This window comes from Argiope bruennichi, chromosome X2, assembly GCF_947563725.1.
Source record: "Argiope bruennichi chromosome X2, qqArgBrue1.1, whole genome shotgun sequence".
NCBI classification, from domain to species: domain Eukaryota; kingdom Metazoa; phylum Arthropoda; class Arachnida; order Araneae; family Araneidae; genus Argiope; species Argiope bruennichi.
This window is the reverse complement of record NC_079163.1, coordinates 67,978,765-68,050,853: the sequence shown is the minus strand read 5'-3', so window position 1 is coordinate 68,050,853 and position 72,089 is coordinate 67,978,765. Positions and strand designations below refer to the sequence as shown.

Sequence of the window (72,089 nt, the reverse complement as noted above, 5' to 3'; positions counted from 1 at the left end):
AGTAAAGTCACCGCTCCGGAAAATTTCATTGATATCGTATCGATTGTTCCTTTCTATCGTGATCCAAAACCTGTAATCGAAATATCATCAGTAAGATCGCATCAAGGATTTGAATCACACCCCTCTTTGAAAAGTATTGATCACTTGTATTTGTGACTTTTTGATATTGGTTACGTAATAACCGCTCTGAAAATATTCGTCATCCCTAAACCTCTTTAGATGTCAGTTAATCATTCAGTAAGCAAAGCTTTTATTAACAAAGAGCAAATAATTTAAGTAAAATATTTTTTAATATCCGTTAGGAATGAGTATAGCTTCATCTATCGGCAAATACATCATGAACTAATTGTAATGACGGAAGTCGCTGATTGGAATAATTAGATATCAACTCGACGTTGGCTTCTGCCCATAATCTTCCTGTGTTTCAACATATTCGGATCATATCATATTTTGGACTATCACTGTAACCTGAATTATTTCGAGAGACATTTACTATGAATTATTAAAGTGATGCATTTCTACTAAATTTCCTTCCAGCATTATCTTAAGATGGCGACTCAGAGGGGTTTCCAATTCAGGGATAAGTTCTAGATCAGAATTTATTTCTTCCGATATTGAAACACATAATGGTGACATTAAGAAATATCAGTCATCTGAAATTCCAACAATTTAATAAATTTCGGAAAAAAATATAAAAGTAACCATTTAGATCATGCTAAGAATGAATTCACTTTCTATAAAATGAAGACTAGCTTATGAATTTAAAACAGATTAGCGTTTCGCAGAGTAAATATTTTAGAAATTGGGTCAATATATTGAAAAATAAAAATCCTATTCAGTCCTGGCGCAGAGAAATCAAACGATAGTATTTCTTATTATTTTAGTAACATTTGATTGATGCTTTGCTAGTTCTCCTTTCAAAACTGAATCGAACATCGAGCATACCCCAACTGCGATAAAGTGACCATAATTATGATAATCGTAAATAGCGAGGTCACTGTACTACAGTATTAAGTGAGCACCAACATCCTTAAACAAAGAAAACAACAAGCAACAAGTGCAATAAAGCAACCTCTTTGATGCATTGTTTAGAATGACAGTCTTTTAAAGAACTTATTTCATAAACATCAAGACCGTCACATTACTGACATCCGAAAAACGTTTCTGAATTCTGCAAAGCAAATTAAAATTTCAAACTTTATTGTGTACGGAAGCGTCAGAGCTACCCACTGAGAAGGATGTTTTGCAAAATTCATCAAAACAGCCATTGCACGTCCAGGAGGTAAATTTCAACTCAACCACATTTGAAAACTTTGCATTGATCTTTCTATTTAAAAAAAAACAAAACATCACTATTATATCCATTTATAGACATCCTCACGTACTGACTGACTCCTTCGAGCTCAATAAAGCTGTTCGAGCTGTTCCATTGGAAAAATGTATTTACAAGAAATTTTCTTATAAATCCAATATTTTTCCTATTGGCAACTTTTAGTACTAATGTTTTTCTTCTTCTGCGGAATTCCTCTTCCCATGCCTTCTACATTTTTATATCGAATGTGGTTTCATTTCGTTCATTTGTTGTAGCTGTAGAAGTCACCAAACAGGGAAATTTATTTTATGACCACCCTGTTTATTTCCCTCAACAAAAATTTCTTTATTTTCATTGAAAACCTCGAGAAATTATAAAAAGGATAATGATGAAATGCTCAGAAATATTTACTAAAAGTCAACTTAATGTTAGTAGGTTGGTCGTGTATTTATAGTATTTCATTTTATTCTGGAATTGTTTCTGCCAAATTAATTTCGAAAAACGGAAGACCAATCTACGCCAAGATGGCAAGTAAACATAAAAAAAAACAAGACCGTCAGCCTGCAATCCCACCTAGAACATCAAACGCGGCCCCAACTTTGACTAGCGTTGATGACTTCCCCTCGATCACTGAAATACTGAATGATCTTAGAGAAGTACTAAAAGAATTCCCCAAATTAATTGAAGCGGCCAAGCTAGCAAAGAAAACAGAAAATAAAGAAGAAAAGAAGCCAATGCCAATGATGTGGGGTTGTTCTCGGAAGTGCCTAGGCTCTTCGGCCTTTTATCTTCCGCTTCGGCTGAAATGATGGGTTAGTAACATACACATTAAGTTGAGCATGATTATTAAATTTTTGCTTGCATCTTATTATGCTATTACTTTAAAAATTTAGTGAGAAAAAAAGGAAATAAAGAAAAAAGGGGGTTTAGTTTTTACCTAATATTTACATTGGCGGATTAGCACTGTCGGGATTGGGAGGTATTAGGGTCTAGCCACTAATCAGTTTAGCAGGGTTCGGGGGCGTCTTCTGTTCCTATTTCTTTTTTGGTCGTATGTCAGAATTTCTTTGATTGCAGTGTTTTTTTCATTATCGAGCTTCTCGTAATATTTTTTCTTTCTTTCTTTTTGCCATTTTTTGGAAATTTTCCTCTATTGTGGGTATGTTGAGATCTTTTAATATATTTTGGTTTCTAATGTACCAGGGCATATTTGAGATTTGTCTGGCGGTCATATTTTGGAGTGCATTGAGTTTTCTAATATGTGTTTTAGCTGCTGCCCCCCAAACGGGAGCTGCATAACTGATTAGTGGGCACAGTAGGGACTTATACAGTAGTAGTTTATTTCCCATTGAGAGTTTGGAGTTCCGACCCATGAGCGGGTATAGTGCTGCTTTTGCCCTTTTATATTTTTCCTGGATTTTTCAATATGGCTTTTGAATGTGAGTCCTTTGTCCAGGAGGACTCCTAGGTATTTTGTTTGCTTCTCCCAGTGTATTGGGCGTTCAGAATAGTTTCGGGGGGGGGGGTGTCTCTTTTTCTGGTGAAAAAAACTGCTTGTGATTTTTCTACATTTATTTTGATTTTCCATTTAATTAGCCAGCTTCCTATTTCTGTGAGATGCTTTTTAAGGGCTTCTATTACTTTTTTTCTGTCCGGGTTTGTGCTGAGGATTGCTGCATCATCAGCAAAGAGGCAGAGATGGGTTTCAGGTGATTGGCATATGCCGTTAATATATAGGTTGAAGAACAGGGGTCCTAGTTTGGAGCCTTGGATAACTCCCGCTTCTACTGTTCTTGGTATCGAGATTTCTTTCCCAACTCTTACCTTAAACTTCCTATCTCTGAGGTAGGAGGAAATTAAAAGTGCCAGTCTGTCTGGAATTTTCAGCTTCATCATTTTATAGACTAGCCCATCAATCGACACTCGGTCGAAAGTCTTTGCTATGTCTATAAAGACTGCTGCTGTCTCAGCCGAGTTGTTCATGCCTTCTCTAATTAATTATGTTACTCTTGTTAGCTGCTGTATTGTTGAGAATCCCTTTCTGAACCCAAACTGGAATCTGATGAGTTTTCCTTCGGTAGGTGTTTCTAGCCTGTTTAGTATCACTCCCTCAACTATTTTGCTAAGTGAGGAAAATAAGCTTATTGGGCGGTATTTTTCAGGTTTTTGCGGATCCTTGCCTGGCTTGTGGATTGGGACTATTATTACTTTTTTCCAGATTATAGGGAAGTAGTTTAGAGTAAACATGCTATTGACTATTTCGGTGATTTTAAATATACTTTTTACTGGGAGGTTTTTGATCATAATATTATTGATTTCATCATATCTGGGACTTTTCCTTTTCTTTAGTTTTTCTATTGCTTCGGCTATTTCGGCTGGGGAGCATGGGGGTATTTCCTCACGATTTTCTTTTTGTTTAAATTTTTCCAATTTTCTTCTCACTCTGTCCTCAGTGGGTGGGTGTTAGAGGTCATTATTTTTAAATTGCTGGGCTAGACTGTCTGCTAGGGCCTCTGATTTTTCTAGTCTTTGTAGCTATTGTGTTTTCAGTTCGTAGTGGGGAGATACGAAGTTTTTTGTTTTTATATTTTTTAACTAATTTTCAAAGGGATCCTTCGACCGGGTCCAAACTGGTTATGTAATTTTCCCATTTTTCTTGCTCCCGTTTATTTTGCATATCGTTTAGTAGATTTTGGGCTCTGTTTAAGTTGTTTTTATCGGCCTGGTGCCTGGTTCTCTGCCACAATTTCCTTAGCCGGTTCCTGGGTTTGATTTGCTTTCTAATTATTTCGCTAGTTTCTCTTTTAGGGTTTATTTTCCATCGTCCCGTTTCTTTGAAGGCAGTGATTATTTCTTTCGTAAACCTCTTCACTTCTTCATCTATGTTCTGTTTAATTTTTGGGGGAAATTCTTTACCAGGGTTGACCGTTAATTTTTCTTTAAATTTTTTCCAGTTTGGTACAAAGGCTCTCGCTATTTCTGCAGGGACTCCTGTGTCTATTCAGTATTCCACCGGGAGGTTCTGTTTGGTGACGTATTTTTCTACACGAATCATAATGTACATTAATGTTTCTAAGTTATAAATTTCTTGAATGTTATCAGTTTTGAATAAATGTATTTGATAAATTGGTAGGGGCTCTTTGGTTTAAAATTTTGTTAATTGATTAATTTTGTCTACTCGGAATCCTTTCACTGTAAGTTCGGTTTTTATTTCCTTTGTATCTATGTTAATCGGTAATCCTTTTAATACCACTTTTATTGGTTTTTCGGCCCTGTCAACTATTACAAAGTATTCCTTGCTTTGCTCGTCGAGGTATTTGGTTAGTTTTCGGATGGAAGAAAAGAAACTGATAATCCTCAACTCTCTCACGGGCTAAGTCAACTCCAAATCAAGATCAATCCTACTGCAAATTCCCGCAATTCTAATTGGCTCCCACCGAACAATAGTTTATCCAGCACCCTCACCCGAAAACTGCCGAAAATCTAACTGTCTCACCCTCTCTTACTCCCCTGGACACCTGCTTTCTCATTGGCTGAGACAACTCACCCCCTCTCCTTCACCTGCCTCACGCTACTCTACCATAACACACAGTCAATTTTCTCTCCATCCATCGTACCATCATGATTTACCTCAGCTCATGGCATTGTATTAAAGGTCAAGTTATTTCTCCAGTTTTTCATCATTAAGGGGATAGTCATCTTCCGAGGATGGGTGTCCCAATAAGTCTCTCAGCCGTTCATTTTGAAAAATAGTCTTTTTACGAAGATTGAAGAAGTGTTCGGCAACCTTGAAAACAATTATTTAGCTTTTCTCAAGTTTAAGCCAACGATCGCAGTGCCTCTACAATAGGCAATTGAATCTAACCTGATAAGAGTGTAATTTCAAACGTATATTATACCATGGTGGAGCTGTAGCGCGTAAATTTTGCACTTAAATAAAATGCATTCCAGACGGCTTTTATTGTAATTAATAGATTTCATTACTACATTTTTCGTTCTCCATGTATTCTAATTCATTTTATGTTATTTTGATGCGGCTAATTCTTAACGAAAACTGCCATCGAGGATAAAACGTTCATAGAGTACCAGAGCTCTCAGTTCATAATCTCCAACACTGAAACAATTTTTTAAAAGCTGTCGAATAGATAATTGGTAGCTTTTTATTTTCCTCATTTTAACGTTTATAATAAAATACTGAAATGTGCATATTTTGCAAATTAACTTTTATACAAGTGATAAAAAAAAAGTTATCATTGGGGATACTTCCTTTACTGTAGACAGTCAGGATGTCACCAATTTGTTTACCTTTCGTATCACTACATCTAATTGTTGCTAATCTTCGCACGGCTCTTCCTGAAAAACCCAATGTGAAATGGTATGCGCAGTAATATATTCTTTATGGCGTATTGATACATACATTTATTATGGAATGCATCACTACGCAGTATGGACAAGCAGATGATTTTCACCTTAAGGCCTTATCAGATGGGCAAATACCGTCTACAAATTCGTGGATAGTTTTCTGCTTATACCTGCAGACAACCGGTCAAGCAAGATTTTTGTCACCATGGACTGTTTTCAACCGGCTTGAAAATGTAGACGATAGTGGAGGAATTAGTTGCAAACAAAATTCAACCAATCGTGCATGGCTTTGGCAATGACGTAGTTGCCAAGAATGGCGCGATTGAAACCAATATGAAATTAATTTGTAAACATATTTCCGAATCACTCCTTCTCTATAAAAAGACGGCAAAAAATGTTGTATGGTCGTATGATAAAAAATGGGTTTTGATCGACTTTATTCATGAGAAGCCGGCTATTTGTAATCCACTGAATATTCATTATTAAAGAAAAAGTTTACACGAAGAAATTCGTACAATAATTATCAGAAGATGAAGAGGTATTGACACCCGTAGATAGTCATCAAAACCAAGAAAATTTATTTTCAGAATTAAAAAAATTATTAATGTTTATGTGAACTGTCTTCTTTTTGTGAACTGTATTTGATCAGATTAAATCTTTAATTTTTTTTTAAATATTGGTAGAATTTTCGAATTTCTAAAATATGTAATTAACATCTTCCATACAGTTAAAAAATTATTTAATTCCTATGTTGTTGTGAAAGTTAATAAGAATCAATTTATTTTCTTACAGCTGAAATATTTTTCAGCACATCCCTGAGGGAATTGCAGAAAATGAATGATTCTGTTATTGTTTAATGTTTTAATTAATAAATAATAGTGAAGTTTTTATTTTTAAAATTAATTGCACATCCAACCACAAAATCGCTTTTTTAGCATATTTCAGTGTTAAATTTGATTTTCACAATTTAATCTATAAAATACCAATACAGATACATTATGCAATGATTAGATTCTTTTTGTACGTAAACTTGCCATTATTATTGAAAAATTAACAAAATTGATGGGACAGCAATATATCCCAGGATATAATGTACGGAATTTATGAACAGGAATCTCACTAACGAAATGAGTAAACTACAGATATTCACAAAACAGAAAAAGCGAATAAAGAGCGATAAATTAGCCATAAAGTACACCTTGTTTTTAGGTTTACCGTACAGCAAATCCTCACGTGACGTCACTACACATGTTTTTCCATGCGCGTTTGTCCACGAAAGTGTAGACGGAATTTGGCTGTCTGATAAGGCCTTAAAGGCATTTTTAGCTTCTGTTTCTAAAATCAACTCTAAAACGGCATTTTAAAAATTTCGAAACGGTGTAAAATTCATTTTTAACCGATTATATTTTTCAAAATTATTGCTGGAAAACTCCAAAATTTAGCTTACTTTTTAATTATTTAAAATTTTAATTAAAATTTCAAAAAAAAATACTCAAATGTGCATATTTTTGTCTTCCAAAGTTTATATGTACCAAATTTGGTAATTGTATTTCTAGTAATTGTATATTGTATTCTTGTCTGGCCTGTAGAGCACTAAAACACACACATTCACCTTCACTATTAGTACAGAATACATAAGAAATATTTATAATGTAATTTTATACTGAGACACTGATAATATACCATGTTAAAGTTACAGATATCTGAATGTGCAATTCATTTTTCTTTTATGCAGAATGGAAAAAGTCACATTTATATTAATAAATTAAATTTCTTATAAATTGATATACATTTGGCACTTCTCGAATCTTTTCTAAGTTAAATATGAAATCAAATATTGATTAGTAATTTTTGAAAACAGTATCTTTGATTGAAATTAATAACTATTTTAATGAATGTATTCGGAATTTTTTTCCTGATCATTTTATTATTGTTATTGATGCATCAAAAACCCTCCAGCACACCTCAATTACTGTTTTTTTTCCATCCAAAAATTCATATTTCAAATCTATTCTGTCCATTCCATTTTTACTGCAGTAAGTTTAGCCATTGCTGAAGCATTAGATGCTCTCGTTATCCATGTAAAAGATTGCTTGATTCTTACAGATAGCTACTCTGCGCTTACATCCTTGAAAAATATCTCCATCCAGTCGACAAAAATTATTCCACGTATAACCTCCAAACCTGAAACTTTAACCAAACTAAACCAAAAATATCCTTCCTGTGGTTACCTGGTCAATCGAATATAATCTGGTACGAGCTTGCAGACTGTTTGTCAAAGAAGTTACAAAAAATACACCTTTGATTGAACATCTACACCTCTCCTGAAGATAGTATTTCAAGCCTCAAAAATGCGACGCACCAGATCTCAACCAATAATTATAGAAACAGCAAATATTTCACCTCCTCAGGAGACATTTCTAGCATTGAAGAACTCTCTTTCTGCTCCAAAAATCGGATGGAAGATGTTATTTTGGCAAGACTAATCAGCAAAACAATTATGACACCAGCACTGTTGAATCGTTTGAACCTCCAAAATGATCCCCTTTGTCATGAGTGTAATAGCATTAATGATATTGAACATATAATTCTCTCGTGCAAAAGGTGTACTTACTATAGGGGCAATCTGTGGACTTTTCTACAGTTAGATAAACAAGATATTTCCTTCAAAAATGTTTTGGGTAAAATAACTGCAAACAAAATCAATCTGCATGCTTCTCTACAAGCAGTGAAGCATTTCAATATCTATTAACTTCATTCATCATGTTCTGTTTGGCCTCTATACGTTTCTTTTTTCTAATCATCATACGGTGTTGCGGGAATTCTTCCTTTTATCGTATCTCTTCATTTGAACTTAAGAAACTTGAATATGGACTGAATCGCATCAGCAAAACTTCTCTGCAGCTACTGACTGACTGAAACTTCAATTTTGTGTGTGTGTGTGCACGCTCTTGTGTTTTGTTAATGAAATTTCTTACTCTCTACATCTCGAAACAGGGGATAACCGCCATTGTTGCAATAAATCCGTACCTCTTGCTTCTTTTAAGCTCTAGGTTGACATCGTCTTGTCGATCTCTAGAAAGTGTCAATTTCAAAAGACTCACCTTCTCCCCCAGATTAACAATGTTTGTAAGAAATTCATCAGAGCTTTTCGGATGCAATACTCACTAATCTGTTGTAATTCTAAATTAACCATTAACAATAAAGTGCTCATTTATCTATCATATCTGCGTCCAGTTCTTATGCTTATCCTATCTGAGGTCATTCTACTATTCATAATTTTTTAAAAATAGAAGTTATTGAAAATAAAACTATAAGAATGATTACTAATGCTAGATGGTTCATGCGAAACGATGAAATTAGATACATCCTCAAAATCCCTGAAATTAAAGATTTCATTTTGAAACTCTCTCAGAATTTCTTTGATAAACTTGAAAATATTAAAAACTTTACAATTAGAAAAATACCATATTATGATGGTTCACTAAGAGCAAACAAAAAACTCCCCAGAGTGGTTATCTTTAAATAAAAAAATGCTCCTCTTCTGGATCTCTTGTAGTCACGCCCGATTCATACATTTTGTTTTGTTTTTTTAACTATTTTTCTCAGCTACTTCCATATCATTCATGAAGTGGTCGGTTTATCTCTGGCCTTCCGAATTTTTTTTCCCAGGTTCGATCCTTGTTACAGTTCTGCTTTCTCCGGACTCAAAAAACTCCTCTTCTCTCATTTTAAAATTTTCTTTATTCAATGTTTCACTCTTAGTTTCACATTGTAAAATAAATTTTATTCTACTTTTATTTATTATTATTATTATTTTTATAATTTTCTGTTATTATTATTATTCCTATTAGTATTATCATTCGTTTTATTTCAATTTAACTTCTACATTCCACATTGCACATGTTTTTCTTCACTTCACGGAATTTCATTCACCTAAAACAAAAAACTCATCCTTGAATGCAGCTGAAGGCCCCCACCTGTGGCCAATGAATTGCATTAAACTTCCAAAACGACGAAACTTATAAGAATAAAACAAAAGGAAATTGCTATTTCCTTTATAAAAATAATAGATAAAATGCAAATAACCACCTAATATAATTTTCCCTATAGTTTTATATATACAGTATGCCCACTAAAGTCTCTTGCCACCCTCTTAACTTCTGAACGGCTGCTGCTATATTCATAAAAGTGGTGTCTAGATGCAGTAGACAAGCCCCATTGAATGAACTGCCTGATGCGCCATCTTGTGAAAAGCTGCGGAGATAGCATTCCTATCTCGAAAACGGAAAGACATAAGGGGGAAAAAGTGATTTACAAAAAAAGTTATTTATAAAGATGTAAAAGCATCATCGATTTATTACAAAAAGACACCTTGTGGACATTAGTGCAAAGAATAGAACAGTTAAAGAGAGCATTTGTTTTTTCGCGATTTCCTACGCTGTGAAGAAGGAAAGTAAGTAGCAAGGAAAACGATCTGAGAAAGAAAGAAAAAATCTAGTTATAACAATATACCTTTATTTGAGATGTTCAAACTTCTCCAAGTCAGATGTAATGCACATTTGGATCCTCGTTTGAATTTCACATTGTACACGGTGGAGCATAGAGGGTGACATAGCGACGCAAGCGTCAGTGACGCATCGTTTGAGATCCTGTAATGCTTCTGGAGGAGTCGCATACACCTGATGCTTCAGGTATCCCCACAGGAAAAAGCCCAGTGGAGTCAAATCAGGCGAGGGCGGATACCAATATTTGAAACCGCCATACCCAATTATTTCAGTCCCGAATTCCTTGACGAGGTACTGCTTCACTAGAGAAGTCTTGTGAGCAGGCGCGCTGTCATGTTGAAAACGCAGATTCCTAATTTTCAAAAGAGTCAGGTTCTCCACAAAATCGGGTACCACGTTCTGTAGTAGTTATAAACATCGTGCAGTCGTTAACATACCACCGTAAAATATTAGGCCGGTCAGCTTGTTATTTTAAATTGTTAATAGCGAGCCCCATTTGATGTCGAACGTTGGTAAAGCATCTAGGATTTTCTAACTCTCAGAAATTGGTGTTTTGCCTGTTGTACTTGCTATTCCGAAAAATGCAGACTTCCTTCGTCCACACTATATCTGCCAAGAATGTTGGCTGTACCTATATATGATTTGTGACGAAATTGTACCATGGATATTTCGCTCGGCATCCCTGTACATCAGAACTTTGTTGAGGCATTGGTCAGTATGGATGAGCACCTATTTCGCTTAGGATTTTCCAAACCTGATTTTTTGAGAGGCCACATATCTCTCTTGTGCTGCATTTCGGATATGCGAAAGCGTGGCTAATATCTCATCTGGTTGAACATGCCGTCTTACCTTAGCTGGTTTGTCAGATCCATTTCGACTAGTCACGCAACCTGTCTCCCTTAAGCGTTTTACAGCGATTAGGATGGTTTGATGAGAAGGATGCGGACCTTCTGGAAACGTTGTCGGTACAACCTTGCTACTGATATGCCTTAAGTCCATATTTACAGTACAGTAAAACCATCTCACAATATTCAGTTTTATAAAAGCGTTCCATGACCATGAGCATCAACATAAGACAACCCCAAGAGAATGTCTCTTTTATAGCGGTATCAAGTGAAAAGCGTGACGTTTCTTATGCATTTGCATACTTAGAAAATTTCGAACACCAAGCGCAAGTTGCATTGAGTTCATGCGACACTATTTTGCTCGATCTACGTATTGTTTACTCTGTTTATAAAGACAATCAGTACAAGGATGCAACTTCTCTGGGTTCCAACTACAGTATTTTTGATTGGGGATCATAAGCTATATCATTGCGTCGTGTTTTGCCCGAAAGATATCATTTTTCCTTCCATTCAAGTTTCGTGACGTAAAAGAGTGGGAAATCGTGATAAAACAAATACGCGTTTAACCGTTCTATTCTTCGCATTAATGCTTACAAGGTGTCTTTTCGTACTAAATCAATGATTTTCTGCATCTTTATAAATCACTTTTCTTTCCTATGTCGTTCTGTTTTCGAGATATGAATGTTATCTTCGCAGTTCTTCAGTAGGTAGCGTTACAGGCGATTTCATCCGGTATGTACTTGCCTACTTTAATATACCTAGACACCACTTTTATGAAGACAGCAGCAACCGTTCCGAATATAAGAGGGTGGCAACATCCCATGTGTGGGGCGCAGCCGCCAAAACTCACATCAATAAACTGGAAAACCTACAAAATATAGTTTCAAGATAAATAACACATTCCCCATGGCTTATTAGACCTATTTACCATCAAAAATTAAAAAATAATTATATTAAAAAATATTACTGAATCTAACTGCATCTAGGAAACTGCTACAATGCCTCAATATATCTAGTAACGCTGTCCTTTGTGGACGTGCGAGCAATGAAGTATAAGACCTCGTTAACATTATTTCTATTTTTGTGATGCTAATTTCAATCTGTCTTTGAAAATTAAAAAAAAAAAAAAAAAAAAAAAAAAAAAAAAAAAAAAAACATCCGAGTGATTCTACTATAAACATGTCCAACATTACAATTTCAAATTATGTTAAAATAAAAAAAAAAATGCTATAATTTAAGTTCCAACATGAATGTCTGTTAATATTTTATCACAGAATTGCAAAACCACAGGTAATGCAGAATAAAGCAATGGATTTAGAGGCAGTCTTGTCGTCTCCGATCATTTCCTTCTCGTTGGACAGGCGCTGCAGCTCTTCTAGCCCTAGAATTTTAATTCTAAATAATATCCTGAAAAAATTTAGTGATTAATGCATTATCTCCAGAAAATATCCTATCAAAATAAACAAACAATACTAAAGCTTCACAATATACATGGTTTCGAATTCTTGATTAAATTCAGTCAGAAAATGGACTGATCATATGCATTCGCATCGTATTAGACGCAGTTTAAGGTCAATAAATTTGAGGTATCATTTAAGAGAAAGAAAAAGCAATTTAATATTTAACATTTTTTTAATAAATAAATGTTCCTGGTATAACCATACAAATCAATTATAGTATTCATTCTTTTGGTTAATAAAAGAAGGGAAGTATCCAAACCATTAATTTCACTATTTTAAAATATTTAAACTAGAAATTCTTCTGTAAAGCAAGATATTTTATTAATAACTTGTATCTGCAAACCAATATACCACTACAGGAATAAAAATCTTAAGTATGATATTTTCTTCATCCATCCGTTTTTTGTTTTAAGAATTTCAGAAAGTACTCAAAATAAACGCGGTATCGCCCCTGTGGTTGTTTACAGACGCTGGGATAAAAAATGAATCGTAATAGATGCTTGCAGTTTATAGAGTATTACATTTTATTACTAGTGTCTCATTCGCAATATTTATCACTATGGGATGGCCGAATCCATCGCAAACCTTTTTCTAACAGGTAGAATTTTTTTTTTTTAGTATATAGTTGAAAACTTTCTATTTATCATTTATTGATATTAATAAAATCGGATATTTGGAGGATAGGAATCTCTTAGATGGTGTCGCGTACGCGAACGAAATTGTATACAACTCAACTCCGGAGTTTCTTGTCCTAAAACAGAACAATTTCAACTACTACTTCTTCTTGTAAATAATGTTAATAAAGAGTGTTCGTTATACAAATGCGACTTTTTCATTTGAAGGAGTAAAAGTATCTTTGAAGTTATTAAGATATTATTTACCCTTACTTTAAAAGTGTTCACTTGTGATAAAAAATTTCATCTTATTTTACGAGTCAAAAGAATCTGATGATCCAGCGTTTTTTAGTAATTTGAAGTTAGTTTCGGTTTGTGTATAACTGAATGCTGGTACAACAGATGGTATACCTTTTCTGTCATTAAATTAAATTATTAGCTGATTTAAATTTTAGTTCGAATAGCTTTCAATTTTGTATTTAACTCATCAGATGTATTAAAGTTTTCATAATACTCTGCAAAAATTGAGAATTATTTAACTTGCATATTAAATTTGTGTAAACTAATTTTTTGTGCTACGTGAGTTACACAAGAGTATCTTATAGACTCAGCTTGATTTTTACACTCTTAATGAATAAACAAGCCATAGATAGTATCATTTTTTTAATGCCACAAAATGTGTTTTTCTTATAAATTGAATATTTGAACCGTCAAGCAATTAAAGACAGATTTTTTAGAAAATTATGTAAATACAATGTGATTCAAACGGGCCTCTATTGAATAATCTTTTTAAAGGGTGAAATACACAAAGGAGGAGAAGATCTTTTACAAATTTCGATCTTTAAAATCTTTATGATCTGGTTGAACAATGTATTTTGAAAATCTAGGGTTTTTTTAAATATGAAATTATTAATTATATATAATTATTATTTATATTATATAAAACAATATTAACTTTAGTGTTAAGTTCTTTTAACTTCTAAAGCTATATAGTTTTGAGAGTCACAAACACGGCATTTTGCTGTCCTTACTTATACACGATACCAATTTATAAAAAAAAGAATTTTTTTTTTTTTTTAAATGTAGCATTTATTTTAACATTTAAAACTGCTTATTTGAAGATATTTTTATTTTGCTAATAAATATTTTGTAATTAATGAAATTTTATGATTTTTTTAATATACTCTGTTTGTTTCTCTTATTAAAACTTTCTCTGAAAAAATAAAATAACGTGTAGACATTATACACACTGGAATATAGTTGACTTGAGTCAAAAGGCGGGTTACAACCCTTTTTCATCGATTCTATAATTTTCTGAAATTCTGTTTTTTATCGATTTTTTTAGATACTAAGACTTTGCCAGTATTATCAGCATTTTCTAAAAAAACTTTATAGCAAATTTATGTGCTATTATATTTTCGAGTCTACGAAACCACTGATTTCATTTTTCTTTTATGTAGCTCTCAAATAGTTTTTAGCAACAACAACAATAAAAAAAACCGTAATAAACTTTATGTTAAAGTTGCAATTTATTTATTTGTATTACAATTAAAAATATTTTTTTTAATTAATTTATTGAAAAAAGAACAAGAATAAGTTAAAATGATTTTAATGCTAGCATTGTAATTTTTTCCGCCAAGGAAAAATCTATGTTACACTGAAAATGAATATTATATTAGAAATTTTAATAAACGAAACTGCCAACTACACTGCCATCCTGCTTACCACTTTGCCAACCATATTGCTGGTGATATATAAAAGCCATTGATATATACCTTGTGCCAACATTTACTTTTTCTGTTACCCATTTAAAAAAGTATCCACATTTGGATGAATTTCTATGCATCATCCAAGATGTATTTAAATATCTATGATGGGAAATTTTTCAGTGGCAATTTATTTAAAATATCACTTTTATTTTTAAAATGACTTAAAAATAAATCATACATCTGTTTAAAAAAACTGGGCATTCATTGGCGACAGCGGAATTCTCATATTAACCGGGCACAGACAATTTAATTATGTGAATATCAAATCATTTGTTATGGAAAAATATTAAATATATGACAGTAATTATGACTTTATATCCGTTCAAGTGATATCACGTATGGAATTTATTTACAGCATTGAATATCTGCAGAAACCTTTTTAATAAATAAATATTTTACTATGGAAGTCCGACTTGAAAGAAATCTGATTTATGCATAATAAGCAGCTCATTTCTTCAAGCAATACTCATTTTCAAGAATGGTTAAGGAGAGTTTCCGTTCCTTTACTTATATAGTCGGAAATCTGCCATCTGACCTATTGTAGGACCATTCTCGCCTGGGGTCGTCTTTCGAGAGCTTTCCACAGATTGTCGGTGAAACGATCAGACATCAAAGAAGTGAGGGGATAGAGGGCTCGAGACTGAAGGCGCGCACGGGCGTGGCCTTCGAGATTGCTTTCTCTTCTATGGATCTGGAACAGCAGAAAAGGGGAAAGACTAAGCGATGGTTGCTTTTCGCTTAAGCGTATTGCTTACATCCTTTTTCGTTCAGTTTTTCCCATTCTTCTTTAAATAAATTGTGCAAAATAGCTTTAAATTTAAGAGTAATTAACAGCATCGTTACACTTTTTTTAGTTGTTGATAATTTTATATAGAGCTATAAAGGTTAATTACACATGAACAGAATAAACACATAAAATGTTTGAAATATATATTAATTGATTTTAATCTCGGGTATTTGGCATAAAAAAATTTCAGAGAATAATTATTAAACTGTTTAAGAGAATATTTTTTCTTTCTTTAAAATATCTTAAAGGGTAATTTTTTAACACTATTTGAAAGTAAAAAATTTATAAAAATCATTGAACTTTAATGTGAAATTGCCAGAGCCACGTCAGCCATACGACTTATTAAAAATCAGAGTTCCCTAAGAAGCACCACGAGGAGGTGTGGTTGGACTTTGCCTCTCAAAAATGTTTTTTTCCTCAATTTAAATTTTATTATTAATATTAATACTTTGTTTCCATGAATACAACTAAGATGCACTGTGATATCCGGTTTTCTTTTTTTGCTTTTACTTAACTTTGCATTACTATTTTTGAGTTTGGAATAATTATTTAACAATATATTAGTAAAAACAGATATAAATTTTTGACTGTACTCTTCTTTTGGATAATTCGATTTGCAACTTGGTACACAGCAGACTGACGGCATTGTTATTTTTAACGAATAATAATAAAAAATATCAAATTATGTATCTCATTGAGCAAAAATAATCTAAAGTTAATTTAAACATTGTTCACATTTCCAAAGGGATAGGTTCCAAATAGTTGTGATATTTTTATAAAATAATGTTCTAATTTTCTAATAATTAATGATAGTTTTACTTATCTGAAATAATAATGTTATTTTTTCTGAAGCTATCGACTTGTTTACAATTATTTTAAAAGGTAAAGTATTTCCTGCGAAAAAAGTTTTAAAAAAACTAAATGCAAAAAATTAGGGAAACAAACAAAAAAATTGGTTTTCTGTAATGTCAAAAAATATTTTATAAGCAAACAAAATAATTCTGTTATTAGTATTACATAAATTGAATTATATGAATCGTTGAACCACTCGTCTAGTGCAAGTCTAATGCTAAGAGACTAGAAAGGATTTTAGGCTTAATGTATACTTGACATTAAAACTTATAACTCGGAAAAAAAACTGCTATTAAAGAAAAATAAATAGTATTAATTACTCACATGATAATCAAGTGTGTACGGTACTTCGTTTTAGCAATCCAGAGGCTATGTCCTAGAATTTTAATGCAAAAAAAAAAAAAAAAAAATCTCAAAAATCTTCACAATTAGAAACGAACGGTCGCTGGGTACAAAGGACCACAGCTGAAGACAATCCATCCCTTAGTTAAAACCGGTAAGGGTGGAAACGGTCACTTTTTCCAGACCCATAAAACTTTTAATGCTCTTTCTCCTGGAATTTGCTTCAGTGTATAAAAGACTTTCCCTATGTATGTCTTAATTCTTGTTCCTTAGTTTTAATTAGTCAGATCGTATTGATTCCTACTTTCTGTCGTGATCCAGGTAGAGATGCATAATCCACGATTTTTTTAATAACAAATAATTTTGCTGTTGTTATTTTTAAATATTTGTTCCAAATATCTATTATTTCAATCATATTATTAATTAAAAATTATTAGTATTAAATATAAAACTTATTAAATGTAATTCATTCTTAATTTACTAATTTAAGTAACGTGCGATTGAATTAATTTATCTATTTCAGCTTATTTCTTAATTTTGATTTTTTTTCAAAACTATTTGTTTAATTTCTTTATTGGAGTAACGCATTTTCTGAAAAATTTGAATTAAATATATATGTCATTTCTTTAAAATGTTTACTTTAGTTCTATATTTTACCAATAGATGGCACCAGCAGTAAACAGAATATATGCAATCAAAGTCATGTCACAAACAATTAAAAATGATCTTTATGGAATAGTGCATCGTCAAATGCGAATATCGGAAAGTCAAGGTCACTCCCATGAAGTGGAGCGACAACTTAAAACTTTCCAGTGAAGTCACCGCTCGGATAAATTTCAGTGATATGTAATTCAATGATACGATAATTCCAAGAATAACTGGTTCGTTCACTTTTAAACCCATTCACAGATATCTCCTTTTCTGTTTTGTTCGAGAGCTTCCATTGAACAGATCGTATCGATTGTTACTTTCTATCGTGATCCAAGACCTGTAATCGAAATATCACCAGCAAGATCGTATCAAGGATTTGCATCACACCCCTCTTTGGAAAGTATTGTTCACTGGTATTTGTGACTTTTTGGTATTGGTTACGTAATAACAGCTCATACAATATTCGTCATCCCTGGATCCAGGATCTGTGATCAAAATATCAGTAATGAAATCATATCATAGATTTGAATCACACCTCTCTTTGAAAAGTATTAATCACTGGTATTTGCGATTTTTTAATATTGCTTACATAAAGACTTTCGTAAAATATTCACCATCCCTACTCGTAAATAAGAATCAACTCGGAAATGTGGTTTGCGTGACTTGCAGGTTAAATCTAGGGATAACGAATATTTTAAGAGCGGTTATTACGTAACCAATATCAAAAAGTCACAAATACAAGTGATCAATACTTTTCAAACAGTGGTGTGATTCAAATCCTTGATACGATCTTACTGATGATATTTCGATTACAGGTTTTGGATCACGATAGAAAGTAACAATCGATACAATATCACTGAAATTTGCCAGAGCGGTGACTTCACTGGAAAGTAACAATCGATACGATCTGTCCAATGGAAGCTCTCGAAAGAAATCTGTGATTGGATTGAAAAGTGAACGGACCAGTTATTGGAATTATCGTATCATTGAATTGCATATCACTGAAATTTATCGGAGCGGTGACTTTACCGGAAAGGGTGAGGCTTCACTGGAAAGTGCGAATCACCGCTCCACTTTATGGGAGTGACCTTGACTTTCCGATATTCGCATTTGACGATGCACTATTCCATACAGATCATTTTTAATTGCTTGTGACATGATTGACTTTGATTGCATATTTCTGTTTACTACTGGCGCCATCTATTGGTAGAATATAGGACTAAAGTAAACATTTTAAAGAAATTACATATATTTTTAACTCACCTTTTCCAGAAAATGGTTCACTCTAATAAATAAATTAAATAAATAGTTTTGAGAAAAAAAATAAAATTTAAGAAGTAAGTCGAAACAGATAAATTAATTCAATCACACGTTACTTAAATTAGTAAATTAAGTATTAATTACAATTAATAAATTTTATATTTAATATTAAGTAATAATTTTTAATTAATAATATGATGGAAATAACAGATATTTGGAACGCATATTTAAAAATAACAATAGCAATATTATTTGTTATTCAAAAAATCGTGGATTATGCATCTCTAGTTAAATCCAGTTTGGCGAATACGGTAGATTAACGTAAAATAAGACTAAAGCAAAAATGTTGAGGAAATTATATTCTTTTATTTCAAATTTTTAAAGAAATACTTCACTTAAATCAATAAGCTAAAGAAAGAATTTTAAATGAAAAGAAAAATTAAATTGAAATAAATACATAAGTTGAAGTTTAGCTACTTCATTACTACTCAACTCAGGCTCTCCTGAATCTGTTAAGAAAGTTTGGAAATTAATGTAAAGTAAACATTATCGAATTGAATTTTGTGATGATTATAAATGGTACCAAAACTGCTCGTATGACCATCGAGATGCATAGAATTATTCTTATGATCTGTGTTTTATACTTTTCTAATGTATTATGTTTTCCCGATCCTGGACAGTGGTCAGCAAGTTCTGTTAAAGTATTGTTTTTTGCATTTACATTCGTTTCTCTTACTTGAATTGATTTGCGAGTTATATTTTTCTCTCAAATTATCTTATTAATTTATTGAAATGAGCAATTTATTTCTTTTTATAATAATGTTGTTATATCACTGAGTCTTATTTCTAAAAGTGCTGATATTCTTATATGTAATCAAAATATCAGAAATATTTACTCCTATAATTGTTGAACTTAATTTTATGTCGAAATGTTTAACTGCCGTAATATCTCATAATTTTTTTTTTTTTTTTTTTTTTTTGTACGTAAGCATCATAACAATATGTGACAGCAAATATTATGTTACTAAACAACATACTCATTTGAAGACGTGCTGAAAAAATCATGATTGAATAGAAAATAAATGTATATTTTCTGAGTTATTATTAGATTCATTAGTTGTTTCGTCATGCATAGGAATTCTGTTTATTTTGAATAAAGCTTAAATTTATTAATTAATGGTAGTGTCCTGATTTTAAGTTATATGCTTAAGTATTTTCTCAGGAATAATTAGTATGATCTTATAGTGCAATTCAATTCAATATCATTCTCAGATCTTGCAGTAGCCCATGATTTCTTTATTGTAAAACTCACAAAACCACTCCAGTTGCACTGTAGCTTTACTGGCACAAATATTTTAGAAATAAGATTATGTGTTTATTTAAAACTAATTTCTGGGTTATTTTCTACGGATTAAAATTAATTGCATATATGTATTGAGATTAGCATAGCAAGAATTCAAACATAGTAACTCATAAATTCCAGATGTACAATAACATGTATATAATATTACATCTGTGTATGCTTTTGGAATCAAATATTTTAATATGAGGTGTCATGTCCCAAAGATTTTAACATAAAATTTGTATTAAGAGCTTAGCCTCATTGTGATCTATTCTAGCACCACAAGAAATAAACTTGTAATCTTCTTTATGAAAAAGAGAGAGAGAGAGAAGTATGCATAAAGTTTAAAGCTCTATCCATTTTACTCTAAAAAAAGAAGGGGGGATGCTCTGCAACAACGCTTTATACAACTAAGGATTTCAAATTTTTGGATCTTGGTGATATCAGATCTTTATCTCATGGCATCACTCCAAGTAATATTCTACCCTTGACATCAATGATATGTAACATTTGGTAGGAGCTATATTATTCTAGCTCTTGAAACTTTATTGTCTGCAAGAACAGTTGGCTTGCATTTCATTGAATTGTAGAAATGCCTCCTGATATCATAGAATTCGTATAAAAGAATGATTCCATTATGAATTGAATTTGATTTTAATTTTGGTTATGTATGATATTAATAATTATATTTTATTATATTCTATCCTTTTTTAAACATTTCACAAGACCACTTTTATTCATGACATCGCAGAACAGACCATGTTACATATAGTCAGTCCATAATGCCTAATATTAAAATAAAAGAAATAATCTTGTTCTTGAATAATTTCATCTCGCTACCTTGTATATTAATAACAAAATTGAAACAAAATCCCTATTCAATCTCTTCTGTAGAAGTAATACCTTTAATCTAATTAAGTAGTAAATTACTTTAAGGTTTCTTGAAAGGCCACCTAAATTGGCACAGTTATAAACCGAAGTCAATTAGAAAAACTTATCATTTCTGGTGCAGGGTCGTGTGGAAATTATTGCATTGCAAGAGCACCTCATCACTCCAATAAAAAGTCCATCCTTGTGGAATTAATTTAGCTAGCATGTAATACCATTTAGCAGAGAATTCAGACATAGAGAGTAATTAAGAACTTTGGTTATATGTAATAGTGGACTAGAAGTTCAATCTGATCATCTGACATAGATGTAGTTTGTCTTGCAAATGGGCTTGGAAATCAAAGTGTTATCATTCTGGTAGTGTCTTTATTTATAATTGTGCAATGATGAGTTGTTGAAAACTATTCTTTTGATGAGTATTTCAAAGACGAAATAGAAAAGGCTGAATAATCATTTCTCACAGCTTCTGCAAACTCATGCAGTACCTCATCATTGCAGGACCTGTTTTTTTTAATGCTAACCAAAGGAGGATTCATTACCATTCTGAAGAAATATCTCCCTCATCTAAGCCATCCCTTCCCCTCCTCCTTCCACACATGAATGGCAGGGCTTAAATAGTTAGAGAAGATGATGCTACTGATCCTTGCAGTGATTGGTTAGTCATTAAAAAGAAGAAAAGAAATTTTTGTGTTTTGAATGCCATATTAGGATCTTCCATTGTAAATTGCAAAGGCAATCGAGCATTTCTTATCTTAGCTTTAGAAATTTCAAAACTTTCTATACATATGTCTTTATCCACAAATTATTGCAAAACATAATTACTGCAAATAGTAAAACATTTCATTTAAAAAAACCTAGCCACTGGCTTTAAATACAATTCCTGAATAATATTCTATTCATGAGAACAAACCAGAGTAAGAAAAAAAAGATATTGAAGGCTATTCAAGTCCTTCAATGTCTAATCTTATTTTTCTTCGATACCATTTTCGATTCATACCAATGTGCAATGTTCAACATCAACATTCAATTATAGCTTTTTTAGCACTGATTCTATATACATGCTGCATTATTTTTGCTTCTTATAATTAGTGTTTTTTGTAAATGCTGTTTAATTTTAGGTTACTTTTTAGAGATAAGTGTGAAAGTTAGCTCCATAGCTTAATAATGTTCAACTATGACCAGGATCTTTTTATCTCATACTTCATATTATATTTTTAAAAAAGTGAGATAACTACATTAAAATTTTGTCTTGCTGCACCCCCCTAAGGATGGTATTTGAGGCAGATTTTCCACTCTCTATAACTATGCAATCTATGTATTAAATTTGGTTGCAGATGTTTCATTCTGGATATTTGTAATCTAAAGTAATTACTTCAAAGTAGTTGAAAATGCTCCAAGAAAACAGAACAAAATTAAAATCCATCTCTAAATAAAAAGGGATTGATATTACATTCTCTTCTAATCTAGGGTAAGAAATTTCTATGACTCATCAGAAAAACTTGTGGGAATCATGAAATTAGGAAGTAAAGAAGAAATAAAATATGAGTTAGAAATAAATGAAAAAAAAAAAAAAATTAAATGCAAAATATTCATATTTACAAATTTTTATAAAGTGCTTCTTATCACAATAATTTTCCAAAATACTGTCATTTAAAAATATTGAGGATGTTATGAAAAAGAAAGGGGAAAAAAGAAAAAAAAAAAAAAAAAAAAAACAGCTTGAAAGTTTTCACGACTTAAAGATGCTTCAAGCTACTCTTGTTATAATTAAGTTTTATAGTTTAAAAATTCCTGTAGTTAATTTTAAAATATTCATGTTTTAATTTTCAATAGTTTCTCATTTTAGTCATATTCTTATGCAAATGTTGAATAAATATACTGTGGTAATGACTTATAAATATAAGAATTATTAAAATTCTAATAAAGTGCTCCTAAGTTTTATGAGATTACCATGGATACTCTGCATAGAGGCAGTTTGTAGTGTGACAATGCCGTTGAAAGTAACACTGCATATCATTACTTCAAAAAATATAATTTGCAAAATTATCATAATGTATTAAAAAGTAGTTAATCTGTTTCAAAAATTTAAACGATATTACATAATAAATTGTATGATGAAACTCAATATATAAAATTAAAATTTTTTAGCTTCAGTAATATTCTCTATCATTTTGAGGCATGTAGAATCATACTTCATTTCATTCTCTGATGAAGCAGTTGCTCACGTCATGTTAATATTGTTAATTTAAGTCACCAATGATGCTCGTGTGAGGATTTTTCAATACCACTGCTAATTAGTGAAATAAACATTCAAAATAAGTCAGCAGTTATTTTTTTAAAATGTGCATGAATTGATGATAATTATAAAAAGTAAGCTCAACTTTTGTTAAACCAATTAACAATATTGCTTGTAATAGGTAGATAACTTATTTTTTAAGGGCAGGAAATTATAGATGAATAAGCGTATGAATATGCGAGGCTGTTTTCACTAACTATGGAAAGCGAATCATTCATGTTTTGTTTAAGAGTCTCAATTTAGTTTTTGACTGTAACCACTTAATCCTCCAATTCATAGATTGTTGTTAACTAGTGAAAAATCAGATCTTAAAAAAATACATGTTTTAGATTAGGAAACAGTTATTTTATTTTTATTAAATAAACATTTAAAATAAAGGTCAGAAGAAAAAGAAACAATTTTGGACTCATAAAATTGATGAGTAATTAAATTTATTATCTACAGATATTTTTAATCTACAATAAATCTATATCTTTGTATGTCATGCAATTATCTAAGTAACTCATTAACAAGAAATACGTGTTAAGTATAATTTAATCCATTAAAAGTTATCTTATGCTAAAAATCATATAAAAATTTTTTTAACTTCCATAAACAATGAACATTTTTAAATACTTTTTCGTAATTTAATTATGAAGAGAAATTCCTGAATGTATATATGTATAATGATTTTTTGAACAGAGAAAAAACTTGTGATTTAGGATTTAACGAAGTAATGCAATTGGTTTCATTTTTATTAGACTAGAAAATATGGGCTTGGAGTCTGAGCATAAAATTTTTGCAAAACTTATTAAAAATTTGGAAAGAATTGCTCAACAGCAAAATTTATATAATTAAAAAGATAACATTTTGAATTTTGAGAGGATGTAAAAATTATTTGTGTATAGTGATATTAATGAAGTTATCACCCCAAAATGCCTACATTTTACTTCATTTTTTTTATTTTTAATTAATTAAAATTCTACCCCCCCCCCCCCCCCTCCATTCTCTGAATCATTTCTTTATAGTTCACATTCCTGTTTTCGAATGTATACTTGTTCAAGCACAGACATATGCACATTTACTTTAATTATTAGTAAGAAATATATTTATCAGAGAAAATTAAAACAATGTAATTATTCAAGAAATTTAAGCATAAAATTCTTAAATAAGCCATATGAATTTTCTTTTCTCTGAGATATAAAGGTTATTTTCAAAGTAGTATACTTACTGTAGAATAAACATAGAAATGGTTATTAAAAAAAAGTGCTTCCACTTTTAATATAAAAAGGAGCTGAATCAGAGGTGAAATCCATAGCATTACCTTTGGAGGATTAGATTTGGCTAGACCTGTTTTTGGACCTAGCTGAACAATATTGGATTATATGCTGATTTAGCAGAAATTACTTGTGTTCTTACCTGAATGCTGTGTCCATTCTAAAGGCTTCAAATATAATATTTTTTGCTTTGTGTGGCTGTTTTATGTCAAGTATAATTGTTTAGTACAGTAAAAAAAAGACATTTATGAGAGTTGTTTAGACTATAGGCTCATACTGTATCATTATGGATTGTAATAGAAATCCATAATGATACAGTATGTATTTCTGTTACAATCAACTATATTAGAAAGTAAATACAAATCGGAAATTTGTGAATGATTTATCTATGCATGAAATTTTTGCTAAAAAATATTTAATAATTTTTTAATCTCTTGTTAAGTAGCACTTCACTGACATATTTAATACATATCCATATTTAAGGCCATTAAAAAGGTTTCATTCATAACTGGAATGAATGAGATAAACTTTCTAAATATGTAGAATGTTGATTTTTTTATGTATCTTATTATATTTGTATAATTTTGTCCAAAAAAGTAAGAAAAAAATTGAGAGATTTTTTAGCTATGAATTCTTATGCTAAATTGCTCTTAAAAATATTGAGAGTTAGAATTTTTGCAGCAGTCTTCTGTATTAATTAAAAATCTAAAACTAAAGGTTTGTGTTACTAGATGAGATAGATAGTTTCTAGCTTGTGTTCCTAGATTTTACAAAGTGTCTTAAGAGGAAAACATTTTAAGTTTTAGAAGGTTCTAGCTTATCCAGAGTAATTTGTATTGGCAGTGCTGCAAATCTATTAATTTTAGAACTTACAAATATAGTATAGTAATATTTTAGAACAGGATAAATTCAAAGAATGAATGAAAGAAGGCACATGTAGCACCTCAGAGTTTTTAAAAATTTTTATTAATTTTTTTCTGATTATTGTTTTTACTACATGTCACAGACTATATTAACCATTTTAATTGTTGCTAGTTTGATTTCTTGAAAATATGAAGGTAAGCAGAATATTAACTATAAATCTATTATTGACAGTTTCAGAATAACATCTTGAAGCATTTTAACTTAGTTAAAAATATATAAGTTATTTAATAATTATCAAAATATTAGTTTTATGAACCAATAAAGTTAACATGAAAGATTATTACTACTACTTTATGTAAGATAATCATTACTACTTTATGTAAGGTAAGGATAGGACATGTTTTTTAAAGTTAAAAGTTTTCAAAAATATTATGAAAAATGACAAATTGTCACTCATGTACTTAAGGTTTATTATGTATTAAATCATTTATTTATTGAACATCATATTTTGAGAAATCCAAATCATATGAAAAATATGATTCACATTACTACTTCTTTCAACTATCTTTGGTGGGTACATATAACTTTACTCTAATGTCTTTTTTTTTTTCATTGATGGAACAGTTCCTTTTATAATTTCTGTGTGTGCAATTTCTTGTTGATCAGTGATAGAATAGTTAATTTTCTTGTATGAAGATGAAGTTTCGTTTTTTCTCATTAAGAGTATTTTAAATCCCCCTGTCATCCCCTTTGTCCTCAACTCTTCTAACATAGTGTGTAACTCATCTTTATTAAAAATTTAACCAGAATAAATTTTTTAAACTTATATTTGACGTATCTTTTCACAATTTATCCCTTGTATATTTTCTTGTGCATTTACATTAATATCTGTGTTATCATTGGAAGTGCCATGGATAGAAATTAATGATTTTTCATTGGTTGACTCATCATTCAAAAATTTCATTTTTTTTTCTGTGGTTTTGTTTCCTGCATTCTTTTATTCATTTGCCTTTTGATTTCTTCATTTTTAAAGAGTGTCAGTTAAAATCTATTTTTCTTTCCTTTGCTATTAAGCACTAATTTCAGCTTTTGAATAAGATAGGATGTCTACATAACTTAAAGTTGAAATTTGCAAAGTTGAAGGTTAGATTGTAGAGAATGATTCATATTAGTATCCTCATTAACTAGACTCAAAGAAGATAAGTTACTAGATCCAATATCATATTCCTTTCAATTGCTGTTTTGAAAATGTTCATTACCAGTGTCACCTCTCTTATACTTTCCTTTTCTTTTGCTATGTTAAAAGGCCTTTAAAAATACTTTGCTGAACAGTCTTATAGTAAGAATAACAAAACTTGAAATTTCTTATTTTGAGTTCTATTATGTTACCAGCAAACCAGTGATATTTTAGAGACTAAGCAATTGATAAAAATATATGTTAATGATTTAGCATATTTGATGATATAAATGAATAAGAAAGAATACTTTTAGAAATTTTCAATGTATTAAAATTAGTTTATAAAAAAATGTAGAATGTGTTATAATTTCTTTTAAAAATTGCTTAAGTTAATAGTTTTATTTATTACTCAATTCACATCTAAAGCAGGACAGAAATTTTTTTTAAAAAATGCTAAAAAATTTGTATAGTTAGCGTAATTATTTGGCAAGAGATATCTGTTATAAGGTGGAATGGGGTATGTCCCATTATTATCCGAGGCATGCTAACCCATTCCTTCCTTTACACATTTCCATAAAATAGCTTATTAATGAAAACATACTTTTAGGCTGAATTTAATGTTATTCATAAAATTATATTATTAGATCTACAAACATTAAATTTAATCAAGTTAGCAACAACAAATGAGGTTGATAATATATATTGAAAGTATATTTACTTTTAGTGTTTAAAACAGCATTTTTGCTACATAATGTCATAGAAACTTGCAACCAAAATAGTCATAACAGACAGTGTGATTTTCATGGCTACTGGAAGTAGTATATGAATCAATAATTAAAAACAATGTTTCATTTAGGGATAATGCCAGTGTCTCATCTTTCTCAATATGCCATCTCTCCCTTATGCCTTATAATCTCTCCCTTATATGTTTTTTTTTTTTTAATGAAATGATGTTTAATAATAATTATTAATTCATATCTACATATTCTTAGAAGTATATTTCTGTTCAGTATGGTACAAAACCTAGTAGAGTTTCACAATCTACTGGTAATGATTTAAATTGAGTAGACATTTTTATCAATATTCTTTTTAGTAGATGCAATATTCTTTTTGGGTGAAATGCTTATTTGTGCATATGTATGAAATGAAGATCCTTTTAATCAAGTTGCAGAATTAACTTTTGTGTTTTAAAGGATTTATTTTAATGAAAAGATTGAATTGCAAATTATTCAGTTTAGATAAATTTTCAGTCTACCTAATGATGTATGAATATTGGATCTTTATTATTTCAATTAAATTAACAGTAGACAGATATATATATTTTTCCCATTGAGTTTAGCATTTGAGTTGGATGGATAAATCTGTTGACAACTGTTGCACAAAGACCCTTTATTATATTCTGTGTAGAGATGACTGCTTATTGAACAAATGGAATATCTTGTCTTGTTGTGATAGACAGTTTTATAGAGGTTGTAACTTGACTGGTGTAAGAGCAAATGATATTTTTATTATGAAGAGGAAAAATAGATTTGAGACAATGTAAATAAACTGCTTGTTTATAATGTGTATTAGTTAACTGTTTAGTAATGCATTTTTTTATGATCAATAAATATGACATTTTGCTGAAATGGCAACCCAACTAAATATATCTGTTGTATTACTAATCCAGTCTTTCAACTTGATTGTTAAACTTAAAATTGTATTTTCTAAATTATTTGTAAGTTGAATACCTTATTTCATACTGGGGTTTATAATACTTTCTGTCAAAGATAGATGCGACATGTACTCAAAATTGTAATTTTAAAACAAAAAAAGGATCTTTTTTCAGAATGGCAGATCATGAATCTTTTGAGTGAATATTCTAGTAGACTTTACTTTGATAATATATGTATATCATGGTTGTTAGTAGATTTTAACCTTTGTTTTAAATTAAATTATAATTCAGATTAAGTTATATTTTTCAAGAAACAACGGTGAAAATTTTGATCAGAATATTATTCCTTTATATTCATATCTGCTGGCTAAAGAATGATCAACTTTTTTGGAAATAATTTTATTTTCCATAAACTATTAATTATGTTTGGCATTTTTATTCAGAAACCCAAAGCACATGTATAGATTGCCTCTTCTGTCTCTGTGCAGATCTGTATTTGGCTAAAACTAATAACATGCTTATTTTTCATGAAGACATGAAAGTGTTCCAACTAATTAGTAAATTAAACATTGATATATTTTCTAAATTTCTAACTGTTCTTAATTTTCGCTGAAATAAAAATTCAAATGATTAATTTTTAAAGAAATTTTTAAATATAATTTAAATTTAAACTATTTTAATTTTCCTTAATAAATGAGCAAGTCATCCATGTTGCTAATGATTTCCAAAATAATTTATAGTACTAATCTTTAAAATACATGGAAAGTGCTACATGACTGTCAAAGAATTTTAAACTGTATTATAGAATATATTGCATTTCAGAGAATTCATTTGTTATCATGAATCGGATTCATTGTATTACTGCCTTCTCATGATAAAGAAATTTTGAAATATCATTCATTGATACGGAATTGGTGAGGTATGAGCATAAACATGTGGCGTTTGGTTTTAAAAAAAAATTTTTTTTATAAAAGTTATCTAAATCGATCATTATTTTCTACATACAGTTTTTTTTTTTTTTCCCTCTTTATCTGAAAAGAAAATATAACACATAATTTTACCTATGCATTATTTTAAATTTTCACTATATTTGTTATGTGGCATAAAGAAAACTGAGTAGTAATAACATTTGACATAAAAAATTAACCTTAAATGATGAAAAATTGTCAAAAGAAAAATATTTTGCATGATGTTGAAAAAGTTTTATAATTTCAGAAGAAAAAAGTATCTAGAGTAAAATAAAATAAAGGAATATATTTTTTAGGAATATGCTATTTAAAATCAGGCATCAAGATCAATTCTAATGTAATTGATTGCCTAGTTATTCATTTTACGCTACCAGCTGATATAAAAAAATTATTTAAATTTCTTAGGATTACCATTTGGAGTGTATAAAGTTATGTTATTTTAAAAATGTTTATTAAATTTATGAACTGACAATTATTTTTACTTTTTTTGTAGGAATCATTTGCAATATTTGGTTCTCATAAACCACTCTATGGTGGTTCTAGTATTCATGTATCAGGTAAATATTTTTGTGTCATAGAAATATTTTCTAAGTTTTATGAGTTCTAACATTATCATTGTGTGATCCAAGCTTCACTTAGTTAATGAATTATGAAGTAGAGTATGTTCCTTTAACATGCAGGAAACTTTTGCTTAGTGCTTGTTTTTGAAAGAAAATTCTTTCATTGGTGAAATCAAAATAATTTTAGTTAGATTCCTATAGAAAGACTACCTAGTTCAATGATTCTCATGACAAGACTTCAGGAAATTTTTTTCAGTTCTTCAACAATTATGGCCCTTAGAACCCCAAACCACCCTTCTTTCAGAAGTTTATATATAATAACTAGCGTTATATATAATAGTATTGCACACACACGTGGTGTGTGTGTATGTGTAATGCTTTGCCTATGTTATTTGTGAACAGGATAATATGGAATATGTTGTTAGAAATTTAAAAATCGTGGACGAATTCGTAAAATGGCCCATCTAGCTCAAAGCGGTAGAAATGGTGGGGTTAAAATTTTCATTTCGTTATAACTTTCTTAATATTGAAGTTAGAAAAATAAATCCAGTTAGCTAGATTAGCGCCTCATTAAGGCAAACAACTTTTGTATTTAAAGTTTTTCGATAACTGCAATATCTTAATGGTTAGGGGCTGAAAAGTGATTTCCAAGCCTTAATTTTGACTGTTTCTAATATCAACAATTTCTGTTGCCAGATAGTAGCTTAGATGTAAAGGAATCTCCCTTCGCCTTCCAGCTTGACGAGAGGGATTTTTTAAAAGACTTCCAAAGCTTTAAGTATAATTTGTGAAAGAATATAAAAACCTTCAGTTAAAACACCAGATGTATTTTTTATGAATTGCCATCAATATTAATAAGTTTGGCATGATCTTATAATTAAAAAGTTGTAGTAAATTTTATGCTTAAAATTAAGCTGAATTTTAATTTCTTATAATGCAAAAGTTTCATTAATCAGTTCTCAATTATAATTTAATTGTATTTGTTTTTTATGCATCTCTTTTATGAATTAAAATTTATCTTTCAAGTTTTTTTAGATTAATATCTTATTTGGGAGATGCACTAAGTATATTTTAAAAGGGATCTGAAAATTTTGAACTATGGTAAAGTGGTTGGGGCAACACTTTAGCTGGCATCCTCCACTGAAAACTTCCACATCACACCAGTTTTCAGATGTTTGATCCCATCAGATTAAAAGTATATATATATATATATATATATATATATATATATATATATATATATATATATCCGTTACATTCCTGTGATTGTATTCATATTACTTTCTAAAAGATGAGATTAAAAAAAAAAAAAATGAAATAATGAAGCATGAACAAAAATTAGAAGCTGAATTCAAAATAAAAGTTTAGTTGTTATAAGGTAATCATTTTTCGAATTTTAAACTGTATTTCTTTATGTAATATAAATTAGTTCATGCCAAAAATAATACTTGCATATGTGCAATTTTTTTCTGAAAGTGTAATTTAAAGAATGTTTTCAAGCAGTAATTAGATAATTAAAGATTAAAGGGCTTGAGTCATTACCAAAATCATGTTTCTTTTATCTGTCTGTTTTATAGTAAGGGTTATAAGTGAATATGTCTTTTTATTTTTTTATAAATGATGGAATAAATCTGATAGTCAGTATAATCATAATTTTCAATTATGTTAGTGAAAAAATTTTTTCAAAGCACACTTTTTAAAGTGAAATAAAAGTCGAAATTTTTTATTATTTGAATTATTTTCTACTTTTTAGTGTTTTAATTTGTAACTCATGATTATAAATTGGAAATGATAACTTGCAGGTTCTGTACCTATGGATGAGAAACTATTTATAAATGCACTGCACATACGAATTAAAATTGTTTTTTGCAGGTTTAATCAAATTTGTTTTGCTTTTTTAGGAACTTTGAAATGTTCTTTTTGTATTTGAGAGTACTTATAAGAGATTAATGCTAATTTGTGAGGAATTTGTTTTTTAATTGAGATGAGTCTTTTTGTTTCCATTTCATTTGATTTAATTTGCTGGAGACATTATATTTACTGAATTTCTCAGTGCAATTAAACCTTTTGGCAAATTGTGATAAAAATTGAATTTCTTATCCTGACAAAATCCTTAAATTGAAAGATGCCTGACAAAATTTTAAACTAAAGTTTGCTACTATTGGAAATGTTTAAGCTGTTTATAACCATATTAATAAATTTCAAATTTTCATTGAAGATAATGAAGCACTTACTGCAAGTTTTGACTAATTATTTTTATAAGTGATGTCTGTAAAATTCCATATTTTATTTGATTTTACTCTTTTTTTTCAAATTAAATTAAATTATAAAATATTTATAGTAATTGTTTTTTTCTTCTTACCCCATCCCAATTAATTGCATGCATTTTAAATTTGTAAATATATAAATATTTGTTTTGAGGTCCTTTTAGCTATTTATGGAGAAATATTTAATTGAACTGAATATTTTTATTCAAGTAAACATGTATCAAAAAGTACAGCATTCACAAATCACATTATCGAAAAATAAACAGTTTCTTCATGCAACAGTTTTTAATAGTAGAGTAGAAACAAAATATTAAGTATTTTTAGAAGCAATGGAAACAATATGAAGCTAAATATTATTGAAAATTATATTAAAATTAGAGAAAAAAAATTTTGATAACTTAATTATTTATTTGTAAACAGAAAATAGCATTTTATGTGCAGATATTTTTAATTGTTGTGAGTAGTTGCTCTAGGTCTTATGTAAATAATCAATTTCAAGAGTTAAGGACTCAAAAAGTATGCCAGCAAGTACACAGTGGGGCCTGGCAGTCACCCTCCACAGTACTGATTCTGCTTAATTGCAGTGGTCATGAAAAATGGCCATTAGCACACTATACTTGTCTCTGAAAATAACATTTTATCGGAAGATTCTGTACTTGGAACTGTGTATTATCCTTATAAATATTATGAAATCTTCAAATCAGTTTTTTCTGAAGTTTATTATTAAGTGGCACCACTGATGGGGAATCTGATTTTAATTATATAATCAATCAACTGATAATTTATGCTCCAAAAATATTAAAATAATGCATTGTCATTGAGAGTGTATATAATTTCTGAATACTGTTATGTTGGGAAGTGAATAAAATTTCAATTACAAAATTCCATCTTGACAAACATAGAGTCATTTAAAGTAAAAGTGTATATAAAGCTACGTTTTCGATTTCGAATTATTTAATTAGTGTCTATTAAATTTTTTATTTCTACGAGATTATTTGGGAAAAAACCCTAAAAATTAATGTAATTTGTAAATAAACTGGTATTTACTGCTATATGTTACAATTAAAAATTGAAAATTTAAATTTATTTCCATGAAAGTTCACTCATCTTTAATATCAAACCGACTCATTTTTCAGCATCCAGTTTCATAGATTTTTATTTATCATGTTTTGTTTCTAACAGCATCATGATATGATCATGATTTGAAGTCTTTATTAAGCTGTGACCTATCTCCTTTTCATAGCCAATTTTATTATTACTCATTTCATAAGAATATAACTGATCATTTTTATTTCATTTTATGCAGTTAATTGTGAGCCTCATGCAATGCATCAAAAGGTGGAGGTGCAGTGGGTTCTACGGCAGACATCCTGTTATGAAGATTATTTAGCATCTGATGTATATGTAAGTTGAATTTAAGAAAAGATATTCTCATCTTTTTCGTTCAAATTATCTGTGATGATGATTTGTTTTTTCATAAATGTAGAACAAATATGTGCTATTGTAAACAGAGAGAAATGCAGAAATTTGGGCGGTAAGTAATATAATTAATCTTAGTAGCTACTGGAATTATGTCATTAATATTTATCCACATGGCTAAATCATATACTGCAAAGTTAACTTTCTCTGGAAAAACTGTGTTAATTGTAGTTCACATTAAAAGAAATATGTTAAATTTCAACAAACTTGATTATTATTGTAATTAAAAGAAGACATGAAACATCTGTCGAATGGATTTTTTATGATTGCTCATTAGGTAGGCACATGGTACAATTTATTTTATAAAACTTTTGATTTTTGCTTGGAATAATGAGTAATGCAACTCTTTAAAAGTTTCTTGGTAAGGAGTACAGAATTTTTCAATATTTCGCTTAAAGTGTAGTAAACTTTATGAAAGAGTCATCTGATGCTTTGATGCTGGACCAAATCGTTTTTCATTCACCTGTATTGTTCTTATGTTTGATATAATTAAATATAGTTTTCTTGTGAGCCACTTATCAGCTTAGCTCTAAAATTTCAATTTTCTGAGACAATATCAAAACTTTGTATCTTTTTGCTGTTTGAACTTTATGCTTTTTATAAGAGATCTTATTGAATTTTTGGAATTGAAGAAATAAAGTGGCAATGTGGCCGATGTTCAGCAATTTGCGACTTATGAATAAAAATCTAATGTTGGATAATTTAAATGGACACAAGTGTAACCACTTCATAAGGGCTGAAGAATTTTGGTTGCAATTCTAAATTGAACCCCAATTGCATTTGCTGTTTGACAGCAAAGTCTCTTGTCTATTTTCTTTTCTTATTGAAGTTCTGGTGATTTTTCTGTTATATCTTTAAAATGTTTTTTAGCTCCTTCACGATCTTGTAGGAATGATTCTTTTTTCAGCAATTCCGGGATATGTAAATCTTTTTTGGTATTCAAATTTATACACTTCTTAGAAATTAGAAATTTGTTGACAGAGTTCTTTGAAACATTCAAGTTCAGCATTCTTTGTAGAGTATGGACAAATCTGTACTACTTATCTTGATCTTGCTGAAAGATTTTGCCTGAAATTTGAATGGCAGTACTATGATTTTTTTTTCTATTTGTTTCATTAACTCTTGGAATCCTGGTAGTAATACTTGGAAATGAGATATTTTCTTTCTCTTAATGATCCTAAAATTATTTTGAATAAATGCAGTCCTTTTATTATGATGCAAAATACATTTCCAGTTACAATGTCTTGCTTCAATTTCTCAATAGCGTCTAGAGACTATGTCGATTTGACGGAATATAGGAAGGTGAATTTTGTAAAACCTTCTATTACAGTGAAAATATGATTATAAGTTTCGTTTGTAGGTGGCATGAAGCCTAAAAGATCATTATGATACATGCTTCCTTTATAATAAAATTAAAAAGTCCATCACCTTTCCGTTGCTTTTTATTTACAAGGACACACTTATTACAATTCAAAACATTTTCCATATACCTTCTAAAGTTTAGAAAAAAAAAGCTCTGCTTTACAATCTTCACAAACTTGGTAATATCTGAATTCCTTTTAGCGTATATATTTTTGAATATCTATTTACATTAGCTGATAAACAACCAATTTAATTTTATATAAGATATTATTCTTAACAATAGTCATGATTAATATATTTTCGAAATTTTTCTCATTAAATTGATATATTAATCACTCTTCTGGGAATTAAGAAATTTAGATGTTGTTTCATTGGTTGTAATATGTACTACAAGCGTTATAGTTTAAACAATTTAATGTTTCATTTGTTTACCTGAGCGATGCACGATTTCATAATTAAAGTTTCAAGAAGTAAAGACCATTTAGCAATTTATGTGTTAACTGTTTCTTACTCATAGTTTTGTAAAATACTGAACAATCAGTTTCTAATTAAAACTTTACTACCAACTAGGTAGTTCATAAATTTCCCTAAATCTTCAATAATTGCCCAAATTTCCATGTTCATAATTGGAGGTTTTTTTCTCTTGGGAATTGTGTTCTTACTCATTGAAATTTATCATCATGAGATTGTCGAAGAAGAATAGTGTCGTAACCAAATTTGCTGGTATCAGTATTTAATTCACTTTTGCACCTTGCTTATAAATGTGTATTTCAGAAAGTTAATGTTTCAAAATTTTAAATGCTGTTTGTTGTTTAGGGCCAAATTACATACTGTGTTGTCACCTTCAAATAAGTTACTCAGTGACTTAGTTATTACTGAATAATGTTGAATTATTTTCCTTAAATAACCAGAGAAGCCAAGAAAATTTTGTATTTAGCGCCTTTTGGTTTTTCAAAATTCTGAACTGCAATGGCTTTATCTAAAAAAGGTCTAGATGTACCATTTTTAATTATATGACATAAAAATTCAATCTTTGATTTCAGGAATTTACATTTATTTAAATTTTTAATTTCATGCTATATTCAGATGCAGGTTATAAAATTCAGGATACACGTTTTATTTCTCCCATCTATAGAGGGTGTAGTTAATGTTATCCATACAAATTATTACAGTGCTTCATTAAGAAAATTGCAAATTGCAAAGTTGATAAAACTCTGGAAAATTCTTAAGCTGTGGAAAATGCCAAATGGAACTATATTGATCTCATATTGCCCATGATAATTACAAATGTAGCAATTTTTTTAGAAATCTCTTCAATTTCCATGTGAAGTCCAATTTCCATGTGTGTTCCATGTTTTCATTCTGTTAATCAGTGGTTGAAAATAATTTAGTAAATTGCAATTGATTTAGAATTTCTTCTAACTGGGGTAATGGATTCATATTTTTAACAGTTTTAGTGTTTAATTTTTAGTAATCAATACAGATTTTTAAATTTTCATTTTTTTTACACAAATTATTACTGGGGAGCAATAACCAGAACAACTAATAATGGGTTATTGTTATCTATCATTTATATGCCCATTTATTTCCTGCTTTTTCTGGAAGAGAAAATCGTCTTGTCGAACCGCAGTAGCCTAGCAGTAAGGTCTTGATTTTAGGACCAAAAGGCCCCATGCTCGTAACTCGATTTCACTAAAGAATTATCTTGTACGCGGATCTGGTGCATGCCAGTTCTGACGTCATAAGCCAAACCTCTTCCCCTTGGTGAGGTGCGGAAGTTATAGTGAGGGTGCCAGCTCAGGTGTTTTCTTCTTCATCTGACTTGGGTTCAAAATTACGCGGTCCGTCCCAAAATAATCTTCGTATTTCTTCCAAACGGAAAGTTAATATAACTAAAGTAAACTTTTGACATATAGGAATGTCATCTTGAAAAACACTTCTCATATATAACTTAGTATCATTAGTTTTGTTGGATCAATTATTATTTATTAATCAATACTGAATATACATTTCTAATTCATTCGTTCTATTGTTTGATTAATTAATTATTTATTTAGAATATTTATGCGAATTTTTGAATAGCACCTTCTATAGCTGGAGTTTCCAGCTCTGGATATTACATCTATAATGTTGAATTATACAACAAAGGTTGAAAAAGTGGGATAAAAAATAACCTTTTAGGTACACATTTATTGGAAAAACTGTGGTTTTTGAAGCAAGTTTAATTTCTTATGCATGTAAAAGCAGTAGATATTATACAAGATTTCATTTATTTCATATTATTTATGCTGTATAATCGTTGTGTTATAACTTAAGGCAATTAGTATTACTACAAATTGAAACAAATGCATGACTTTCTGATACATCAAATGTACCCAAAAAGTTAATAACAATAATAAAATTGCTTTTAAAACTCTTTATTCTTATTAATTTAGAACACTTTTTAGTATGAGATGTAGGGAATTAGAAGATTAGTTATTTTAAATTTGTTCTGTTAGAATATGTTTAAAGAAAACATTAATTTTCACAAATGTAACTGTGAAAAAGTTTACCCGAAATTCTTATTCTTGAAGAGATTGATCATGCTGCTGCTAGACAGAAAAAATTATTGCACACTCTTTTGGGCTTTTGAATTTTTCAGGATTCGAACTTTGAAGTACAATTCCATTATAAAACCCTTTAGTATATATTTTCTCTCCAGAAAGTTAAATAAATTCATGAGAAACCAGCGTTGGATAATCAATAACCATTTAGCGGAAACAGAAACATCGTGTGTTTCGATCGAAATGCAAAGAAATCTTGTAAATAAACGTTATATTTCATAAACTCGAATACAAAGAGAAAAAAAAATTCTACAAAATAAATATTAAATTTAGCAGTACATGCAATTAATGTTTTGTTCATAGGTACGTTATCTGCAAATGATAACTTATAATTAAAAGTTGTTAAAATTAAGGAAATATGGACTAAAAACTGAATTTATATCATTGAAAAGATAATATTTGAAATTTTATGATATAAAAATTATTTTAGTTCGATCATATTTTTAGAAGTTATCACTAAAAATTTCATTTTTAAAAAAAAGTTTCATTTGATTTTTAATTAAAATTCTGAAAAAATCATTTCATGGTACACATTTTCGCTCTCCATTTCGCTCTCCATAAATATATTCGGAGTAAATATATTAAGTCAAACAGTTTTCCTTGCATTACACAAACAAACAATAGGCACATTCTTTTTCACTTTTTGCGTTAGTAGAGCCAGATCAATAACAATTCAGAGGATTAGTGCTGTTCCTTATGGACAACTTTTTCTTTGGAAAGACAGCATTCAATCATATCACAAAGATGTTTGAAAACCAGATTCTATAATTTCGTTTAAAAAGGTTTTATTGAGCTTGTTCACAAAATTTCATAAATTAGTATCTTAAATTCTTTAAAAGTGCTTAAATAAGAAATTGTCACAATTGCTTGTTTGGAAATTTGATAGATTAAAAAAATATGCAGCTAATATACATTCTATTGATCTCATTAATAAAATTTAAAATATATATGCAAATCAGTGCTTTGAGAATAATTCTTAAGTATGAATTTTAATGGATAAATTATCCTTACTTTTTTATATAAGGGAAATCAAAATATTAAAAAGTTGGAATCGATTATTTTTACACTTTACAAAACAAGTAGAAGCATTTTTCTCCATGCTTTACTGTGCTCCTTAAAAATAGGAATCGCATTTTATTATTAATTATTTTCTAATTAAAAAAACGCCGATATTCAGTCTATGTGAACACAGAATTTATTATATTTTGTTGCCTCGTATACCATGAGATATCCTTATATACATTTTGAATTTTATCAATATATTGTCTTTTATTCTCTAAAAAGATCCAAAAATTCCCAAACATACCTCTCATTCTCCATTGAGACACAGATCTTTGGAAAGGGATTTAAGGAACCCTTTCACAGATGTGGTTTTCCTCATCAGATCATCTTAAAATGAAACATATTTTATCCTAGAGAAAGATCGAGTTGGTCCCAAGTTATGAAATGGACTGTGTGTTCTCTCATATTTGATTGGAATAATTTTTATTTTTAAGAATCTGCTGTATAAGAATTTTTTAAAAATGCACCTCTTTCTTATGTGCTACTAATTGATTCCTCAATTTTGTGCCTTTTAGTGATGGCTTTGAAAGTATTTGCTGTACTTGCCTCAGTCTTTTTATGTCAGAGTTATTGTAATACTATTCTATGAAGAAATTATTAAGTTGTGCAGAAAAATCTAAAATGTTTTAATTTATGCTTAATTATTGAAATTTCGACTTTATAAATTATGTTCTATGTTGATATATTTATACTGTAGCCTATAATTTTAATATTCAATAAAAAACGTTTTCTTCCTTTTTCCTTTTAACTATCAGATTAATCATTTTTTCCAGACTCAGGATATACTCAGACAGTACTTCATTTGCCCTATGAGTACAAACTCATTCCCCAATATACGATTTTTTATATCTAAGCCTGTCATTCTTGAATGTTCTAATCGGATACATTTAGAAGTAAGTATTATTTTATTTTATATGTGCAGATGCATTTACTTAAATAATAACGAGCACACTAACAGTTATTCCCCACCTATTGCTCCATAAATAATAATTTACTAAGTGATATTATTTTTGAATATCATTAAAATATTTTATCTCTAAAAATGATTTTTTGTGAGAGCGCTTTGCTTTTTAAGGAATTTTTATAAGTTTAGTTTTCCTATTTAAATATATTTAAGTAAAAGAATCTTTGTATTGTGTTATGGTTATTTTCTTCCTGACAGAATACTTTGTGCTAGATTTATTTCCCATTCAGCAATCTTCTTTTACAGTCTTAATCCTATAAAAAATTAATAAACACTATTGCCATGACACCGGGAGAACCCGTAAAATAAAGGGGATTAAAAATCATCTAAAAAACAGGAATATGCAGAAAAATTTGAAAATTTCCATAAAAACCGGGGAAATACTGGGGACTAAAAATTTTTTCATTTAAAAAAATGTCTATCTCTAAACATTGCGAAAATAAAATATCGTAGCCAGTTATTCCAAAAACAAAATAATACCATTCCGATTGTGTAATAGCGGAAGCCCACCCCATTTCTTCCCGCTCCCCTTATTTTCTGTATAGATAAGTCCAGTTTCGTTTTGAGTGGCAGTTCTTTTTCCATGAGATTCTCGAATTGCAATTAATGATCAGGCGAGAGAATAGAATAAATTTCTCTGGCGGGAATAGCTATAATTCAATGTGCGGAACCATCGTGGCAGTGTTGTCACTCATACGTCAGTTTATTGAATGCTTTGTTTATTGTTTGAGAAATTGTGAGCTTATTCAGAGAAGGTGATAGGATTTTTTTAAAAAACCAATTAACTACTCAATATCCGTATTTAGTGCGGATTCACGGATAAAAATGTTATTCTTAACTGCTGAATGGGTTAGAGATGTTCTGCAAAATCCGTTTGCTGCGTACTGATCGCTTTGTAAGAAGATAAAGAGCTTAAGTAATATGAAAAAATAGTCATATTAGTCACACCATAGGAGGAAAACATACAAAATTGCGTGCCGGTTCCAAAAAGTCATAATTGATATCAGACTTTGTATCGAAAAGGAATATAGAAGATGATATGTCAAGTACGAAAACGTCAAATTTGATGTCCGAAAATAAGCCGCTTTCGAACTTCCGAGTTCAGAAAAATCATTTAAAGCTGAATTTCTATGGGCATTAAAACTTTTTGCGTCTCGTTCATCCTTTAATGATAAATCGGAAATATTTTCATGTATTGATCATTTATAGTGAAATAGCCAAAAAATGCTTTGATGAAGTTTTGAATCGCATTTCATAAAAATAGCAAATGGAGCTTTTTATAAGATATTGATGTGAATCAACCAAGAGTCTGCACAAGATATTGGAATTCAGTAATTTTAAGGCATGCCACTATGCAAGAAATGTTTGAGAATTTTAAGGAAGTTATATTATCTCTTTGGCATACAATTACTTTTACAAGTTAATATGGATGTATCAAATGTAAATTTTTAAAAATTAAAACATCTCAAAAAAGATCTCATCTCAACATCTTTGAAATGTGCGAAACTGACCATAAAATTTTAGATCTAGGTACTTGTGAGCTACATGTATGCCATGGAGCGTTTTAGTTTGAACATAAATCTACTGAATGGGAAGTAAGAATTAGCCTAAGAGCAATGTATAGAATATTTATAGTCTTGCTAAACGTGTTCATTTCCTGGAAGTTACTGGTTCTTCTTTTTTATTCTTTCCCTGTTTAGAAAGAATATCCAAATATCAGTGTTTGTGAAATTATTCTGAAAGTTTTTGACAACATTAAAGAATAAATAGATTTCAATAAATTAAAACTTTTCTTGGATCTGTCATGACTGACAATATTATAAATGTTTATCAAAATAATTTGATTCTAATTAAAATTGGCTTCTCTTATATTGTTAATATTCATCAACCATTTCTTTTTTTAAAAAACACAGACATCTGAACCAATAGTGTCTTTCTTATATGAAAATCTTTTCATTCTTATGAAACAATTAAGGAAAAGTATTTTCAAAAGAAGTATTATCGAAGAAGCAAAAACATTAGATAGCTTATTTTTGATAAAGCTTGATGATGCTAAAACTGAGACTGAGAAAAAAAAAACTATCGATATTGGAATAAGGACTACAAGTTACTTTATAACTAACAGAGTTACTGAAATTAAAAAGAAAAGATGCTTTTTAGTTGAATGTTTTATGTTTGTGAAAAATACAATTTAAAAAAAATATGTGATTTATTTAAAACAAACTAGCATATAACTAGCCACACCTAATATTTTAATCTAACATATAATTTTATCTAGCTATTATAGGGAAACATTTTCATTGTATGCTGTGTTGAGATAAGTGGGGTATTTGTAGATAAAAGTTCTATTTAGTGATATTTTACAGAATGAGGAGGAATAAGAAAGCATCGGCATATCTGATGTTGCAAGGGTAGAGAAGCATGCTATGGAATTTTATCATCAAACGTATCACAGGACTCTTATATTAAAGAGAAGAACTAATGTTTGTGTATTTGATTAAAATAAGATGAGAACTTTTGAGGTTCATTGGGGTAGCAATTCTTGTTGGAATGTTTCTTATTTCAACCACTTTTTACTTATCAATAAGAGATTACAAATTTACATCAATTTAGCATATTTGGCCGGTTATAAATAATTTATTGTGCAGGGTGCTGGCTTAAATTTCATTCAATCCCCTTTCCTGAGAGTATGAGATTTAAATGGGCACCTTATATAAAGAATGAAGGAATTTTCAAATAACAAAAGTAACAAGTAAGTTGAAAGTAGAACACTCGATATAAGTTATTTAAAATTAGAAAATGTAAAAATCTGTTCTAGCAGAAAATGCATCAAAATTCTCTAACTAGTATTATTTTCTTAGTTGCAATTTAATATAATCATTTATATAAATATGTTAATTGTGCATATCATTTAAACAGGAACTGATTATTAGAAGTTGCAAACTCCTGTTTTTAATCAATATGTTTGATGTTTTAAATCAATATATTCCTATTTTCTTCAAGAAAGATTTTATTATTACTACTGACAGATTCAAAAAAATAAACTGTAAGGAATTAGTATATGTATTTAAAGATTTTGTAAAATATTTTTGGTCAATATCTAGCTATGCATCATTCATTTCGAATTAACAATGTAGATATTTAAGTTTCCTTGCCTCAAATGAAGGGCTAGAGATTTTTAATTTTTAGCAATATCAGAAATATGTTCAAGAGTATTATGATTATCAGACAGGTTATATTAGAAATTGTTACAAATCTTTTGGATGAATTTATAATATATTAACAGTTGAAAATATAATAATAACAGTTGAAAATATAACTATAATCAAAAAATAATTAAAACTATATAAGTATGACAGGGTGGCGACAGAATCTGGAAATGAGGAAAAAGTCATAGAAATTCGTAAAAATATCTAAAAAGCAGGGAAAATTGTCGACACCTGCATTTTGCGCTAAGTATGCGCATGATTGGCGATTTCGCGCTATAATTTCTCTACATCCGAAACCTAATGTCACCAAAACGATCTTAATAATAGCAACCTGAGAAAGCTTTTTGGCAAGGGTATAACGACTTTTTGGAATCTCATTATTATAAGAAAAAGCTGAATAATATTGCTAACAACGACTCGTATGAAAGTTTCGTCAAGATTATTTTTCACTTTTCAAAAACAGCGAGTGGGAATAAATTTTGTTTCGATCTTCTTTCAGTTCAAAATTTTGCGACGTTGCCATATCGTAATTAAAGATGGTAATGATACTTTCTCATGGCAACAGTAATGCTGAAAGAAGATTTTCAGTCAATAAATGTTGTTTATGGGATAATATGAAAGAACAAACATTCATTGGAAGAAGAATTGTTTATCATAACATTCAAGCAAATCGTGGAATAAGTAATTTTGAAGTGTCAAAGTGGTTTTAGGTGTGAGAAATTTACAGTCCAAATATGAAGAGTATAAAAGGATGAAATGAAAGGAGAGAATTAAGCGAATATTTGAAAAGGAAAACGGGAAGCAGAATATTGGATTAAAAAAAAAAAATCTCAATACAACTCAAAAAGAAGGTTTTAAGATTTGAGAAAGTAATAGTAAATCACAAAATTTGCAGAAAGAAGCCTTTAAATTTTTAAAAATTAACTTAACGCACAACTAGTTGTTTTAAATAAGGTATTTTTAATTAATATTTTAATAATTGATATTTCAGTTCTAAAATTAATTATTATTTGTAATTTTTTGTATTTTAGGTGAAATAGGCAAGCATTTGTTACTCGAGTTATTATCTTTAAATTAGTATCTTAATTTATAACATTATTTGTAATAATAAATGGAATTAAAAACTTTTATTCATTTATATAAAGTTTCATAAGTTTTTGATAAGAGTAAATAATTTCTTAAGATTTGTTTTAAAAAAATATTTGAAATAATATTTTGGCAGTTTCTTTTTTTTTTTTTTTTTTTTTTTGGAAATCTTTCTGAGATATATATGATAAGTTATATATACTCATACTATTTTTATATATATGTTGCAACATGTAATTATCCTACTTATGCAAAAAACACTAATTCATAATTTAATTTTTAAAGTGTGAACACCTTTACTATTAAAATAATTTAACTTGGGTTGTAAAGAAGGGGTTGTAGTTTTAATATTTCTTATAATTCTTATGCTAAGCAAAGTTTTTTTTTTTTTCTTTTTTCCCCTTATTGAAAAATGTAATATACTGGTTTAATAGTTTTTTTTTAGGATGTTCATTCCATTATTTATAAATTATATTTCATAAGAAAATATTATTTTTTCATATTAAATAATTCATAAAAAGGATTTTAATAATGTGTATTGTACACATATAATGATTCTGAATAGGAAGAAGGCCAAGATAATATAATTAGTAGCCTTAAGTCAGGGAAATGCTGCATGTTTAAGTGCAATTTTTTTCACAGCTTCTGTAGCCAGCATGTATGACTTGAAATTTGGAATTGTTCATGAATAGGGTTTGACCCGGTTTTAAAAAAATCGGTTTTTTAAAGTAAATTTGTCACATTCGAAAACCGGTTTTTAAATTAAGAAAACCGGTTTTAAGAATTTATATTATTATGTAAAAAATAATTTTGAACTTATTTGATTTGCTATTCATTCTATGCAACGGGCAGCAAACACATTTTTTCAACATTCCAAGTTGCGATGGTCAGTGCTTGTGCACTGCACAGTTACGCCACGAATTCGTCAATTCATGTTTTTCATGAACATCCCTTTTCACTTTTTTTTCTAGGAGAAACAAAAGTTTGATAAAGTTCATCTCTTGCTTCTCGTCGGATGTTTTGTCTATCTGTATGAAGTCGGTACTAATAGAAACGTCAGAAATTTGACTGGCTCGTTTCGAAGAACGTGTGAAATGAATAAATAATTCCCCGTTTTCTACTTCTTGATCACAGTATTTAATGATATATAAAATTTTCTTCGTACCACTCCTGAAAGCTTTTTTACACCACTTGAACTAGCCATATCAATACGAAATATTCAGTTAAAATAAAATGCGGTCAGAAATGACATAACACTCACATACACATGACAAAAAAAAAAAAAAAAAATAGAACTAAAAAAGTATCTAATGCGAGAAATCCAAGGTTAAATGTGCCCATCGTTCCGCGTCTCACCCCTTAATGAAATGGAATTGTCGAAATGTGGTCTCAGAATCCGATCCGTTTCGAGTAACGACAGGTTTGCTTAATATTGTGAAAGTGAAAACTGGAAACAAAAATATGAAGTAGTTATATTTGGTAAAAATAACGTAAGTATTAAGTATGTTTAATTTTTATGTTTATATTTTCTATTTTACATTTTAAAATTCAAATTTTATTATATAAATTTCTTCTATCAAAAGTTAGTGTAAAATAAGTTCTGGCTTCTGTTTAATGGAATTATAAATAAAACACTGGGTGTTAAAATATTCCATATTTTCTTTCGCAACGTTTTAACATAAATTATGTCTTTAGCAAGCATCGGAATTAGATTAAGAAGTTTTTTTTCCCCAAAATTCCTAGAAAATGTGTAGATTAGATTATTTTAAATTGCATTAATATTAATAGTTAAAATAATAAAATTGTAAAATAAACGTCAAAAATATTTATTCAATAACTTTAATTTCATTTTTAGATAAAAATGAGTAAGTCGGAAGTTTGGGATAGTTTCAAAAAGTTCGGAATAGTCAAGCCAATCTGAAATCATTGTAATAAGATGTTGAGCTGCAAAGGATCATCTACGAGCAATCTACATAAGCATTTGAAAGCAGTTCATAAAATAATTGTTGGAAATAAAATAATTGTTCGGTTTCTTGAAGACATTGAAGAAAAACTTACATATCCAAAGACACTGAAAGCTGAATTTTCATTATATGAACAAACGAATAAAAGAACAAAAAACTTAGATTTGTAATTTGATGCCAAACTCAGTAACTAGTGAAGGAGTATTTTCAATTTCAGGCAATATTGTGTCCAAAATAAGAACGAGACTTAGCCACTGTTCAGTAGATATTTTGTTTTTTAAAATTCTATTTTCTTAGGAGAAATTGAAATTAGTGAAAATAATATAAATATTATTTGAAATTTTTGTTTGAGTTTTCGTTATTTTGTGTAAGTAATTGTATATGTAATGTACGTAACATGTTGTTATTTTATATAAATTAAAATTAAATTTTTTAAAAAAATAGAATAGAAAAAAATATTTTATTTTTCCTTATTCAATTTTTCTTTTGACAAAAATTCGAAAACCCGCTTAAACCGGGTTTTTTTTGGAAATATCGAATTTGAAAACTGGTTTTTCAAAAAGTCGGTTTTTGTATAAACCCTATTCATGAACTTAATCTTGAGTTCAGCGTATTAGTTTGAAAATGTCTTTTATTTTTTCATTCTAACATTATTTTTCATTTCTTTCTTTTTAGTATGTGAATGCTTCATTTGTTACTTTCACTGATAAGGTAAGATATTTTCTTCTGTATATTTTGTTTAAATTCATTATGAAATTTCAATATCTTTAGCAAAAAATGAGGCAAAGGTGTCAATGAAGGGTTAATTGATTATTATTATTATAGATGGAAATTCCTCCTGAATGCGAAAATAGCATTCTTACTCCAGTTCCAACTGTTTGGATAGAAGAGAATAAAAATACTGAAAACTCCATTTCTTCTAAAATTCTTGTCATAGAAGTATGTTGGATAAGTGTATAAAGTTTCATCATTTTGTATTATATTGTTCATATGATATTTCCAATTAGATATTTCGTTATCTTAAAATCATTAAAAGCCATAAAAAAGTAATTATAATTTGTGCCAGGTTTGTGGTATTTATTTTCAGTTCCATTTAAATATTCCAGCCAAATTTGACAAATATAATCTAAATAATTTATGAGTTTCTTAATTTTTTTATAAAATTAATTTATTATTATTTATTTTTGGTATTTATTAATTCTGTTGTGGAATATGTAAAAATAAATATCTTAAATAAAACTAAAGACTCTGCAAAATGCAATTATTTTTAATTTATTGAAAAAAAGAACAAAATACCAAATTCTTGTATGATGTTAGAAGATATAAGGCATTTTTAAAAATTAATGCTGAACTGAAATATATAAAAAATTCAAGGTATCCTTTCTAATAAGGAATTCCATCTAATATAAATCTCTCAGCTACAAATTGTACATTTTCAGTTATTTATAAGTCATGTTATCTGAGATGCATTGTCATAACATTTTGAAAAACCATCTGTAAATCTCACCTATTTTATTTTGCTAATTTTACTCTTGAAACAATTTTTTTCCATAAAAAAATTTAAAATATTTCGAATTTAATAATATATTAATATTTCTGAACAGTGAAACTGAAGTAATTTTTCAAATGTATATATGCCAGCCAAATCTATCTTATTTAAAAGGCACTATTTTTTTGTTTATTTTTGAATTTAACTTCTGAAATATTGTCAGTAAAATTCGCAAGGCGGACCTACTTTTGAAAGTGCTGAAAACTGTAGAAACAAACACTAAATATAAATTTAGAGCGTATGAGCTTCCACTATTTATTTGTTATAACTCGATTTAAAAAACAATAATACAAGGTTTTGCCAACATACGAAAGAAAAAGTTTAACGCCATGTTGAAGCCTTCATTTTGTTGATTGCTGCCGCCTTCGTGATGTGCGCTTTGCACACCCAACAGTAATGGAATTTGGTCTGCCAATAGTAATGGAATTTGAAGATATAGTATACTTGCTTGAAAAAAAAAAAATTCGAAAACTGCTTGGTTATTAAATATATTACTGAATAAGTTATACAAATAATTCGTTTATTTATTTACTACATACGACTTTACTCAAATATCTTCCAGAGCATTTTATTCTACATAGTTATTAGCGGTAAGATGGGAGCATGTATTCATGCACAGTTTTAACAAAATATCACTTCGTTTTTTGGATGCCTCTGGTTTTGATGAGAGATTTTTTCCATTCGTATACCTTGTCACACGAACGATTTTGCATTTCCATTTTCATCTAAAAATGCTACTGTAACGAAATAATAATTAAAAAAAAGAGATAAATTAATGCTAAGTGAAAAAAAGTTTGATGTAAAATGTATTTGCTATAAATTTTAATGAGATATTTTAAAAGACATTAGTTTTCTCATTTTAGTTTTCAAATTTTCAAGGATTTAAAAGAAAAGTGAAAGCTTTTATGACCTCAATATTATTTTACTTACCCTCTTTCAGGATCAGGAACAATATTTTATGAAACACTGGTTTAAAACATGTTTCTTTTTCTTTCTTTCTTTTTTTTTTACGATATAAGATTTAATGCATAGTATATTTTTACTCCTTGCTTCGATTAAAAAAAAAAACTTTGCTGATTATTCTTATCAACGAATTAATTTTTTAAATTATGCATCTGTTGTTTGTATGTGGAAAATAATGTAAATTTGTGCTTATTTCTAGAAAAATGTTACCAATGCCCCATTGGTCACTAATCAAAGTACTTTTTCAGCAAATGCAGGTAAAATTTACCTTTGCTTATTTTATATATTCTATAATTTTTATTTTGCATTATTATTTTCTCTGTATCATTGTAGATATTAATCTAAAGAAATTTTTTCAAAAAGTATTGTAAATGTGGACATCTGGAAAATCATAGCTTTTAAAATATCTGCTATTAGTTTTTAGTTCGTTTTAGCTTATTTTTAGCTTTATATTCTTAAGATTTGATTTATCAATTTTAAAGGAATAATTTAACAGAGAATTTCATATTTATGCATCAAGTGTATGCAAATATAAGTATTTTATGTATAAACAAGGAACTTTTAGTTTTTATTCTTTTTAAATGCTGCCTTCATTAAAATTTATGACAGACTTTTGAGTGTATCTTTTTCCATCAAGATAAGAGCACTTAAAGTTATATGAAAAATGTGTTTATTTTAATCAGTCTTATAATTTTATTTATCCGTTTGGGTTTTCATGGATGTACAAAAATAGTTTATTTAATATTTCCTGTACTAAAATATCTTTTTATATTTAATGTAAGTGTTTTAAATTTATTATTAATACTTTTTGACTTCTCTGTAAAATTTTTACGGATTGCTTTAATTTGTATTCAGAGTACTATTTCAGTTATTCAGTTTTGCTATTCTGCTCTTGTTATCAATTTAAATGAATATTACTTCAAACAGATGAGGTTAAATAATATGTTATTTATTAAAATGTTTTAAATAAGTAACGCCAATTATTATTGAAAGTTTAGGAGATTTAAAAATGTTTAGTGTTGAAACATTTATTAAAAAAAATGTAGAAAAAAAAAAGGTTTTTAATTAGGAAATTTTTTAAATTTGTAGCAGTGTAAATTTTTTTTTTTTTTTTAGTGTCCATTGTGTCCCATTTGATTTTTAAGATCTCAACTGCTGGTATATTTTAAGAATGTTAGTATATATATATATATATATATATATATATATATATATATATATATATATATATATATATATTGACATCAACATACAAATATGTTTTGCTTTAAAATATTGAACAAATGCATAAAAGTGATGAAATTTTCTGTGTTATACTACTTTTAGGTGCCCAAAATAGAAGTAAGCGTTCAGCATATCCTCAAGATATAACATCTGCAAAAATGAATTTTGCTCGCATAAATAATAAAAATGAATCACTTTCCGATCAAGATTCCCTTGGTCATCTATATGGGCCGTTTTCTTCTGCAAGCAGTGTTAAAGTAAAAATTCCTGTTTTGTATAATTCTATTATTTTTATTCATGCTTGCATTTCAAATGAAAATGTTGATTATTTAATAAGTTATTTCTGGTCTTTGGAAGTAGCTTTGAAATAATTATTGAAAAGTCCATTGTTTTGTTTGCTTATTCTTTGAAATCTCAAATAAAAATTAGGCAAAAAATTAATTAAAAAACGAATGCAGATAATGGAGTTTGTCCTGTGGTTACAGCAGAAACTAAGTATACACAGGTTCTCATTTTCAAAAAAAGACTACCATTCAAAGAGCTGTATCTTTTACAACTTTTAGTTTTTGAGAAAATAGTGATGGCGTCAAATCCTGCTTAAAAGTAACTTTATTAAAATCTTTAGAATTATTACTAAATTTCTACTAAGGCATGATAATTTTTTTTTTTTTTTTTTGCTAATGATTAAGAATAATTGATGAATTTTTAATGCAAACAATATGGCATACATAGCAACAAAAGCTGTTATTTACTGAACGCCAAAAAATTACAGTTAATTGATTTCAAATTACTTCAAGGCTTCAATGAAGATGATTTAATGATTTTTGTTGGCCGAAGCTTGAGACAAAACAAAGAAAACGAAATATGAGATTGAACGAATTTTTTTCCAGGACATAATTCTCTATCATAAATATTTTATATTTTTTTTAGCAAGATGTGAGAAATGTCATGATTTCATTGCAGCTGATAAAGAAAGTGCTAGAAAGATTGAATAATGCAAAAAGTTTAATTTTATGGCCAATTTGCTACTTACATGTGCAATAAGTTTATCCTGTATCCTGCTTTGAATCTATTTAGTGATTGTAATAATATCTGGGAAATTTCCAAATGTAACTTGATATTTGCTCCAATTATGATTTTCTGAGCTTTTTCGGGTAAATTAAGCCGTGACAACTATATGTGTTTTCCTCAAAATGTGAGAGAAAACTAACATTATCACTAGTATGAAGTACACTCATGAAAACTTCAAGCTGAATGCTCAGAGAACAAAGGAAAAACAACCATCACTGATTGAGATAATTTATAAAATCAAGTCCTATTCACAACAGAAGTATAGTTTATGCTGCTTGTACATTTGTTAAGACTGCACTGATAGATTGGGCTCTGTTCATCTTTCTATAGCTTGCACAATCATATATTAATTTTCAATATAGCCATTTTGAATTGCTACCCTTGTGAACATTATGCTTTGGGTTTATCACCACATTTCATCTTTAAATAATGTACTTTTGTGACCAGTTGTGTTTGTCATCGTTTTATGAATGTTTTTTCTGCAAAAAGCATGAATCGTATAGAAGTATATTCTTTGGATGATTTTTGTCCTTTAAGGATGAAGAATCAACCTATGCTGAGTTTATGTTGTAAGTATGAGATACCCCCATCTGAGTGCTTTCAGTTGTCACAGCTGATATGTGCTTGACAACTAAAGACTGTGTCTAATTTAAGAAAGATCCTAAATGGAATAATTTATGGAAGAAAGTATATTAAATAAAATATGAAGTGCAAGCTTTATATCGAAATTAATATCGCATTATGGCCTAAAATTAGTCTCTTCATTCAAAATTCTACTTCACCATATACTGTTTTGTCAAGAATGATGCATTTTTATATTTTTTATGCTATAAATAATAAAAATTGGTACTAGTTACCTGACACATTTAAACCAGCATTGTTAGTTAATTTTGAATAGTATAGTATTTTTAAAATTATTTAATAATGAAATAAATTTCAATTAAAGTTGAAATGTAAGAAAATTTCTGAACTATATTCCTCCCATTGCTCCATTCTGTGGAATGTGTCATATTGTCTGTTGATAATCATACTGATGAAATGTTTGAAATTCATCATATGGAGAAAATGGCATTTCAAGAGTCGCCCTTTTCCACATAATACTTTCCGGAGACAAAGAATGAAAATATTCTTTTGCCTGTGAAAAAGAATTCATTTGAGTATTATTTGATGAACTCCAAATCGATTTTTTGGAGCTTTGCCAGTATGATTCTCAACGGGAGATATTTAAACAAAAATTTTATGTGCTCTTCAGATATATTGATGAAAATTGTTATGGCTCTTGTATTGTGCATACATTTCATTTTAAGAATGGATGCTCTAATTGAGGTTTCAAACTATATTTTAAAAAAAATCACAATTGGGCAAATATATTTCGCATTCTACAATAAATTCTTTTTTTCGAAAAAAAAAATATTTAAAAATATATAAAAATATTTTCTAATTCCATAACATACCATGATATATAAGTTATAATATTCCATGCCTATTTATGTAAAATATTTTACGTAGTTTTAAAGGCGAGTTGCTGTGTGATTAGATTTTCTTTAAATCAACAAATTGATTGCTTTTATTTTGTTTCTCCCAATAAACTGCATTACATTTTAATCTACTTTATATTCCTGTTTTATTTCTCATTTTAAGAAGCTTATCTTGTAAAAGTTTTTTCCCTTCATAAATATAGTACTTTTATATAAAATTACTTATGATTCGTAAGTGTGTTGCTTCTTTTTATATGCCAATTCTTGACTTTTCTTCTATAGCTTGGATCTAAACTAACATCTGTGGATATGGATGGAATATATTTATTTATTCTAAAAATTGAAAGTGTTGATAAAAAGATCTTTAATGTATCAGGTAATATGAAGTATTTCACTTTCAAAAATTTATTTATTTTTCTTAAATAATGTGTTTCAAAAAGGTTGAATCACGTTCAGATTTTTTACCTGTTGGGGATAAATAGGCATTATAAATTGAAAAAGTGATCGAAATAAAGTACAAAATTAGTTTATTTTAATAAAATAGTCCTGCTATGAATTTAAAAAAAAAAATCACATTTTTCAAGTTTGTTTGTAATTATGTTAGACACAAATGTTCAATTTGAAAGTTCACCTACATTCCCACCCCAAACAAAAGTTACATAATTTTGCACATTAGTGGCCGAAAAGAAAACAAATTTGGCCTTAATTTCCATTTATTTTTCTACGCGACGGCATGATTTATACATAAGAACCAAAGCCGAACACGTCTGCTCTCTTCAGAACACAAGACCAAACGTGTGTGAAGCTTTTCCCTGAGGCCTTTTGCTAAGAGATTCTTATAGGAATTTCTTTGACACGTCAATTCAGAAAAGAAAATTTCAAGTATTTTTGGAAGTTATGCCGTGGGCGTCAGAGATTTTTATCCCTTCGCTCGTAGTGTAAGAATTAAAGCATGATTTTTTTTTAGTGCATGTTTGAAATAATTAATTAAAAACATAGGATTCGGATCAGGCAATAAGAGAAAATTTTAGAATAAAGTAACATGGGCTAATTTAAAATAAAATATAGGAAATTAGTTAAGATTTAAATTAGATTAAGAGGTTTCATTATATATGTGCTTATATATTAACTCTTGAACGAAGGGTGGTTTTGTGTTCTAGGGACCATGATCGATGAAGATGATAAAAAATAATATACATGATATTTATAATAAACCCTTAAAACATCACTTATGCTACTTTTTCTTACTATTTTAAACAATGGAAATAGCGATGATATACAAATTAACAAAGGCATTCTTTAGATAATTAAAAGGCAATTAACACTTTGTTCATATTTTTAGATGTAAGAGCGCCGTTATAAATGACTGAACCAAGATTTTTTTTATTTCAAGTTTCACGCCACACTGAGACGGAATTCTTCCTTTGGTGGTGTGTTTCATGCAAGGGAAAGAAGATTCCAATTAATACTGTAATAACTTTTGTGTTTTTTATTGCTCTGTCCCATAAACATCATTCATCAGCTCAAAAAATATTCTAAGTAAATTGCGAATTTTTCTGCTAGTTTAAACCGTTTACAGAATGCTTCACGACTAGTTTCTCTGCGGTTTGTTTGTTGATCCGCAAGGTCATATACTGGGAATTTTCAAAATGACTGTAAATCTTTCTTCTTTTCATTATAGGTTCACGTATAAAAAAATTGTTTCCTTAGAGTATTAGAAATGTGAATGGGTAAATTTTTGTTTAAGTACTTGAAACGAAGTTGTGTGACTTAAGAGACATCACAATCACACGGCAAACGTCGCAGTGCATGATCTTAAATGCATCTATCTATGTATAATATTCTATTCTTTGTTTACATATTTTATAACCATTTTAAATAGAAAAAAAATGTTTTCAGTTTTCGGATTTTGACTAATAATATAAACGAGAGAAAAAATTGACTTATGAAAATTTTTTACTAATTGATAGTGAAAATTCGTAGACAAGTTGTTAACCTACATCAAATTGTAAGCTTATGCTCTTTCAGACCTAATAAAGTTATGTAACTCACTGGTATGCGTAGTTGTTAATTAACTTGTAGGAATAAAAATTAATCTGTTTGAAGTTTTTCTAAAAAAGTTAAGTAAATATTTTATTAATTTGCTCAATGTAATTTAAATTTTATTATTTCATATTTGATTTATATTTAATTTATTGATTTTTGAGTAAAATGATTACAAATCGGAAATGTAATATTAGACAAAATTTGAGAGCTAATTAAAGACCCTTGCAAAGAAAGTAAGGGTGTAAATTTACCAAGCAAATGACTCCATTATATTTAAATGATTTTTGTGAACTCGTTCTTTGAGAACTCATATGCGTGAATTTGTAATGGTTTTCAGTTTTAATATCAGTTTAATTCTTCTAACATTTTTTCAGTTAAAAAATGCTATGTTTGTATGTAAATGTATAGAAAATTTGTAAATGCTCATTGAGTTAAGACAGAATTAGTAAAACATTCTCTTAAGATTTATGTACCTTTTTTTTTTTTTTTTCAGTTCGTGAAATATTCCCATGACTAATTTAATAAATGTTCCTTAGCATTTTCAGCCAAGCGTGACTCACTCAAGTTTAAAGATGCAAGTATAAAATTTTATGAAATAATATAGTTTGCAACAAAGTAATTTTTTATTTTATTTGACCAATTTTATCCAAGAAAATCGTATAGAAATTTAGAGTATAGCTTTTTTTAAAAAACTAATTTCAGGTCTATTTAGTTAATATGTACTTATTTCTTACATTATTCTGAACACTTCTATAATTTATAATGCCTATTTATCTCTAAAAGGTAAAAAGTCATTGTTTTAGCTGTTTTCAACACTGTGTATTGATACAAAAAATATGACTCCATTATTATATATATTTTTTTAGTTGACATAGCAATGAAAAGCGACTATGGCTATCTTTCAGCTGTTGATTATCCCTTGCTAATTGTAAGTAGCATAAACTATTTGTAAATAACATTTCTTTTCTGTCAGAACAATTTGATACTCTATGTACTGAGAAATAAATCTCATATAGATTGTTAGAATTCACTTGTCATGGCACTCTATTGATTTTTATTAAATGAAATGTGACTTGTACATATAACCTGAAATTTAATCAGAGGAAGTAATTGTTCAAAATAAATGCATCTACATGCTTTCTGGTTTGAAATATTATTTGCATCATTAAAATATGATTATTGAGCTTATCAATGCAACACAATTACCTAAAAATGACTGAAGTATCAACAAAAAAAAGTATTGTATTTTTAGAGGCTTCGTACAGTTGAGAAGCATGACTCCAAATTTTAGATTTCATTTTTGTAGTTTTAAAAGATATTGAAGTTTTCTGTGAGTTGATAGTCTCAGATTCAGATCATGTGGTTAGTTTCATTCTCATTTCGAAGCAGTTTTTCCATTCTTAAAGTTAACTAATAAAAAAATATTTTTAATTATTAATCAGTTTATTGAATGAAATGCTCAATTGTTGTTGTTTAGGGGCTAAAAGTTTAAATTTTTTTATATTTCGTGTTATTTTGAGTTTTTTTACTACCTAATTAATATCCATAACTTTTCAGTATCTGAATTTTTTCAAGATCAATTTTACTTTTTATGTAGCCCCCCCGACCCGAAGCTTTGCATTTTAATGTTTTGTTGTTTCTTATTCATTCTTCTGTTGGAATGGCCATTCGGACCACGAGCAAAATGTTCTTGAATTATTAAGACACATAATATCTTGAAGAGTTGATAGATTAATGAAAATATTAATTCTGACAACCTGCCTTCTGCAGACATTAATCTGAGACTTCAAAACACAAATGTTTAGAATACAGGTTTTGCTGGTAAAATTAAAAGATCTTTCTGTTGCATCAAACTATATTACTTTGAATATTGAAAGTAAAACCAGTGATGTATGAAGTCATGCAACTAAAAATGAAACTAATTGTGCCAATTTAAAATTGATCAGAAATTAGAAAGTTTTTGTGTGTAGATATGTTATTTTAATTCTGATTTGTCTTATTATTTTATAGAAGTGCATTATATTAAAAAATTTTTTGAAATTATTAAGTTGAGTGAAACTGAGTAATTGGCTATTGGCATAACTAATCTATTGATATTGTGCAGAAAGAAAAAAGAATAAGAAAGAAAAAAAAAAAATGTATTCAACCATGTTGAATTTAAGTAGGGTTTTTATGCATATTTTAAGTTGGGAAGGAACATTTTACAAAGCTCAATATTGAATTTTCTAAATGCAAAGAAAGATGGACGTTTGATTTCATTTTTTGTTTTTGTTTTAGTTTTATGGCGTTATGTGTGGTCTCTATGTGATATATGCCATTGTTTGGTTGATTTTATCTGCCTTACAGTGGCGCGATCTTCTGAGAATACAGTTTTGGATTGGAGCTGTTATATTATTAGGTAAAGAAAATTTTCAGTTAATTGAATGTATGAAATATATATTTAGGAATTTCCATCTTAATCTATTTATTTTTATTTGATCTCTGAACAGAGTGTTTCATTTGTATGTGTAGATGATTATTTTAATTCGATTTTTTAAAACTCAATATATGTTCTAAGAATGCATTTGTAAGTGGTTGCCCATTATTAATACATTACCACTAGTTGAAATAAAGGCTCTGTGACTGAAAACTAGAAGACAGACAATAAACAGTTGGATGATAAAAGCACATGGATTGACTAAACAAAAACAAAACAAAAAAAAAACATGTTTTCTAATAATACACTTTTATTTAGGTATTTTAGAATATAGTTTTTTTCTGATGATACAGCTAGCGATAGCTTAGTTGGGAAATGCTATCGACTCGTGCTTCCACCCAGCGTCTTGATTCTAACTGATCTTGTTCCTACCATTATTTCAATCATTATTTGTACTTTTAGTTGTTTTCATTGTTAAGTATTCTGTTATTATAGTTTCGATCAGAATACAGCATATTGAAAATTAATAAGCAGTTTATTTTTTACAAAGATTTTTATAAAGTGTAAAAGTATTCTTTTAATTTTTATTAATTACCAAGATTCATAAGAGAATTATTGTTTATTAACATCTTACTGTTAAATTCTTAATTATTTTATGTGTTTCTCTTATACAGGACTAATGGAAAAAGCTGTTTTTTATGCAGAATACCAATCAATAAATTTTACTGGTCAATCAGGTTTGTAAAAATTGTCAATTCTCAAATAAATAAATAAATGAAGTTTGAGCAATCTAGTATTTTGCTAAATTATTTTGTGATACATAGATTTAATTTATAAGCAATCCTTTTAAATGCGAATATATGTAGCAGTTCTTAAAAATGTTAATTGTCAACTTATTTATTTGTTGTTATTATTTTTTAATTTCAAAGTTTTTTTGTAATTGTCATTTTTTTCAATTTCTTCTAATACAGTGTCTAATAAGTCGTTATACGTCCGAAATGTGAACTTTTCTATCATATGTTGTGTTAAGTGATTATATGTAGAATAATGAAAACAGCTTATTTTATTTTAATATGTCACCAGAATTGTTTTTTTTTGTTTGTTTGTTTAAAATATAACCATATAGTATGCTATAAAACTATTTTATTGGAATATTTGATATATAAAATTAATTATTGGGAATATTTGAATTTGCCCATATTGATTCGATCATTCTATTTTATATTACTGTGTGATTGATATGAAATTATTTCAATTTTGTTGTAAAATTCTAAACAGATATCTTAATAGCCTGTTTGTGGAGTTTGTATCGTTTCTTTCTTCCCATTTTTTTTATTATTCATTTCATTAAGCATGTTTATTAGTGAAATTGAATTTTTAAATTTTTAATGTGGTTATTTTTGTTGGAAAACATATCTACCAATAATTTCCCAAAGCTGAGCCATTACTTTAGGTTATTTCTGTATCTGGTATCATCATTCTAGTTTATCTCGTGTGATATGGTTTTATATATTATTTTATGACTTTTTCTTCAAATTATATTCATTGTATTTTTTAAAATTTGTTATATACGTTACCGTTAAAGTGTTAAATCCGTTGATTCATAGAATAATTAAGTATTTCATGAATAATTAAACAAGTCAGTTAATGTTTATAAAATTATTGAATTCTACGATTTAACAAGGTATTCTAAGGAATAATGATTACTTGATCTTTAAAGTATGAAATATGGCACTCGAAAGTTCTTTGAACCGGCTCTAGCTGCTTTTAATCAGTTTTCCCGATTTCGGAACAAGAGATGGCAGAATAAGACAATTGTACTCCTGATCCCAGTTCAGCATATGTGAACGAGAATTAATTTCCGTTGAAGTAGTTCCGAATATTCACACAATACTTCGATCTGTTGCAACAGCTCAAAGTAACGGCACTGGAAAAGGATTTAAATAGTGCTCGTGTAAAAAAAATGTGATAGTAAAAAGTACGCTTGTTTCAAAAAATAATATACAATTCAAAGTGTCATCATAGCAATCATCGTAAGGTAAAATAACTTTATTTCATAAAATTTAAATTAATATTCTCTTACATTTTTGTTTCAAAAAGTTTACACAATGGTTTTATGAAGCAACAGTTTTTCTTCTTAGCATGTATTTTTTTTTTATAATATTTAAATATAATTATATCTACAACATATACTTTTTTTCCTTTCTGTTTAACTAATGTTAGCAATATGAGTAATAATAAATTATATCATCTGCTTTTCCTTATTATTTATCGATTACCCATCCACGATAGGGATAAAATATATTTTTCGAGAGATTTTAGCTATTTATGATCAATCAATTTATAAAATAGCATTGAAATTGTTTATTTTTCACTTTAACTATCATTAGTTATTTCATAGAATAACTAGGTAAAGTATGCAATTTTTCATCTATTATACGTTTTCACTGACTCTTCTAGTTATTTCATGAAATAACTGAAGTATATACTTTAACGGTAACATAGATATAAATCATCTTACAAATTATATACACTGAGCGGCCACTTTATTATGAACTCCTGACAGTTTTATAAAAAGGAGCTATTGCCTCTTAAAAAAAGGCAAAAGTTGGCCCAACATTGTATTGAGGAGTTGATCATAATAATTTGGTCTCTCAGTGTGTATGTGTGTGTGTAATGAAATAATTTATTTGTCATGTTTCTTCATGTAAAATAATGAAGAAATATGTGTGATATTATCCATCCATAATTCTAACTGTATTATGTAATGAAATATTCAATAAAAATCCTTAATGCTTTAACCGACCTATTACATACCATTATATATATATTTCTGATTAAATAGCCTGTACAGCTGTCAAATTGCGAAAAATCAATTAGTATTCAAATAATATTATTTAAGTACTGGATATTCAAGAAATTAATTTATGGGCGAAATTTTACGTAAGTAACCCAAATAGTAACCCCAGTTTTATCTAATCTAAATCGTATAAATAACCAAAAACCATGTAAAAATAACCAAAATCTAAATCGTATAAATTTGTGGCTAACCGTAGAAAAGATCCCATCCCACCTCTCATGTTGAGATTTTTCTTGTCATTGGCAAAAATTATCAGTCAGTAATTTTTAACCCATTTTCAGTACATTTTCTCTGACTGTTTGAAAACTTTTAGTGACCTGAAAAGTGTTGTTCCTGAAACTCTAACAACTGGAAATAGACAAACATTCGTAAGCCGATATCAGAACAGTTAGTACGGGTTTCTTTAGTGACAGAGTACTAATAAGATTTAATTATCAAGGGGGAAAATGCAGAAAAACAGCTAAGAGATTTGAAGCATGAATTTCAGGACATATGACTCAAATCATAGAATTTTAGATAAGCATATACTTTCAACTATGTGCTTGCCAAGTGCTGATACTGTTTCGATTTTTTTTCGTTCTTTTTTCAGATGGTGTTATATAGTAAAGGCTTTAGGCCGGCCGCGCATACGCAAGATGTCCCTTGTCTCCATTAACCCACTTCTCACACTTTAATCATGACACAATATCCTTTATGTAAGAAGAAACTATCGTTTATTAGTCGAATACTTACCTCGAACTTTTTTCGAAGCTTTATATCAATCTGGACTTAAATAATGTATGTCATGCGAGTATGCTACGAAGCACAGAACGGGCCATATTGTGTCACTGTTATCAAAAGTTGGGGGAAGGTTGGACATTTCCGCTTGTGCTATTAACGTTCTGCTTCTCCTTTTCTCTGATTCCGAAAGCAGTAAAAATCAAAGTATTCATTGCTGTTCTGGCTTTGTGCAATCAATGCCTTACTCAATGGTAATTTTCTTACTAAGTGATGACATCTTTATTAGGGAGTATACTAGAAGTTCTGTAGACAACCATCCTCCTACGGTCCAAGTATTTATATGCCATTGGAAATGTAAATTGAACTTTATAATTAATAATGTTTTTCGAGATAAACATATTTGCTGCATATAAACATACATTGCTACAGATGAACATTTTTTTAAAGATTTTTCATGTCCCTTTCCTTCTGCATAATAAATTGTTTTCTTCTTTTGTTACTTTACAGTAAACTGAAAGGTAACGGGAAAATTCTTTTTCATGGGGTTTCTAAAACAATGCACAGAGATTACTACATAAAGGCTAAAACATTTTGATTTTTGCCTATAATATTTTTTGTTTAACTCAATTTTTTTTTCCAGTCCAAGGTGCTATTCTTTTTGCTGAAATATTGTCATGCATGAAGAGAACTCTAGCAAGAATGTTGATTATTATTGTGAGTTTAGGATTTGGTATTGTTAAGTAAGTAAAATATGGCAAAAATAAAACTAATTTTTATATGGATTTTTTTTTATAATTAAACTTCTTAATAATCCAAGTTTTATTTGCTCTATAGGCCAAGATTAGGCCCAACGCTGCATCGAATTGTGGGTGTAGGTGCTTTATATTTTGGCTTTGGAACTATTGAAGGATGTTTACGTGTTCTTAAAGTAAGCATCTATATATTGTGTAAAAATGTACATTTTATTTGGAAGACTATTCTATTAAATATGTAAAGCGTTTTATGGAATTTCAGTAGTATTGTTGTAAAATTTCTAAACACAGATATCAATATGAACAGACAGATTATTTAAAGTAGAAAAAACTTGAAGATTATAATGCATATATAAATAACTAAAATTTTTTTAAAAAATGAATCCGTCCAGCAGGTTATATGAAAAGTCAACTTCAGGGAGGATTCTAACCAAAAAAAGTTTTCTATCGGGGCCTTATTTTCGGCCCTTGTGACGCGGAAATATCAAGCAAATGAGGTTTTGGAAGAACAAGGGAAAATATGTATAACATAAGTAATGAAAAACAAAGATCCAAATACTATGAAATTCAAACTTCAAAATTCGGAAATTTGAAAGAGCCAGAAATTAAATACAGAAACGGTAAAATACAAACTTTTAGGGAATTTCAAACATCAATCTAAAAAAAGAATTTAAAAAATAATAAAAACATCAGCAATATAAAAAATCCAACAAGCAAGTTGAAATTAATTATCCACAGAAAAAGATTTGTACAGCGACAAAAGGAGACGACCTTTCTTATAGAACTAGCTATTTTGAGTGAGAAAAAACGAGAAAGTGCATCATCACCATGCAATTTTACTTGAAAGGCCTCAGCACCATCTAGTGAGTTGCATTGAAATAGATAAACACCTAATTAATTACTTTATATTGCAGTAGCTTTTAGAAAAGTCATTTAAGTGTAAGTTTTTAAGAATGTTATTAGTCAATATAAAAAGTTTTGTCATAAGAATTTTTTTTTTATCCTGTTAAATTTCCTGAAGATTTTACAATATAAATTTGAATGGAAATTATTAAATGGGTTAACTATGAAATCATTTTTCCCCATTTATCATAAATATCAACAATATTTTCCTATTAGTAATTTCTATTTTAATATTTAAGTAGTTTCCTTTCCACTTATTTTTATTAGTAACATTTAAATTCTTTTGGATAGTATTTAATTATAAAATTAGAATTATCCATGCTTAACAAAAGTGAGTTATCTGTATATTTAAAACCATTTATCAATTAATTATTTCTCTCTTATAAATGCAAGAAAATTTAAGGTGAAGTCGCCAATCCCAAGTAACAACCCCTTCGCTTAATCACCTTGAGCAGACCAGTCAAATATCTAGGATACCAGCCGATTGATACACCGGGGACCGATATGTACCACCCGTCTTATTGGCCGCCACTCATAGCCCTAGTGTTGCTTTACAACGGGACGTTAATATAACTAAACTAAACTAAATTATGGGCCGCCACTCAGGGCAATAGACAGGGCTGTCCATAAGAAGTAAACAAAGCGGTGACAGCTGCTCATGGAGAGCTCCCTTCGCTTGCCATCGAGTGATGGAAGGATCAAGTAGACATCAGAAGGCGTAGGTGAGAGTAAATATCCCTGGGAACCTCGAGATTGGGACCCCGAACCCACTTCAGGAAGATGAGCCCCTGAAGGGTTAAATTGATCAAGGATTGGATGGTTTTAGTATGATTCGAAAAAATATTATATGCATAAAGAAAAAGTTTTAAATTAAACTCATATAAGGCGTGTATGAAAAATTTTCAGTAAATGGTATCCCCTAAAATTTACCATTTTGTAAATTTAGTTTTATTAGCAAACTTTATGTGAAAAATCAATTGAAATTTTTTACGAATAACTTAAGTTAATCACTATTTTAAATTAATACAGTTTCTAATTTTTATGCATTTCCCTCCATAATTAAAAATTATGGGCATGTAAAACTTAACGTGCCTGATTGAAATTGATGAATTCTAATATAATTTGTGATTGAATTCTTTCTCTCTCTCTCTTTTCTCTAATATTGCAGCCGAAAACCGATCCAGGAAATCAAGCATTGATGGCTGGTGTACCTCTTGCTGTAACTGATAGTGGTATTTGTTGGTGGATATCCTTTGCATTCAAATGATATTACGTTTTTTAAAAAGTGTATACTCTCTTTAATTAACAGTTTTTAGGAAAGAGAAGTGTTTGTTGATATGGAAATAAAAATTTATGTCATATATGTATAATTTTTTGAACAAAATATAGATTCAGGTTTCAATGTACGTCTGATACTATTTTAAAATGAAACATCATTAACTCTAAACTTTATTTTAAGATAAGAATGGATTTTGATAATAAAATCAGTTTGACAACTTAGCATCAAAGATTTCTAAAGCAAAATTTGTTTTACATTCAATATTAGAAAATTATGCCTTCCTACTATCTGCACATTGATTCGTTTTTAGCAATTTTTTGAAACCAAAACAATATATTTTATATTTTTGCTTTAATATTGTGCCCATTTTTCTGATTCAAACTATATTGTTTCTGTTATTAATGTAAGAATTTCTTTTATGACTGAAAGCCATTTCTACATTTTCTTTGTTCGTTTTTCTGAATGGAGTTTTCAGGAATCATCCTGAAAGTCTTTTGTTTCAAGATGATTATCATTGTTGATTAAAAGTAAGCTGTTATGATATTGACTGTGACAGGAAGTAATATCAGTTATTTTTTGTAGTTTTTATTGATACTTTTAAAGATGATGATAGAAATTGCGTCTGATATGGCCCTCATGATTTCTTTATACAAAACTTTCTATTTTTGATGTTTTATAAATACCTGAGAGAATTTTAGAAAATAATTTTACAAAATTTAATTTTCAAAGGAGAGGCACAAAATTTCATTTTAATTTTTATCAAAACATTTTTTTAGTAATTTCCAAGGATTTATGCTGCAACGAATCGCTTGCAGTATCAAGTATCTATGTATTCTACAAATCCAAAGAAAGGTTAATTATTAAAATTAAATTTTCAGCTATAATTCAGGGTATTGTAATAACTTTCTTCTTTTATTTAAATTAATTTCTCAACCAAAGGGCTAAAAAATATACATGCATATATAACTTTGTTAAAAGGACTTTGAAATAATTTGTTAATCAATTGAGGAATTGGTTTTACATTATTTTCATGATAGTAAGCTGTCAACAAAATGTGCATATTTTAATAAAAATGAGTTGAAAACCTTAACTTCCTATTACATATTTAGCAGCTTGGTGCAAACAATTAGAACCCTCAGGTTAAGAAGGAATATTGTAAAGCTTCAGTTATATAGACATTTCACGAATACATTGATAATGGCAGTCATAGGTAAATACATCACTTATTGATTCTTATTGTGTAATTTGCAAATATTCACTTTCAACTGAATGTTTTTAAAAATTTGTAGGCTCTGTTGCATTTATGACTTGGTCCATTCATGCTCACAAATTATCAACCTGCATAACTGTAAGATAAGATTTTATCTCTTAATATTTTAAAATCTCCAATCTGCATTTTATGTGTAATTTTCTTCACCAATTCTTGACATAAAGCAAATATTATTATTTAGGATTGGAAAGAATTATGGGTAGATGAAGCTTACTGGCATTTCTTATTTTCAACTATTCTCTTTGTAATTATGATTTTATGGCGACCAACAAATAATAATCAGAGGTATTTTGAAATATTTCTCTATTTTAATATTTTGTAACAAAACAGAAATATGACTTTCATTAATTTTTTTAAAATTTTTTGTTTCAACTTTCTTGTGGAGTATATTCTATATGAAGAATGTTTATATTTTATGTTTTTATAAATTATTCCATTTTGTTTTTAATGGAAATGTAACAAGTTAATTTAATTGTCTAAAGAAATAAGGATTCTACAGTTATTTCAAGTTTCCGATTATTCCACAAAAATGTGGTATTACCAGAGTTCATTAGTCTTTGTTGTAATTCCTAAATTCAAACATTTTATTAGAATATATATTATTTAATACTTCATTTTGCAAACATAAAATTTTTTTGTATCATTTTATTTCTTTTTGCATAATTTTTTTTAAATAGTTGTATTCTGAAAAAAAAAAAATTATTATTATTATTATATCATTATTTGGGCCTTGCATGATTTAATGAGTGTATCATGGTTTATGATTTTTTAACAGAAAAACTATATTAATTGAAATATTTTTTTGTCTTGTGTAATTCTTTTAAGGCTATTTTCTTTTTCATTTCTTTGTTTATGGGAACTGAATTATGAATTTATTTACTGCTTTGTTGTGCTAAATGAAAACCATTTTATACCTGTAGTTAATTTTCTTAAAATCTTGAGCTGTATTGTATTTTTTCTTGGTTCATGTTGGAAATGATATTCACATTGCTATTTTTCAAATGAAATCTTTTTATAAATTCACCTTTAGCAAATGGTCTTATAATTTATATGGCAGCAGATAACATTCTGATTTGAATGATTTTAAATAAATGTTACATGAAACTAAGCTCTGGCTTTTAACTTTGTGCTATAATGTATAGATAGATATATTTCAGATTTTAAGATCATTCTTCAAACAATAGAAAAATAACACTTTTTTTAATATAATTATTGTAAAATTTCCTAAATCGTTAGCTTAAAAGTTATAAATGAAATATCTTATTTTTATTAATTTGAATGAAGTCGATGAAAAAAAAATGTTTTGTAAATTAGGCTATAGTAGATAAAATGTATTAATTATAATGAACTGCCACTGTGAAGTAGTGCATGAAAATTATCTGATTGTCATATATTCAACATTTTAGTGAATATATTTATTTTTAATTCAAAAAAATTCTAGAATGGAAAAAAACCATATATTTGAATAAAATATATCAATATAAAAAAGTTTTTTATACTGATAAACAAATAAAAAGTATAAATGCTAATAGCTGCAAATGACAATGTTTATGATGTAAGAAAAGTTTATTAAACTATACAAATATAACCTCTGTTACTGTAATGTACTAATTTTAAAGAATAATATAGCTTAAATATATTATTTTCTTTCACATTATTTCTGTAGGTATGCATTCACTCCTTTATTAGATGCTATGGATGATGATGAAGATGACGAAGAGAATCTTTTGCCTAATGATGCATTTGGTATGTTTTCCATTTTAAGTAAAGAATGGAAATTAGATTTTCTTCTACAACCAAACACCAGAGAATTGTCTAGTTCAGCAGTCTTACAGTATTTAATTTAATTACATTATTGATATTTTTTAAAAACTAATGTCAATAAAAAAAGGTTAATTTGCTAAATTATTAAGCTGCATGTGATATCAGAATCGTTCTACATTCAGTAGAGATTTTCGGAAGTGTTATTTTATTAATATATAGTTAACGTTTATAAATAACATTAAAATGGTTTAATTTTCAAATCACAGCTGGTATGAAGATGAGAACTCCGAAAAACAACACAAATTCTCCGCATATCGAAGATGTTAAATCCAAACAGGTATGGAACTGTTTTGCTTCTCATTTATCTCTGATATTTTTAAAAATGTCTCAAATGAATTTGTAGTGTACTTTCATTAAAAATTAACATTTATAATGTAGAAAAATAATAATTGCTTTCGAAATTCCACGGATTTTTTTTTTTTTTTTTTATCGATACTTTCCCCATTGTTTGCATATAACTGTTCCATTTTCCCATTCGAGAAAAAGTGCTAATAATTGAAGTAGAATTATTCTATTGTACCTTCGTTTTCTTTATGACATGAAAATAATGTTTATTGTTTTAAAATTTTAATGTATTCCGAAAAGGCTAATTTTTAACAGTTTGAATTAAGTTTAGATACGTTAAAAATCTTTAAATTATTGAATCTGATAATATAAAAAGAAAAGGTAATATTTTTTTCTCAGTTAAAAAAAAAAAAAAACTGCTCAATGTAAAGTTGCTATGGTGAACTTTTATTAAAACTGAAATATTAAAAATTTGAAATAACTATTAATGTTTTCATTGTGGTTCCTTCAAGTAATGTAGTTTAAATTCTTATTTCCTTTTTAAATCTAAACTCAGATCATCCAAAGTAGATTTTAAAATATAATACTAAAATTTTCTGACCCTATGTTTAAATTTATCCTGGCTTTACATTCTCTAGGTATTAAGTATATCATAGCTTGTAAGAAAACTTGTTTTGTAACAAGTGAATGCAAGAATTAAATTCCCCCCCCCCCTTCTTTCATCAGTATTATTTAGGTATTTCACTAGCTTCATTTTTATTAAGATTAAACCACATAAAGGGTCTTTTTGAGCAAATCGGAAGCATACAATTCTTTCTTACATAAATGATTTCATGATCATTAAAAAAATTCAGGGGATAGTTATTTAATCATTACAAAACAATTCGGTTAGTGAATTGGTAAATGTTTAATTTTGTTCTATTGTCAAGTACTATGGCTGTATGTAAACAATAAATATATTTTGATTTCAGTTCTGTTGTTTAGTACAAGCTGCTGTAACTCTCACACATAAAAGTCAATTGAAATGTTTTGTGTTCCTAATTTTGGTGAAGCTTAGCTTCAAGATCCATTATGGATGTGGGTTTATTGTACGTTAAATTCGACATTGACGTCAGACCTCTTCTTAAAACCTTATCTAATAATGGGATATGGACAGAGGAGGATGCTGGTTTTCGTGTCATTTTGTCGGAAGGTCTAAATTATGAAATCTGTTTCAAACTCTTGTTATGGACCGATAATTAAACAAAGGCCTGATATTGGTTAGTTTCAAAACAATGATAAGATAACATCATTAGCCTTTGAAAGTTCATTGAAAAAGTAAATTTCATTCAGCGAGGCAAGGTATAAAAAATGTCACTTTTTGCAGTCCTTGTTGTTTGCAGTACTTGTCCAGTTAATGGATCCTTGTTAATGCAATCCATTGTGAACACTGTAGCCTACACATTATAATTAAGAGTAGAAATTTCTTTATATTTCTTTCTCTCTTTCATTATGACTTGGAATTTACAAAAGTTGATTAGACGTAAAATATAAAATTAACACTGGTATTTAATGTTAAAATACATTATGCGAAAATACCAAATGTGGCTGCACTGGATTCATTTATTATGTTTGTAATTGATTAGGAATTAAAAAAATTCACGCCAATACGTATAAGGTTGAAAGCCGCAAAAATCTACATTTTTTTGTCTAATCTTATTGAAATTTATCACATATGCTCTTCCAAACAAGAAAGTGATCTCTGTCAACTTCCAATAATTAAATATAATTTCAGTCAAAGAAAAACAATTTAAAATTCTTTCGTTTTTCTGTGATATTTTTCCAAAATATAGACTTGAAGATTATTTTATATCATTTTAAAATTCAAAAAATAATCCTTTTAATGATATCATTTTAATTTCCGTATAATTTCTCCCATAATTTTAATAACAAATTTCAGATTGTTACTTGGTGATAGGAAATAATGGATATTGTTTTTCATTTTAAATACAGATTTTACAATTATTACTGCTCAACTTTCTTTTCTTTTAAAAATCTTAATTAAAGGGGAACAAAGAATTTTTTATTCACAAATACTGGCATTTCGCTCTGTTAAATATTTTGAAGATTTTCCTGGAAAATGTTTATGGAAATTTAGCTTTTATTTTGGCTTATTTCTTTTAGATTTTCAAAGCATCATATTATGTTTTCATCATATATGTAATATGAATGGTTGACTGTCGCAATTTTCTCGTTTGTTATTATTTATTTATTTGCTGTTCAATTTGGCCGGATAAACATTTAGTGCAAAATACTTCATGGATTCATAAAGTAAACTTGCAGATGTAACATGGATGTTAACATTTCAAACATAGTGTTATCGATTTAACTTGATATTAACTAAAGTAAAGAAATATTGTGTAACCGCCGTTTCTTTATCCACTTTTCACAAAAATTTATCAAGTTTTGTGAGAATTTTGTTTTCAATGTGGTTAAAAAAAATTCTGAAATAGCAGTATAATTTGAAACAGCTGTACAGCGGTACACTGCCCAAAAAATCATTTAAAATTTAATCACAAATTTGTATTTATATCTTATTTTTCCAAAACTATTTGTAGTTTATGTACACAGTAATTTGTAACATATATAACATATTTTTAGATTAAGAATTGGTTATATTAGATTATTGAATTTTTTCCTTATATTTGTAATTAGTAAAATTCTTAGATATTTGTCTCTTGAAATTTGTCACTTTTTGTTTTTAGACAATAATAATAAATTTTTTTCAAATGTATTTAAAGTTATCAAACAATTACCAATAATTAGACAATTAAAAAATTTGGTGGGATAGTAAAAGATGCATTCTTTATTATGCATCATACATATATCAGAGTTCAATAGCTGTCATGATCAATTAAGTAGTGATTTGGTTTTACTTTCAATCTCTTTTAGAAAATATTAACAAGTTGTAATATTTTCTAAATATTACAAATTGGATAAATATTTTCTGCTTATGTAAATTAACTATGTATAATATTTTTAGGTAAAATATTTTTTTGGCAATTTGTGGCACTATGCAGTGCACATTATGAGGCCCTTTTTTTCTAGTAAGCTTGGCATTTTAGCATATATTTAACATAATATACTCCTTAAGGATTTATTTTGGGTTAATTTTTGTAGTGATTTTGAAAAAAAAAATGTGTTTTTATTTATTTATAATTTTATAATGATTCATAAAAGTGATGCATCCATGTTTGGTTTCACAATTATATCTCTGTAGACTTTTGTTGCTTATAAATGCTATAATAACTCAGTGAAAGTCTTGAGATTGAAAGGAACCTGACCTATTATACTTGATAATATTCGTAATATCCTAATCTATAATTCAGTGAATTTGTACTTTTTACAAATTTATTTATTTTGCAAATAGAAAAATAACATTTTTTAAATTGATCTTTCTGTAACCCTGCCTACCTCTGATAACACATATTTTGTGGAATACAAATTTACAATTGCATAAAACTCCAATTTAATGAATTGCACGTGAAGAGCATATAACTTCAGATAATGAGTCTTTTGAACAATTATTGTAAATTCTCTAAAGTTTTGTTTTTATATTACATCGTAATTGACATTACTGTTTCTTTCATGCTATATTTGGCTTGCAGTATTGAAAATTTGTATTCCAGTAAGTTCGTGTTGTTCGTTTTACCTAGTATATCCTTTTTTTTTTTATATGTGTATAATTCACTGACAAAGGCCTCTTAATGCATCCGGTCTTATTCTCTTTTGTAAAAGTGCTTTGTTTCTGAATACTTGACATTTTCTTAAAGTTTTTAGGCCAGCTTTCTGGTCACCATGTATAAGCCAACTTATAAAAGTATAGTAATAGAAATATATATATTTTTTATTTTATCAGACTTTTGATTTTGGCTATTTCAGTACTGTACATACGAATTATTTTCATGTTTATACAGTGCATGTGTTTTCTAATTTGATTTTATCTATATGTTAAATAGGATGAAGATCTCAAGTGGGTGGAAGAAAACATTCCAACTTCTTTGACTGATGTGTATGTTTCTGTAATTAACATACTATTTTATTTTTATAGCTATAACATTAAGTTTTTTTTATTTCTTTAATTGATGTGTATTTGTTTTTTTTAGTGCACTTCCTAGTCTTCTAGATTCTGATGAGGTAATGAAAATATATTTATTGTGCTTTTCATATATGAACATTTTATTTTTTTTATTGATTTTGATTGTAAATAAATTCTTGTATTTTTATTACAATTTAGGAAATTATGACTGCCAAATTTGAAAGGAGCAAGATGGAATAAAGCCTTATTAATGTCATTCCTTTTCTGTGAAAAAATGAGACCAAATACCGTTGTAACATAAGCATGCTTTTCTTCCTTTTACTTTTAAAGGATATTTTGTACATAGCATCGTCATTGTTAAATTATTTGTCTAAATTAAAACGATTACGACAAAAACTTGCCTTCATTTGATTTTGTTTTCATATGAACCGTTGCTTTTATAGAATAATCTATTATGTCTATTGTTTGAAGCTGAATTTCCGTTTCCTGAAATTTTTGTAAATGCAGATTTGAAAACAAGTTTTTAAGACTTTTAATATAATTAAAAATCTGCGATTTTGAAAGAACTTAAAATTTATCTTCTGTTCGGGTTTTATGATGTATTTGTTTATTTCAAATGCTGATATTTTATTTTGTTTTTAAATTGTAATTTGTATACTTCAACTGCTTTTAATTTAAAATTCTTCAATATTTATGCATGTTGACTTTACAAAACATGTTTATTAAATAATAGAAATTTTTTCTTCAAATTTCTGTTAGTCAATTTGCGATTTTGTATTTTCCAGTAAATAGAGATATTGATATAAATTTAATTTTTTTTTAATCTTCTTTCTTTCATTTCTTTTCTTTTCTTTTTCTTTCTTTTTTGTATCGGTGGATAGCGCTGTATGCCAGAAAAATTTGGAAATCTTATTCCTGTATTTTTATATAGATACTTCTTCGAATAATTTTAAATTATAAAAAGCACACACTTTCGTGTTATTGTTTTGAAGAGATTAAGTATGTCTGTTTATAGAGCTTTTACGTGGCATATATATTATGGCTCATAACTTTTATTTTCTTCATGGAATAGATTAATTAATTTTAAAATTTCAAATTAAGCTAAATTTTTGAAGTGGTAAATGCTTTTACTTTTTTTTTCTGCCAAATTTTGTTCTTATAGAACTTATTGATTCTTTTTATGTGTGTCTTCTTACTTTTGTTATTGTTATTGAATTTTTATATCAAGCTAAATTTCTTTCTCTTATCAATCTATTCGAAAAGAATATATTATTATATCGCATTTTCGTAGGAAACTTTGGATCATAATTTTTTTATTGCATAACTATGATTGTTACATTCTCGCATAATATTAAATTCTTCGTAACTATGATTACTAGTTTCTGACATGCAAATATTTATCAATTGTATATTCGCATGCAATCGTCATTAATACCTATTATTATTTACTGTTCTATAGCCAACTGGGAACAATTAATGCGATTTCCTTGGAAGCTTGTACTTCAGATATTATGAAAATGCTGGTAGAATCCATTTTTTGTCCGTTCACAGTGCGGCACAAGAGCAAAAGAAACAAGAAGAGAGGGAAAATAGATTTCTCAGTTCTTA

At 28.5% G+C, this 72,089-nt stretch overlaps 1 protein-coding gene across 1 annotated transcript; it reads left to right on the top strand.

The window, feature by feature from the left end:
• The first annotated feature begins 19,266 nt into the window (after positions 1-19,266).
• On the top strand, positions 19,267-70,877 carry LOC129960266 (transmembrane protein 87A-like). Its single transcript, XM_056073554.1, has 23 exons — positions 19,267-19,463; positions 29,701-29,764; positions 33,341-33,438; positions 39,314-39,433; positions 46,439-46,474; positions 46,589-46,702; positions 48,475-48,532; positions 49,602-49,756; positions 52,331-52,424; positions 54,961-55,022; positions 56,372-56,492; positions 57,185-57,247; positions 60,731-60,830; positions 60,925-61,018; positions 62,914-62,995; positions 64,130-64,234; positions 64,314-64,372; positions 64,476-64,579; positions 65,961-66,040; positions 66,325-66,395; positions 70,402-70,454; positions 70,549-70,579; positions 70,680-70,877. Exons 1-23 carry the CDS (start codon positions 19,329-19,331, stop codon positions 70,719-70,721), a joined length of 1,941 nt encoding a protein of 646 aa, XP_055929529.1. The 5' UTR covers positions 19,267-19,328; the 3' UTR covers positions 70,722-70,877.
• The last annotated feature ends 1,212 nt before the right edge of the window (positions 70,878-72,089 follow it).

Bases quoted from the DNA above. Each gene is read 5' to 3' on its own strand.
- LOC129960266 (XM_056073554.1), top strand. From the start codon at position 19,329: ATGATTATAAATGGTACCAAAACTGCTCGTATGACCATCGAGATGCAT. The intron at 57,248-60,730 runs GTTTGTAAAAAT...TTTTTTTTCCAG, and splicing joins AAATTTTACTGGTCAATCAG to TCCAAGGTGCTATTCTTTTT. The intron at 61,019-62,913 runs GTAAGCATCTAT...CTAATATTGCAG, and splicing joins GATGTTTACGTGTTCTTAAA to CCGAAAACCGATCCAGGAAA.